Source organism: Gossypium hirsutum, chromosome A10 (genome assembly GCF_007990345.1).
Source record: "Gossypium hirsutum isolate 1008001.06 chromosome A10, Gossypium_hirsutum_v2.1, whole genome shotgun sequence".
Taxonomy (NCBI): Eukaryota; Viridiplantae; Streptophyta; class Magnoliopsida; order Malvales; family Malvaceae; genus Gossypium; species Gossypium hirsutum.
The window spans coordinates 91520901-91592989 of record NC_053433.1 but is presented as its reverse complement, the minus strand read 5'-3'; the positions used below and the strand labels follow the sequence as shown (position 1 = coordinate 91592989).

Here is a 72089-nt window from a genome sequence, read left to right as displayed (position 1 = left end):
ATGCTATAGGTAGTATATACTGAGACTACTATAGATGGACTGTACTGAAAACACTCAAGATAGTGTACACGGAGACTATAGTTAAACTGATACTATTCTGCATAAAACCTTTGTTAATAATTACTGAAATTGTAAATTAATGCATAAAACTATTAACACAGATAAACGCGACTAGATAATGAGCACACGAGGTACACGCGGAAGAGGTACAAGAGGCCGTGCTAGAGGCCGTAGAGGGGCTCGAGCTGAGTCCTCTTCACTAGGCGGTGCCAAATTTAAACACTAGCGAGACGCCGGTGTCGCCTATTATAGAGACTGGGTCTAGGGCTGGGCCCCATGATCGAGCGGCTGGGGACTACACTCTGTCCCAAGCCATGTTATGAATTCTGGAAAGGGTCGTTGGGCCCCATACTGGAGGTGGAGGCCGAGGGTCAGTTACAGAATGACTACGATCTAACGAAGCTAAGCTTTTCAGGGGTATTGCTGAAGTCACCCCTAATGTGGCTGAATAATGGATTGAGGCCACAGAGATGATTATGGACAATTTGGACTGCAACCCTGAGCAAAAATGAAAGGGTGTTGTACCGCTGCTACGTGATGAGGCATATCAGTGGTGTAATCACATAATAAAACCATTCGAACCAATTACATTAATTGGTATGTAATCACATATGCGACTTAAGTAATATTACAACATGACTGAACATACTATTGATACATATATATATATATAGTGTGCATTTTACCCTAAAAACAAAAGCCACATTTAATATTTTAACACAAATAACATTCCAATGTACACCTAATTCACATATATGTTAATATACCTAAACTTCATATTTCATTCTATTAACTAATCATCATTTCAAAATTCAAACACACTTAACAATTCAATTCCTTACTTATTCGGCTATCAAGGTTAACCATATATATAGTACAAATTATGCAATTCAACTACAAGCTTAAATGAACCATTTTCTAATCATAACAAAGTTGATCATTTCACAACCATTGATTTTATAGGCATAATTTATTAAGTAAACCTATTACTACCCGAATATAATCATACATTTAATTCACTTATTAACTAGTCATATAACCAATACAACATGTTTATAATATAATCATGAAATCAAACCAATTCATTCTAATTTATATTTACAAATGCCGAATCAAATCATGTTAATTACATATACTATGCGTTATACCAAAATATAACACAAGACCAACTTGCTTCTTATCAATTTGGGTAGTAAAATTAACCACAAGAATCATATATATTCTATATACTTTGTAATAAGCCAATACATCACTTATAAAGACAACGTATATAAACATCATATTGAACATTTCTCATTGCCGAAACATATGATCAAACACCACAACATATATGTCATATATTAAGTTTATCAACATGACTAATTTATAGGTCATTCAAATCAATACTCGACTAAAACATATAACCAAATCACCATTCAAACATGTCATGAAACATACTTACCAAAATATACTTATTCCATGTCAAATTACTAAATCATCAACTAACTTGGTATTCAAGCCAAACCATATAGCCAAATACTAGACCTATATACACCATGAAATATACTTTATTAACAAGTCTATGCCATAACCGAATGCATATAAGCATTAATATCAAGATTAAGCCATTTTCGCATGGCTAAATATATACACATTCAAAATAAACTAACACAAAGGCTAGCCTATACATGCTATAAGTTCATAGTTTTAAACTTTTGTAAAACTGAAATAACGATCGATAGTGTGATAGATTTCCTTGATGATCCCCTAGCTCGTAACCAACTTCCAAAATCTATAAAACAACGAACGAACACACACAATACGCTTAAATAACTTAGTAAGTCGTAATCAAATAAAACATTTCAATAATGTACATAATTCAAATAAACCAAACCGAACCCAAATAAAATTTAACCTTGTATACACAAATTATGCTCATCAACTCAATCATTAACTCATAAACATAAATCATATAATTTCAATGGCCAAATGTACATATGTTCATAATATAAATAGTTCTCACTTATATTGCATATTTCATATATAGATCATAGGTACACACTTACCTTAATTTTCAATCATTTTAACTTAGCACATACCTGACCCCTTTTAGCTCAATTTCTCATTCAATCTTTACTTAATATTGCCCATGAAACCATTCAGAATTAATAAGGATACTCGGATAGTCGAAAAGCTCGTACAATGCCAACATCCCAGATGTGGTCTTACATGTAATCACATATCAATGCCACTGTTCCAGACAGGGTCTTACACGTAAATCACAAACCGATGCCAACGTCCCAAACGTGGTCTTACACGAATCACATATCGGAATCCTATGTCATGACATATGTATCCTAACTATTCTTGAGGTTCGTATGGCACTTTTGGAGGTCGTAACTCGATCAATTCAGGCTTGTAAATACTTCTCCCATACTTATAAAAATTCAGCTTAAACATACATATACAAGTGATAGTTCAATTCGGCACAAATAAAATATATATACAATTGAATTTAACGACATTTATTTACTTATGTACTTACCTCGTACGAAGACGAACAGACCGGGTCGACTATTTAACAACTTTAGATTTCTCCCGATCTAAATCCAGTTTCTCTTTTCTTGATCTAAATTAATATAAATTAAACTTATTTAATCAAATATTCAATCAAATTTATCCAAAAACACATAAATGAGTAAATTACACTTTTACCCCTAACATTTCACATTTTTTACAATTTAGTCCCTATTTCACAAAACACAAAATATTCAAAATTTGACTACACTCATGTTAGGCCAAATTTACCCCTAGTCCATACAAGCCCATATGTTTCATTTATTTTACATTTTGATCCCTCAATTTTCAAAATTCACAATTTAGTCCTAAATAGACATTTTTATCAACAATCACTTAATTAAACTTATTAATCTAACAACATATATTTATTTTCCATCATCAAACAAAAAAACCCACAAGCATTCAACAATGTAAAAACATAAAATCATCATCAAATTCAAAAATTCAAGCATGGGCTAGCTAGTATTCAAAGCAACGATCTCAAAAATGTAAAAATCACCGAAAATCGAGCAAAACACATACCCGAATTATGCTTCAAGAGTGCCAAATATTCAAGGCTTAAGAACCCTATTCTCTTTTCTAATTTTCGGTGGGAAGATGATGAATAATGGCTTTCATTTGTTTTATTTTAATTTTGTTAACTTATATTTCTAATTTACAAAATTAACCTTAGTTAAAATATTATACAATCACATATATTAAGTCCATAACCGTCCAGTAAAATTAATAGTGGCCTAATTTCATTTTAAGGATTTTACAATTAATAAACCATAGCAAATAAGTACTTTAACAAATAGAAAGCCACTTTTACATTTTACGCGATTAGGTCCATTTTTTAAAATCGAGCACACAAATGATAAAATTTTCACACATATAATATATCATGCTGTAAACATAGGAAATAATATAAAATATTTTTCTAACTCATATTTGTGGTCCCAAAACTACTATTCCGGTTAGGGTCTAAACTGGGCTGTTACAGTCCCTGACTTATAAAAATGGAAATTTACACAATTTCACCATAACCCACTATGGCCGGATATCAAATAGGTCCTTAGCATGCACTATACTTCAATTATTTCACAATTTCACCATGTAATATTTCCTATTTTTAATTTAGTCCCTAATTGACAATTTCATAAAATATCTCTTTACAAAAGTTGTTTATCAAATAAAACCATTCATGTTCTAACGTCAAATTTCAAAAATCATATGCATGCATGGTTGGTAAAACCCTAATAGTTTAACATTTTCACAAATTAGTCCTTGGGCTAGCTAGATTAAGCTACAACGATCCCAAAAACATAAAAATCATGAAACAGAGGACAAATATACATACCTAGTTGAGCATACAAGCTTAGCTGAATTTTGAGCATCAAAATGGCTTCTTTCTCCTGTGAAAATCGATTAAAGATGATAATGGAAGATGATGATAAATTTTATTTTAATTAACTTATCATTTATTTACTTATTTACTTAATTAACCTTTAAAATTAATCAAAATTACACAAAATGCCCAGCCATCATATTCCACTAACACATTTATGGTTTAATTACCATATAAGGACTTCCATTTAAAAGTTCTATATCTATTTAATACCTTTAGCTACTAGAACTCAAGTTTTGCACTTTACGTGATTTAGTCATTTTTATCAAATTGAACATGTAAACGGTAAAATTTCTTAACAAAAAGTTTTATACGTTATTACTATCATGCTGTAGGTAATAAAATAATAATAAAATAAATTATTTGACTTCAAATTTGTGGTCTAAAAGCACTATTCTGATTTCTCTAAAAATGATCTGTTACAACTCTCTCCCTAAAGGTATTTTCGTCCCTAAAAATCTTACTAGAAAAATGGTTCTGATACTGCTTTCTCATAGCTTCCTCAGGTTCCCAAGTGGCATCCTCTATACCATGTCGTTGCCAGATAACTTTTACTAAAGCTATGTTCTTGTTTCTTAATTCTTTCACCTCTCGTGCTAGAATTCTAATCGGTTTCTCACTGTACGACATATCAGGTTGAATCTCAACATCCGTCGGGGAGATAACATGTGAAGGGTCAGACCGGTATCCTCGTAACATAGGCACATGAAAGACATTATGAATATTTTCTAGTTTTGATGGTAAAGCTAATCGGTATGCAATAGGTCTGATTCTTTTAATAATCTCATACGGCCTGATAAATCACGAACTTAGCTTTCCTTTGCGACCAGACCGAATAACTTTCTTCCAGGGTAAAACTTTCAAAAATACTCTATCCTCAACTTGAAATTCTATATCTTTACGTTTAAGATCTGCGTATGATTTTTGACGAACTGAAGCTGCTTTAAAACTATTTCGGATCACTTTCACTTTTTGTTCAGTCGCACGAATCAAATCAACCCCGTGTATCTTCTTCTCACTGAGCTCAGTCCAGTATAACAGAGTTTGGCATCTATGACCATATAGAGCCTTATATGGTGCCATCTTTATGCTCGATTGAAAACTGTTGTTATATGTGGATTCAACCATCGGTAAATATTTTTCCTAGTTGCTTTCAAACTCTAATACACTGCAACGAAACATGCCCTCAAGAATCTGAATCATATACTTGGATTGACCGTCGCTCTGAAGGTGAAATGTAGTGCTAAAATACAACCACGTACCAAGAGCTTCCTGTAACTTTCTTCAAAATCATGATGTAAATCACGTATCTCTATTCGAAATAATGGAGACTGGCATTTCATGTAATTTGACAATCTCAAAAACATAACTCAACAAATTTGCCAAGGAAGAAGTTTGTATGTACCAAATTAGAATGTGTAGACTTTTTCAAACGGTCAACGATAACCCAGATGGCATCTTTCTTTCTCGATGATAGGGGTAAACCCGATATGAAATCTATAGTAACTCTATCCTATTTCCACTCCGGTATCATCATTGGCTGTAACAATCCTAATGGTACCTGATGTTTAGCTTTAACTTACTGACAGATTACACATTTAGACACAAAATCATAAATCTCTTGTTTCATTCTTGGCCACCAGTACATCTGTCTCAAATCACTGTATATTTTATTACTTATCGGATGAACAAACAAGCTACCACTATCAGCTTCATGTAAGATTCTTTGAATGAGATATGGATTCTTCTATATAAAAACTCTACCTTTAAAAAAAATAATCATCAGGTCCTATCTAAAATTCTGAATCAGAAGTTAACTCACACTGTACCCATTTAGGTAACAAATCGTCATCACATTTCTGAGCTTCACAGATCTATTGTAAAAACATTGATTTAGCTTTTAACTCAGCTAAAATCAAGCCATCATTAGATAATGTCAGTCGTGTATTCATCGCTCGTAGAGCAAATAAATAGTTTCTACTAAGAACGTCAGCAACTACATTCACTTTTCCTAGATGATAATCAATGATCAATTCACAATATTTTAACAACTCTAGCCATCTACGTTGTCTCAGATTCAAATATTTCTATGAAATTAGATACTTCAAACTCTTGTTATTGGTAAATATATGAAAATTTTCACCGAACAAATGGTGTCACCAAATTTTCAATACAAACACAATAGCTGTCAACTCTAAGTCATGTGTCGAATAGTTCTTTTCATGTGGCTTTAACTATCTAGAAGCATAAGCTATTACTTTGCCTTCCTGCATCAAAACACAACCCAAACCATTTAAAGATGCATCGCTGAAAATTACAAGTTCTTTACCTGATTCAGGCTGAACCAGAACTGGTGCTTCAGTTAATAGTGCTTTCAACTGATTGAAACTTTGCTAACATTCCTCGGACCATTCAAATTTCACATCTTTCTGTAATAGTCGCATCATCGAGAACCCTTTAACAAACCTTCGGTAAAAACTAGCTAATCCAAGAAAACTTTTGACTTTGAATACATTTTTCGATGGTTTCCAGTTAACAACTGCTGAAATTTTATCGGATCAACTCTGATGCCTTCAGCCGATACTATATGTCCTAGAAAATCGACTTCTCAGAGCCAAAACTCACTTTTCTAAATTTAGCAAACAATTGTTTATCTCGTAGAGTTTGTAACACAATTCTAAAATGCTTGGCATGCTCAGACTTGTCTCAAGAATAGATTCAGATATCATCAATAAATACCACAACAAATCTGTCTAAATATAATCTGAAGATTCTGTTCATCAATTCCATAAATACTACAGGCCTATTAGTTAACCCAAAAGGCATCACCAGAAATTCATAGTGTCCGTACCTAGTTCTGAACGCAGTTTTTGGTACATGCGAATCTTTCACTCGTAGCTGACAAGATCAATCTTCGAGAATACCATGGCATTTTCAACTGATCGAACAGATAATCAATATGAGGCAGTAGATATTTGTTTTTTATTGTAATCTTGTTGAGCTGGTGGTAGTTTATATACAATCTCATCGGTTTGTCCTTTTTCTTAACAAACAGAACTAGGTCAAGCAAAACCCCTATCTGTCAATTCTTGTGGTTGTGCTTTCAACTCTTTCAACTAAGTAGGAGCCATTGTGTAAGGTGCTATTGATATCAGTGATGTCCCCAATACCAGATCAATAGCAAACTCAACCTTTTTGACCGGTGGTACTCTAGGTAACTTTTTTGGAAATACATCAGGATACTCGCAAACCACTGGTACTATTTCAAGCTTCGATTCAAACACTTTAGAATCTAAAACATAAGCGAGATATGTATTGTATCCTTTTCTTACATATTTCTTTGCTAACATAGCTGAAATAACCATAGGGAACCCACTTGGACTATCTAATTCAATATGAAATGTCCCACCGTTCTGACATTTCAATACAATAAGCTTTCATCTACAATTTTCAACAGTATCATGTAGAGTTAACCAATCCATGCCCAAAATCACATCAAATTCATTAAACGGTAATAGCATCAAACCAGTCAAAAAATTGAGACCTCAAGTCATCTAAGGATAATTCTTGTAGAATTTATTAACTAGCACATATAGACCTAGGGCTTCAATACTTTAACCATGAATTCAGTAGACTCAACATGTAAATTCTTACTAGACACTGAATTCATGCACTTATTTGAATGAGTGGATCCTGGATCAATCAAAGCAGTAATATCAGTATCAAAAATAGAGAAAGTATTGGTAATAACATATGGCTTAGAAGCATCTTCTCGTGTGCGAATAGCATAAGCCATAATTTGTGCTCCTGCCTTAGATCTCATAGCAGAATCTTCTGTTACACCATGGTTACCATTCACATTTTTAGGATTACGAGGTGGTCTACCTCTCGTAGTAGTATTACTCAGCCTCGTGATCTGAGTTTTCTCTTTCTCAGATTTCTTTAGACAATCTCTAAGATAGTGGTCTAAGGAACCACACCTGAAGCACACTCCATTCTTTAATCGATACTTGCCATAATGTGGTTTCTTACAGTACTTGCACTCGGGCCAAACATCTTTGACATTGGCCATGCTTGCTACAGATGTAGCCTGAGGTTTTCGACTAGAGCGTCTGGTACCTCTGTCTCTACTAGAATATCCTACAGAAGTTGTAGAATGGTTGTGATATTCTTTTGATTTCTTTGACTCTGATTGATAGGACTTCCGAGTCGATCTTTTTCTCGAGTCTCTAGCTTTAAAATCAACACGTCTTTTCTTTTTACACAGCTCTTCGGCTTTATGTGCTCAATCAACTAATACAACGAATTCTTTCAGCTCAAGAATTCTAGCTAGAAGCTTTATGTCTTCGTTCAGCCCTTCTTCAAACCTCTTACATATAGCACTCTCGGTCGAAGTATACTCTTGGGCATTTTTGCTCAATCTAACAAATTCCCACTCATACTCTGACATAGTCATACGACCCTATTTGAGCTCAAGAAATTATTTACATTTCTGATCCAAACACCTCTAATAATATATTTATTTTAGAACTCGGTTTGAAAGAATTCCCAGGTGATCCGCTCTCTCGGCACAACAGAAATCAACGTGTTCCACCACTGGTAAGTCGAATATTCTAATAACAATACCGTGCATTTAACGCACTCAGCCGGTGAGCAGGATAACTCATCAAAAACCTTGATTGTATTCTCTAGCCAGAATTCAGCTCTGCCCAGTTCATCTTCAGTTGTAGCTCGAAATTCTTTATCGCCGTACTTACATATCTTATCAACAGGCGGCTTACTAATTTGGATTGGTTCGAAACCTTGAGAAAAAATGAGAACCAGTTAGGGAGTAGGAGGGGGTGGAGGTTGTTGAGCAGCTGGGTTCGTCCGTTCAAAATCGGTAAACCATTCATTCATTATCTAGAAGAATGCTTCTTTAGCCTCACCTCTTCGACCCTTAGATACGGGCCTTGTACTGCTCAATGCAACTCCATGAATGGAGGCTTGAGCGTTGCTCTCTACTTCATCGAAGTCAGCTCGGTTGGATGTCATTGCTATATGAAAATAGGTTTCAAATAGTCAAGATATATCACACTATCACATGTTATATAATGACATGTATATCTGGACTTGTACACCTATGTTCAGTTCGAGAAATGACTAAACTAAAGCTCTGATACTAATAAATATAACACCCCTAACCTGTATCTGTCGCCGAAATAGAATTACGGAGTATTATCGGAGTTTATAATACAAACAAACAGAATTTCAAACATTTCATAACATATCAATAACCATATTAAAACCAAGTTAAAATATACATATTTTCCCTTATATGAGCCTTCGAGGCCCAAACATATGTGTTAAAAACAAGTCAGGTCTAAATCAGAAACTCAAATAATTTTTCAAAAATAGTAAAATTTTTCAACATTACAAGGGTCACATGGCAATGTGGCCAGGTCTTGTGACTCACACGATCAAGAGACACGCCTGTGTCTCAGGCCGTGTGGGCATTCGAAATAGGAATACATGGCCACATCCCAGCTTGTGTCTATGCCCTTGTAACTATCTGACTTGGTCACACGGCCAAGCCACACGCCCATGTGCTAGGCCGTGTACCCTTCAAAAATAGCCTCACACGCCCATGTGCCAGGCCGTGTGCTAGGCCATGTAACAGCCTGACTTTTAACCCTTTGAAAGCTACAGGGGACACGGCCGTGCCACTTGGCTGTGTGTCACACACGGTTAAGACACACGCCCGTGCCTCTGCCTATATGGATGAGAATAAGCCATTTTACAAGCCATTTGTCTCACCCAAATTATCATGTACCTATAACCGACTTTACATATATAACAAAGCCATAATAAGGCATCCAAAACAAGCATAAACAAGATATATACATAAGGTATAACTTCATACAACCAATATGCGCTTAGGCACCTCATTGAGAAAATCAAAACATATACAAATGTGAACATACATTGATCAATTATTAAACAAAGGCTTTGTAACACCCCTAACCCGTATCTGACATAGGAATAGGGTTACGAGGTATTACCGGACAATATATCACATTCACATACATTTATACATTTATAATCAAAATCCATTCACAATGTCCCTTATAAGGCTCTATGAGACCTTAAAACATGCTTAAAAGTGGTTCAGGACTAAACTGATAACATTTGCAAACTTAGAAAAACTTAGAAAATTTTTCAACAATAAAGGGTCACATGCCTGTGTGAATAGGCTGTGTGCTTCACACAGCCACCAAACATGCCCGTGATGTAGGCCGTGTGAAAATAGGGCATACATACTGACTTGTACGACCGAAGACATGCCCATGTGCCATGGCCGTGGGAAAATTAGGGAGGTTACTGACTTGAGTCACACGGCCGGCCACAGGCCTATGTGCTAGCCCGTTGTCTCACATGGCTAGTAGACACGCCTGTGTGTCTAGGCAGTGTCAAAATTGTAGGGTATACTGCCTTAATTCAAAAGAGTACCCCAGAGGACACATGACTGTGTAACATGATCGTGTGTCACACACGGTGAGACACACGCTCGTGTCTTTGCCCATGCGGACAAAAATAGGCCATTTGAAAAGCCAATTTTCCACCCTTTTCTCATGCACACCTAGCCATCAAAATGGTATCATTTCAACATTTATATAGGCAGCCAAAACATACCAATTCCCATATATTTCATGCCAATTCATAGTCAACCATTTCACTACTCAAATTCACAACAAAAAACATACCAAAATATACCATTCCTCAAGCATTAATACATCTATCAAAATAACTAACTCAAATATCAAAATAACACTAATTCAATACCTTAATCTCATACCATATTATGCCAAAATCACAAGGCATACCATTTACACCACATAGCACATTTATACACATTATAAAAGCAAAATTCACATTGCATAACTTTATCATAAACAAGCCAAATCACATGTCTATAATTCCATAACACTAAATATACCATAGTGATACCAGCCTGTACATGCCATATACCATATATACAAGGCTTCAAAAGTACCAACAAAATGATCGATAGTGTGATAATGGTTCCCGATGATCCTTGATGTCAGAGCTAGCTTCGATACTCTATAAAACAAAGATGAATAAAACACAATATGTTTCATAGCTTAGTAAGTTCGTACTAAATATTTACTCAACAGTTCATAATATACAAGTTAACAATTAATAAACAATTAGTAAGTCTTATATCATCATTCAATTCTAATCCATGACCATTTATCCTATTTATACAAATCCATCAAACCTCATACACATAGTATCAACTACCACTTAGGTATCATACGTACCTGTACATTCCCGTATTTATTTATTTCATTTTCACTTTATTGTTCAATACGTTAAACCATCTAGAAATCATTCCATACTCAAAGAACTCGTACACTTAGTGTATAAATGATTAGTCAAAACTATAATGATATCGCACACTTAGTGCCATCACATTAATCTGAGTCTATCGTCGTATCGCACACTTAGTGCGACAAATAGACGAAGCTATTCCTATTCACACACTAAGTGCCAAACATAGTTGATTTGTCTTCGTATGCAATCGTAGTCACATATATACAATTTATGCAATATTAAAGCATTAAATACATAATTGTAACAATGATTATCATGTACGAACTTACCTTGTTCTCGGAATTGACGAATCGAATCGATCACTCAATAACCTTCGATTTTCCCCGATCTATATCTGAGTTCTTTCTTTTTTGATCTATATGTATTAAAAATTAACCCATTTAATCACCAATTAATTCAATTTAATCCACAAACACATATTTGGGCATTTCTTCACTTTAGCCCCGAAAGTTTCATATTTATTCTATTTAGTCCTGATCGCGATTTTCGTGTGGCAGGTTTTAAATATTTATAAAGAATCGTTCTTGAAACTAACTATTATCATGATGTAGGCAAGTGTACCTATCGAACAGTAGCAGAGTTTTAGCAAGATCAGATTGTCGAACCCAAAGGAACTAACAGTACTAGTAATGACTGTCTTTTTATTATCTAGCCTAAGAATAAGGGGGTTTGTTTTAACTAACTAATTAACTAAACTAAGAATTCACAGAAGGTAGAATTGGGGGATTACTTTTGGAAAATGATTGAATTAAGACAATACCTAAGGAAAAATCCACCTAGACTTTACTTGTTATTTTGGCTCCGAATCAGACGATTTATTCATTTAACTTGTCCCATAGAGATCCCTAAGTTATGTTTTTATCCCTATTCAGGACTAATAATGTCTAATCCCTAGATTCAACAATTGAGACTTTTCTCTAATTAACACCCTAGGGTTGCATTAACTCGATCTATGGATCCCCTTATTAGGTTTCACCCTAATTCGGAAAAATCTTGTCATCCTAAGTCTAGGCGCGCAATCAACTCCGCTTAATTATGAAAAATGTACTCTTAGACAGGGTCTATTCCTCCTCTAAATAAGAGCTTATCTTGAATCAGTATCCTGGGATATCAAAATAAGAATTAAGAACACATAATTAAGAACAAGTTAAATATTTATCATACAATTCAGAAAATAATAACAAGATTCGTCTTAGGTTTCATTCCCCATAGGTATTTAGGGGATTTAGTTCATAACTAAAAAGAAAAACATCTAAGAAGAATAATGAATACAAAATATAAAGAAAACCAAAAAATCCTAAAGGGAAATTGAGGGGAGATCTTCAGTCTTGATGGTGAATCCGGCTTCTGAGATGGATCAATCGGCTTCCCTTGAGCAGTTCCCTACTTCCTTCTTTCTGTGTCTCCCTCTCCTCTTTTTTAGGGCGTATTTATAGGCTTTAGAATGCTTAAAAACCCTCAAAATTATCCTTTTTTAAATTAGACACAACTTGGGCTAAATAGAGTCATGCCCGTGTGAGTCGTGATTCTGCCAAATTGACACGACCGTGCGGTCTGCCCGTGTGAGAAAGTCCAGGTTGTGTTGATTTTGTACTTCGGCCCATTTTCTCTATTTTTGGCTCGTTTATTGTTCCTTTCGCTCTCCTATGCTCACCTAAGTATAAAACATGAAATTAAGGCATTAGGAGCATCAAATTCACCAATTCTAGGGAAAAATCATCCATAAAATGTATTAAGAATGGGGTAAAAATATGTATAAATTACGGTTTATCAAATACCCCTACACTTATGCATTTGCTTGTCCTCAAGCAAAATCCTTAATTCATAATCAAAATAAATTCTTCTCAACTTATAATTTCTATCGATAATATCTCAAAATAATTCACAAGTAATCATACATTGAGAATTCAACTAAAAGAACATTAGAGCTTCAAACATTCCAAGTTGAGCATTTTATCCTGAAAACATAGGTGTCTCCCCTTATCTAAGTGGTTACCTCGATTCGAAATCTCACGGAGTTTAACATCCTCACTAAGGATTCACTCAAATCACTTAAAGTGTTTAAGGACAATGAATGTAGCACTCATCAGTCAATATGAAAAGTTATTACCATAGGGTTGCTTGAAAATCACATCTCCACTACTATAAATTGAGATGATACATCAATCAAAAGTTCTTTAGAGGGTTGTAACGAGGCTTGGTTAGGGGGTGCTGTCAGAAGCTGAAAGAAAAAGTTAGAATTGAGATTGAATTGAAAAATCACTTAACTAGAAAAAGATTTAATTATCACTTGCATACAACAAAGCTTCTTCTTAGAATATGGGATTTAAATACTTAAGCTCAAAAACAAAAGATTACTACTAATGTGTATACACAGTTCTTTTTTTAAGAACAATTTAAATAACATAGACTAACAATTAAGAACAAGACATGGCTGAGTAACTATTTCAATTCAAATCTCAACAAAAATAGGGATCAAATTTAATTTAGGGGATTTCAACAATAATGGGTTAAGAGTTAATATTAAGGGTAATACAAGAAATGACTTGTTAGGCTCAAAGGGGTTCACTAGGGGTTATGAAGGAGGTAGGTTTTTCATGGCATGAGTGGGTTAATCCTAAGTACCTTAATCATTTTGACATATCAAATCAAATGGTGTGCTCTTGACACGCATAATCAAGCAAGTTCGAGAATAACAGTTTAATACTGACACACTCAAAGCAATAATAAAAGTGAGCATGAAAGAATTAATAGAAGCTCAAAAGGCTAAAAAATCTCACAATAAATATGGCTTTTTGATGTTTAAAACTTGTGAATTCCAACTCAAAGTAATACCTAAACTTTAGGGAAACAACCTAAAATTTTAAATTCTTAAAAATCAATTTATCATGCTTGATTCTCTAATGTCTTAAAGTTTAAACAATCATGCATAAATGCCTATGTTTTAATTCAAGATATATCAATCAAAATCATAAATCAATCAAAATTTATCCTAAATATGATATGAGAGCTTTTCAAGAAAATAAGGCAGTCATTCAGGGATTTTTCTAATAATGTAATGAATACCCCCCACACTTAAGATGTACATTGTCCTCAATTTACAAAGATAGATATTTTGACAAATGTAAGTGTAAGTTCATAAGATAGGGAGAAAAATGAAACTTCCTAACTTAAAAATAGATGAAATTCCTGGATTAGCGAGTGCGAGTTGTTGGAAATAAAGCTGGAGGACAAACATGATTCTGAAGGAAAAAAAAGAGAATTGAGGGAATAATTTGATAGTAATCATAAAGATAAGCTATGTTTAAAAAGAAAAGAATCTTTAAAAATTAATAAAAGAAAAATAAAATAAGATAGATAATCTAATTTTCAAGTGGCACGGCCGATTCACACGCCCGTGTGGATCGTTTCCAGCTCGTGTTTGTCGCGAAGTGAGATGTTGTCACATGGTCCTCGGGCACGCCTGTGTGACTACATGATCATGTTACATGACCGTGTGTGATGTGGTTCACTTCTCCCACGGTCGTGTAACACTACGCATGCCCGTGTTATTTTGACAGTGTTGTCCACGGGTGATAGACACGAGCGTGTCGCACACTTGTGTTCATTTGGAAGATTTGACAACGGCCAGGTCGTACGCCCGTGGCCACTTATTGCATCCCGTGTTAGGAAAGATAAATTTTATCCTATTTTCACACGACCGTGTTTCTGTCCGTGGTTGTCACACGGCCTTAAGCACGGCTGTGTGATAGGTCGTGTGGAGTTGGGAACCTGTGCTTCAAAGACTCTGTTAGTGACCTAGATGTTTAAAAATTGAAATTTAAATAATTTAAAACCGTTAGTACTCGGGTTGCCTCTCGAGAAGCGCTAATTTATAGTCTAAGCTTGACTGTTACCTTGTTGGTTTATTCAGGGTGGTTTGTGGAGTCGTGGCTCCTCTCCATTGTCTTTAAAATTCTCACCGTTATAAAGTTTGAGACGATGTCCATTTACTTTGAAAGTACCGTGTGATGGGTGACTTACCTCTATTATGCCATATGGAAGAACTGATTGAATTATGAAAGGTCATGACCATCATGATTTAAGTTTCCAGGAAACAATTTGAGTCTTGAGCTGTATAGGAGGACAAGATCTCTAACTTTAAATTGTTTTCGTTGCTTTAAACGAGTGTAATGGCCCCGCTTTGTTGCTTCCTTCTATAGGCGTGAGTTTTCGTATGCATTGGCTCGCCACTCATCAAGCTCGTTTAGCTGCATCAACCTATTTTTTCCTGCAAGTTTGGGATCAAGGTTTAGAAATTTAATAGCCAAAAAGCTTTATGCTCTAGTTCGAATGGTAGATGACAACTTTTTCCGTAAACAAGTGTATAAGGTGATATCCCTATGGGGGTCTTAAAAGTAGTTCTGTAAGCCCATAAGGCATCATCTACTTTAATTGCCCAATCTTTTCTGTTTGATTCTATTATTTTTTCAAGGGTCCGTTTGATTTTTCGGTTTGCCACTTCAACTTGTCCATTAGTTTGAGGATGGTATGGGGTGGCTGTTCTATGATGAACTCCGTATTTCTTAAGAGTTTTTTCAAATTGGGTATTACAAAAAAGAGTGCCCCTATCATTAATAATTGCTCTAGGTGTTTCAAATCTCGAGAAGAGTTTCTTAAAGAAACGTACTACCACTCTAGCATCATTAGTAGGTAGAGCTTGGGCTTCCACCCATTTGGAAATATAATCAACTACTACTAAGATGTATTTATTCCCAAATGAACTGGGGAATGGGCCCATGAAATTGATACCCCAAACGTCAAATATTTCACATGAAAGCATATATTTTTGAGGCATTTCATTACATTTAGATATGTTACCTGTCCGTTGGCATTTGTCACATGAAGTAATGTACCTGTTAGCGTCTTTGAATAACGAGGGCCAGTAAAAACCTGATTCAAGTATTTTATGTGCGGTCTTAGTTCCACTGTAGTATCCTCCAATTGGCCCTGAGTGGCAATGTTCCAGTATTTTTGATGTTTGTAATCTTGTAACGCACTTCTAATGACCTGATCTGCACATCTACGAAAAAGAAAGGGGTCGTCCCAAAAGTAGTTTTTTACATCATTAAAGAATCGCTTCTTTTGCCGGTGTGTTAACCCTTTTGGGATAATATTAGCGGCTAAAAAATTCGTGATGTCTACAAACCAAGGTACCTCGGAGTCAGGTACACTGAAAAATTATTCTTTAGGAAACAAATCATTTATTTCAACTTCATCTAGTTCTTTGGTATTGGAGTTCTCAAGCCTGGACAGATGATTAGCCACGAGATTTTTAGCTTCTTTCTTATCCTGAATTTCCAAGTCAAATTCCTGCAATAAAAGAATCCATCAAATGAGTCGAGGTTTTGCATCAGTTTTAGTTAAAAGGTAGCGAATGCCGGAATGGTCAGTGTAAACAACAACTTTAGACATTATGAGATATGATCAAAATTTATCAAATGCAAAAACCACAGCTTGCAATTCTTTTTTCTGCAGTAGTATAATTCTCTTGTGCAGCTGTCAAAGATTTGCTAGCATAATAGATAGGCTGAAAATACTTGTCTCTTTGCCGTCCCAATACTACACCTACTGCAAAATCACTCGCATCACACATTAATTCAAATGGTAAGTTCCAATCAGGTCAATTATGATTGGAGCATTAATTAATTTATCCTTTAAAGTATTAAATACTTCTAAACACTCCTGATTGAAATTAAAATGTATATCTTTTTCTAGCAATTTAGTCAAAGGCTTAGCTATTTTAGAAAAATACTTAATAAATCTTCTATAAAAACCATCATGTCCTAAAAAGCTTCTAATAGCCTTAACCGAACTAGGAGGGGATAATTTTTTGATTGTTTCTATTTTAGATTTGTCCACTTCAATCCCTTTACTAGAAATTTTATGCCCTAATACGATACCTTCTTAAACCATGAAGTGACATTTCTTCCAGCTAAGCACAAGGTTCGTTTCCTCACATCTTATTAAAAGTTATTTTAAATTTTTAAGGCAAAGATAGAAAGAGTTACTGAATACCGAGAAATCATCCATAAATACTTCCATGATATCTTCCACGAGTTTGTCAAAGATAGCCATCATACAGTACTGAAAAGTGGCGAGAGCATTAAATAATCCAAAAGGCATTCTACGATAAGAGAACGTACCATATGGGCATGTCAATGTCATCTTTTCTCGATCTTTAGGAGCTATTAGGATTTGGAAGTAGCCAGAGATTCCGTCTAAAAAGCAGTAGTACATGTGCCCGGATAATCTTTCCAACATTTGGTCAATGAATGGAAAAGGGAATTGATCTTTTCTTGTGGCATCATTCAGTTTCTTGTATTCAATGCAAACTCTCCATCCTGTGACTATCCTTGTTGGGATTAATTCATTCTTCTCATTGGTCACAACCGTCATGCCTCCTTTCTTAGGGACAACCTGCACTGGACTTACCCAAGAATTGTAAAAAATAGGATAAATAATTCCAACATCTAGAAGTTTAATTACCTCTACTATAACAACTTCCTTCATGTTGGGGTTCAGTCGTCTTTGAGCTTGCACACACGGTTTGTATTAATCTTCCATCAAAATTTTATGGGTGCAAAAAGAAGGGCTGATTCCTTTAATGTCAGAAATTTTGCAAGCTATGGCCTTTTTTTATGTTCTTTTAATACTTGAATTAATTCCTCTTTCTCCTTGGGTTGCAAGTTAGAAGCAATAATAACTGGTAATGTAGAATTATTTCTAAGGAATGCGTATTCCAAGTGGTTTGGTAATTGTTTAAGTTCCAGTTTGGGAGGCTCTTCAATAGAGGGTTTTTGTTTAAGTTCATCGTTTATCTTAATGCCCTCATATTCTACTTCTCTTGAAGAATGCTCATTAGGTTCATCATCTATCTCCTCTTCTTGAGCTAGATACAGTTCCGTCATGTCTTTCTGTATAATTTCCTAAAAAGTGTCTTCAGTAGTATGATCAATGGAGTCAATAAAATAACATGAATCATCTTGTTCCCTAGAAAACCTCATAGCATAATAAATTTTAAAGATAATCTCCTCGTCACCTACTCTAAGTACCAATTTACCGTCACCCACATCGATTACAGCCCTAGCAGTGGCTAAAAATGGGTGCCCTAAAATTAAGAGTACTTCCACATCTTCGTCCATGTCAAGCACAACAAAGTCAACAGTAAATATGAATTTTTCTATTTTCACAAGTACGTCTTCTATAATGCCCCTAGGATATTTAACAGATCTATCAGCTAATTGAATACTCATCCTAGTGGGTTTAGGTTTCCCAAGACCAAGTTGTTTGAACATTTTATATGGCATCAAATTAATGCTAGCGCCTAAATCAGGTAGTGCTTTCTCTACATTCAGACTACCAATTAAGCAAAGGATCATAAAACTTCCTGGATCTTTCAGTTTGGTTGGCAGTTTGTTTTAGAGTATGGTTAAGTACTCCTCATTGAGTTCTACTGTAGATAAGTTCTCGAACTTCCTTTTATTTGTTAGAAGCTCCTTTAAAAATTTTTCATATGTAGGCATCTGCGAGATGGCCTCAACAAAAGGGAAGTTGATATATAATTGCTTAAAAAGTTCATGAAACTTACCAAATTGTGCATCAATGCAGTCATTTTTCAATTTTGCTGGGTATGAAACTTGTGGTTTATATTCCTTCTTCACTGGTTTGTCACTATTTTTGGGTTCTTCTTCCTTCCTTTCGCTTATCACGGCTTCTTCTGTTAGCTTCTTTTCAGATTCCACTAACACTTTCCCACTCCTTAGTGTAACATCTTTTACATGATCTTTTGATTTGGTGTTACTAGGTAAACTTCCTAGTGGTCTTTCCGAAATTAGTTTGGACAGTTGACCTATCTGAGTTTCGAGCCCTTGGATCAACGCTTGTTGATTTTTAAGTGCTGTCTCGGTGTTCTAGAAATGGGCTTCTGACACCGAGATAAATTTAGACAGCATCTCTTCAAGGTTCAGTTTCTTTTCCTGTTGATAGGGTGGTTGTTGAAAACCCGGAGGATGATGTGGTCTTTGATTTCCTTGACCGCCCCACGAGAAATTGGGATGGTTCCTCCAACCTGCATTATAAGTGTTACTATATGGGTTATTTTGGAATCTAGAGTTATTGTTACCCATATATTTAACTTGTTCCTCCTCGATGCTAGGGTTGAAGGGTTGGTACTCTGTGCATGCTCCTCCTCTATTCGTCTCGCACCTCATTACTGGATGTACCTGAGTAGAACCAAGTAAACCAATAATCTTTTTATTTAGAAGTTCTACCTGGTTTGACAGCATAGTAACCGAATCGACGTTATAAACACCTACTGTTTTAGTTGGCTTAGTCCTCATGACTTGCCACTGATAGTTATTCAGTGACATCTTTCAACAAACTCATAAGCATTTTCAGGTGTTTTATTATTGATGGTTCCGCCAGTAGCTGCATCAACCATTTGTCGAGTCGAATGATTTAGGCCATTATGGAATGTTTGAACTTATAGCCAAAGCGGTAACCCATGGTGAGGGCACCTTCTCAATAAGTCCTTGTATCTCTCCCATCCATCGTAAAGAGTTTCTAAGTCCATCTGCACAAACGAAGAGATATGATTACGTAATTTGGCTGTTTTAGCCGGCGGAAAATATTTTAATAAAAATTTTTCGGTCATTTGTTCCCAAGTATTATTTGACCCTCGTGGTAATGAGTTTAACCACTATTTAGCTTTGTTCCTTAATGAAAAAGGGAATAACCGAAGATGAATGGCATCGTCAGAAAAACTATTAATTTTAAATGTATCACAAAATTCCAAGAAATTTGCCAAGTGAGTATTCGGATCCTCATCCTGCAAACCATCAAACTGAACAAATTGCTGTATCATTTGAATAATGTTAGGTTGTAGTTCAAAATTATTTGCAGCAATAGCAGGCCTAACTATACTTGACTCAGTTCCTGTTAAAGTAGGTTTAGCAAAATCATACATAGTACGAGGAGTAGGATTTTGATTTGCTAGTTCAACGTGTATCGCAGGAGGTAGCTGATTGTGTTGGTTTTCAGCCATCTCTTCGGTTGGGGTTTGAGTATCGTCTTATTGCTCATTATCTGTGCATCTTAAGCTTCACCTTATTTCTCTTTGGTTTCTAAGAACTGTGCGATCGATTTCTTCGTCAAAAAGTAGTGGTCCTGACGAGTTTCTTCTAGTCATAAACTTTAAAAACCTGCCAAGAGAAAGAAAAAGTAAATTAATAAATAATAATTAAAATTAAATTAAAATTAAATTGCAAGAAAAATAAATTGCTAAAGTAATAAAAATTGAGTGTTCCTAATATCTTAGTTCCCTGGCAAAGGCGCCAAAAACTTGATCGTGATTTTCGTGTGACAGGTTTTAAATATTTATAAAGAATCGTTCTTGAAACTAACTATTATCACGATGTAGGCAAGTGTACCTATCGAATAGTAGTATAGTTTTAGCAAGACTGGATTGTCGAACCCAAAGGAACTAAAAGTACTTGAAATGACTGTCTTTTTATTATCTAGCCTAAGAATAAGGGGATTTGTTTTAACTAACTAATTAACTAAACTAAGAATTCACAGAAAGTAGAATTGATGGATTACTTTTGGAAAACGATTGAATTAAGACAATAGCTAAGGAAAAATCCATCTAGACTTTACTTGTTATTCTGGCTCCGAATCGGACGATTTATTCATTTAACTTGTCCCGTAGAGATCCCTAAGTTATGTTATTATCCCTATTCAGGACTAATAACGTCTAATCCCTAGATTGAACAATTGAGACTTTTCTTTAATTAACACCCTAGGGTTGCATTAACTCGATTTATGGATCCTCTTATTAGGTTTCACCCTAATCTGGCAAAATCTTGTAACCCTATGTCTAGACGCGCTATTAACTCTGCTTAATTATGAAAATGTACTCTTAGACAGGGTCTATTCCTCCTCTAAATAAGAGCTTATCCTGAATCAGTATCCTGGGATCTCAAAACAAGAATTAAGAACACATAATTAAGAACAAGTTAAATATTTATCATATAGTTCAGAAAATAATAACAAGATTCGTCTTAGTTTTCATTCCCCTTAGGTATTTAAGGGATTTAAGAGATTTAGTTCATAACTAGAAAGGAAAACATCTCAGAAGAATAATGAATACAAAACATAAAGAAAACCCAAAACTCTTGAAGGGAAATTGAGGGGAGATCTTCAGTCTTGATAGTGAATCCGGCTTCTGAGATGGATCCATCGGCTTCCCTTGAGCAGTTCCCTGCTTCCTTCTCTCTGTGTCTCCCTCTCCTCTGTTTTTAGGGCGAATTTATAGGCTTTAGAATGCCTAAAACCCCTCAACATTAGCCTTTTCCAAATTTGACTCAACTTGGGCTCTGCAGGGACACACCCGTGTGAGTCGTAATTCTGCCAAATTGACACGGCCGTGTGGTCTGCCCGTGTGAGGAAGTCCAGGTTGTGTTGATTTTGTACTTTGGCCCATTTTCTCCATTTTTGGCTCATTTCTCGTTCCTTTCGCTCTCCTATGCTCACTTAAATATAAAAGATGAAATTACGGCATTAGGAGCATTGAGTTCACCAATTTCGGGGAAAAATCATCCATAAAATGTATTAAGCATGGATTAAAAATATGTATAAATTACAGTTTATCAAATACCCCCACACTTAAGCATTTGCTTGTCCTTGAGAAAAATCCTTAATTCATATTCAAAATAAATTCTTCTCAACTTATAATTTCTATCGATAATTGTAACACCCCGAACCCGAGACCGTCACCGGAGTCGAACAAGAGGTGTTAACAGACTTTTAAAAAAATTTCCAGACACTGCCAATCTGCCTAATAGTCGCTTTAAAAATCATATCTTGAGTTCAGAAACTCGGAATCCAGTTCCGTAAATTTTCCCTGAAACTAGACTCATATCTCCATCTACATATTTTTTTCTAGAATTTTTGGTCAGCCCAATTAGTACAGTTTATTAATCAAAGTTTCCCATGTTACAGGGATCGACTACCCTGACCTTTGCGCATTACGACTTGGATATCTCCCTGTACAGGGCTTCAATACTGATTCCGTTTGTTTCTATAGAAACTAGACTCAGAGAGGAATCTATAAATATATGGCATGACTTCTAATTATCTCTGGTTAATTTATAATGAATTTCCAAAGTCGGAACAGGGAATCCAGAAACCGTTCTGGCCCTGTATCACGAGAACCTGAATATCTCTTAACATACTGTCCGTATGATTGTTTCATTACCTTCCTATGAAAATAGATTCATCAAGGTTCGTTTACATAATTTATTCACTATTTATATCTATTCCTACTATTTTTAGTGATTTTCCAAATCTACATCACTGCTGCTGTCAGCATCTGCCTTTAAGGTAGACTTTACCTATTTCATGGTTTCCATGATTCAACTAGCCCTTTTTGCATAAATAGCACAATTTATGATAGTGATTAACCATTCCCATGGCCAATCCTTGTCAAGCATATCCACACCAAATGATTATAACATTATACTCAAACACATATAAGCCATTTTCGCATGGCTATCCAAAATTATACAAGTCCAAAGGGTCCATGACCCACAACAAACGGGTAGTCCTATACATGCCATTTCGAAGTTCAACCAAAATTGTACCAAAAGGGGGGCTTTGATAGTGTGGGCGACTTTGACTTCAAGATCCCGAGTCCGATAGCTGGAGAACCAAATCTATAAAACAGAGTAAGCAATTTATGCTTAGTAAGTTTTGAGCAAGAAATTCCAGCACAACAAAAGTATAGCATTCATATAGCTAAACGGATAATTTCATATGCACAAATTTTCGATATCATACTAGCTTCACATTACCAACCCTTATGTACATACACAAAAGATCAACTTAGCCAAAGGCCGGTAGCTCGTTTATCAACTGAGCGAATACTTATTTGTAAGGGCTCAACTAAATTCAAGCACATACGAAACATACCTCAATGTTGGGATGTTTCTAGAGTATTAACTGAAATTTTTACAGCAAGATCATTCATTCCCAAATCACGTACCTTCGGAATTTAACCGGATATAGCTCCTCGTTTAAATGCCTTCGGGACATAGCCCGGTTATAGTAACTCGCACAAATGCCTTCGGGACTTAACCCGGATTTAGTAACTCGCACAAATGCCTTCGGGCTTAGCCCGGAATTAGTATCTCGCACAAATGCCTTCGGGCTTAGCCCGGAATTAGTATCTCGCACAAATGCCTTCGGATCTTAGTCCGGATATGGTCACTTAGCACAAAGCCTTCGGGACTTAGCCCGGATATCATTCAAATAACCATGCACATTTAACAATAAATCATGGCACATTCGTATTTCATTTTCGTTAGCAAAACTCAAACACAAGACACTTATCATTCTTGTAATTTCGGCTCAATAGCCACACACAAAGAGCATGATTTTGATTTGCTTAAAACATGATCTAATCAAATCTTAATTTAAGCTCTCTTACTCAAGAACTTACCTCGGATGTTGTCGAACGATTCCGATGGCTATTCGACCACTTTTTCCTTCCCTTTATCGGATTTAGTTCCCCTTTGCTCTTGAGCTTAATTAAACAAATAAATTGATTTAATCATTTGAGCATCGAAAAGAGGAACACAAGGCACTTAGCCCATATTTATACATTATACATTAAAGTCACATATGTACGGAATCATGAATAAAACTCAACATTTTAGCTAATTTTCCCCCTTGGCCGAATTTCTAAGCCAAGACAAAAGCATCAATATGCTTGCCTCCAACCGAATACATGCAACACCAAATCTTCTTCCTATGGCCGAATATGCATGTCTATGTTGGGGCCGATTATATGCTTAATACTTCCTACAAGTATGGTTACTTGTATTGATTATAAATATCATCTTGTTTCAAGTTCAAAACTTGGCTAATACACACATATATACACTAGTAAAGCATCCTCTCCCTTTCCATCAATTTAACACATGCATTGCTCATTAACATACAAAAGTTATATTCGGCCTTAGCACACAACTTGCTAGCCGATTCTTCCCCATCTAGCAACCAATGCACATATGTGCTCACTCAAAAATGCTAAAAAGGAGATTCAAGAATCATCAATCCACCATCACATGCATCATTAACAAGCTTAATATTTAGCATGCAATGGCATTAACACAAAATCCACCTAGGCCGAATATCATCCCCATGACATAGCAAGGATTTGAACCATGGGCTAATTAGAACTCAAGCTAGCAACTAAAAACATGCATGAATCTCATGGCACAACCTCAAACATACCTTAATTTAGATATAAGTATGGCCAAACCTCCTCCTAATCCTCTTCCAAATCAAACATGAAGCACGAACTCCTTCCTCCTTCCTTAGAATTTTCGGCCAAATGAAGATGAAAAAGGATGAACAAAATTTTCTCCTTTCTTTTCTTTAACTCACGACAATGGGGGGGAAGACAACCACACACATTTTTTTTTGTTTCCATCATATTCCCTTTCATTATTTTATGCCCATGCTCCTTATTTTATTTTTCCTAACATACCTCACTAACATAACATGTTTGTGACATGTTTCCACTCATGATGCACTAACACAACATGTCTATGACATGTCTTGCCCATCACACTTGGTCTACCATGCTTGTCATGGCCGGCCACTACTCATTAGGGGGGGAATTTGACATGCAAGTCCCCCCTTTTTCCACATGCACTAATAGGTCCTTACGCATTGACCTATCACATTTTAAAATTTTCTCACATAAGTCCTATTTGATGAAATTCACTTACAATTAACAAAATTCAAACACGAAATTTTCACACATGCACATGTACATATAATAAGCATCAATTATGACGGTTAATTATTTTTACGACTCGGTTTAGCGGTCCCGAAACCACTTCCCGACTAGGGTCAATTTTGGGCTGTCACAACTCTCCCCCACTTAAGAAATTTTTGTCCCCGAAAAGCTTACCGGTAAATAGGTTTGGGTATCGTTCTTTCATCGAGCTCTCGGTTTCCCAAGTAGCTTCCTCGATCCCGTGTTTGAGCCATAACACCTTTACTAGCGGAACCCTTTTGTTTCGCAACTCCTTCACTTCACGAGCTAGGATACGCATCGGTTCTTCTTCATAACTCATATCGGCTTGAATTTCAACCTCTGATGGATTAATCACATGTGACGGATCAGATCTATAGCGTCGAAGCATCGAAACATGAAAGACATCGTGAATCTTTTCAAGTTCAGGGGCCAAAATCAATCTATACGCAAACGGACCAACTCGTTCAGAGATTTCGTACGGCCCAATGAATCTCGGGCTCAACTTGCCCTTACGGCCAAATCTGAGTACCTTTTTCCAAGGCGAAACTTTAAGAAACACTTTATCTCCCACCTGATATTCAATGTCTTTTCGTTTCAAATCCGCATACGATTTTTGACGATCTGTGGCTGCTTTCAGACTTTCACGGATTACCTTTACTTTCTGTTCGGCATCCTTAATCAAATCAACTCCGAAAATTTTACTTTCACTGAGCTCGGTCCAAAACAATGGTGTACGGCATTTACGACCGTACAAAGCCTCGTAAGGTGCCATCTTAATACTTTATTGAAAACTATTGTTGTAAGCGAATTCAATCAAAGGTAAATACCGTTCCCATGAACCACTGAACTTGAGGATGCAACATCTCAACATATCCTCAAGTATCTGAATTGTCCGCTCGGATTGACCATCGGTTTGGGGGTGAAAAGTAGTGCTAAAACGCAGCTTGGTACCCAAAGCTTCTTGCAATTTCTTCCAAAATCGTGAGGTGAATCTCGGATATCTATCCGACACGATAGAAATAGGTACCCTGTGTAATCTCACAATCTGAGAAACGTACAATTCAGCTAGTTTATCCAATGAAAAATCCGTACGCACGGGGATAAAGTGGGCCGACTTAGTCAGCCTATCGACAACAACCCAAATCGCATCTTTCTTACTTGCTGACAATGGCAGTCCGGACACAAAGTCCATTGTGACTCGATCCCATTTCCACTCAGGTATCATGATCGGCTGAAGTAATCCTGAAGGCACTTGATGTTCTGCTTTCACTTGTTGACATATTAAACATCTCGAAACAAAGTCGGAGATGTCTCGTTTCATACCATGCCACCAAAACCAACGTTTCAAATCGTTGTACATTTTCGTACTCCCCGGGTGAATTAACATTCGGCTACAATGGGCTTCGTTCAGAATCATCGAAATGAGTTCCGAATTCCTTGGAACACACAAACGACTTCTGAACCTCAAACAATCATCATCATCAATTTGAAACTCCGATTCCTTGTTCGGAGCACACTCAGCCCGTCTTGCAACCAATTCATCATCAACTTTCTGGGCTTCACGAATTTGATGAATCAATAATGGTTTGGCTTTTAATTCAGCTACTAACACATTGTCGGGTAGAACAGACAAGTGCACATTCATCGCTCGTAAAGCAAACAATGATTTCCGGCTTAAGGCGTCCGCAACCACATTAGCCTTTCCCGGGTGGTAATCAATGACAAGCTCGTAATCTTTCAACAACTCAAGCCAACGTCTTTGTCGCAGATTCAAGTCTCGCTGAGTCATCAAATATTTGAGACTTTTGTGATCCGAAAATACATGGCACTTCTCACCAAACAAATAATGTCGCCATATTTTCAAAGCAAATACGATGGCAACTAGTTCGAGATCATGGGTCGGATAATTTCTCTCGTGTGACTTCAATTGTCTCGACGCATAGGCCACAACTTGACCTTCTTGCATCAATACGCAACCCAACCCAAGTAGGGATGCGTCACTATAAATGACAAACTCTTTGCCTGATTCGGGTTGCACTAAAATTGGAGCTTCAGTCAAATAGGTTTTCAATTGATCGAAACTTTTCTGACATTTCTCCGTCCATTCGAACTTAACATCCTTTTGAAGTAGCTTTGTCATTGGTGTGGCTATCATCGAGAAACCTTTGACAAATCGTCGGTAATAACCGGCGAGCCCCAAAAAGCTCCGAACCTCAGTAATATTTCTCGGAGGTTTCCAGTTAAGTATGGCTGAAATTTTGTTCGGGTCAACTCGAATACCCGATGCGGATACTACATGACCCAAGAAGCTAACCTCTCTTAACCAGAACTTACACTTACTGAACTTAGCATATAACTGCTTATCCCGCAGAATTTGCAACACTAGCCTCAGATGCTCAGCATGTTCGGTCTCATCTCTTGAATAGACCAAGATGTCATCAATGAACACAACTACGAACCGATCCAAATATGGTTTGAAGATCCGATTCATCAAATCCATAAATACCGCAGGGGAATTAGTGAGCCCAAACGGCATCACTAAGAACTCGTAGTGACCATATCTCGTCCTGAAGGCAGTTTTGGGTATGTCCGATTCTCGAATTCGCAACTGATAATAGCCCGATCTCAGATCTATTTTTGAGAACATTGAGGCTCCCTTCAGTTGGTCGAACAAATCATCGATACGCGGTAACGGATATTTGTTCTTTATCGTCACTTTATTCAGTTGACGATAGTCAATGCATAACCTTATGGTTCCGTCCTTCTTTTTCACGAACAATACTGGTGCACCCCAAGGTGAGAAACTTGGTCGAGCAAAACCTCTATCCGTCAATTCTTGCAACTGAGCTTTCAACTCTTTTAACTCGGTTGGTGCCATACGATACGGAGCTATCGAAATCGGCGTAGTCCCAGGTACAAGCTCAATACCAAACTCTACCTCCCGAACAGGTGGTAAACCCAGTAATTCTTCAGGAAAAACATCCGGGTATTCACAAACCACCGGCACGGATTCGGGTTTCTTTTCTAATTCTTTGTCATCAAGTACATACGCAAGGTATGCTTCGCACCCTTTTCTTACATATTTCTGGGCCAACATTGCTTATATTACAGCTGGCATCCCCTCCAAGTCCGTAGACTCAACTCGGATTACTTCGTTTCTTGCGCACCTCAAATCAATAGTCTTGCTTTTGCAATTCACAACCGCATCATGCGCGGTCAACCAATCCAAACCAAGAATAACATCAAATTCATCAAACGGCAAAAGCATCGAGTCTGCCGGAAAACAGGAACCTCGAATTTCTAGGGGACATTTCTTACACACTTTGTCGACAAGCACGTAACGACCCAAGGGATTTGACACCCGAATTACGAACTCAGTAGACTCAATAGGTAAAGTCTTACTGGATGCTAAGGTTTCACATATGTAAGAATGGGTAGAACCGGGGTCAATCAAAGCAATTACATTAGTATCAAAGAGAGTAAAAGTACCGGTAATAACATCAGGCGAAGAGGCATCCTCGCGGGCACGTATAGCATAAGCTCTAGCAGGCGCACGAGCCTCGGATCTGGTCGTAGCATCTCTAGATCCTCTCTGGCCACCACTAGCATCGCCCGTATTTCCAGATGGTCTACCTCGAGCAGTGGTAGCACCCGGTTTCCCACTTTGATTTACATTCTGTTCAGACAACCTCGGGCAATCTTTAATGAAGTGGTCAACTGATCCGCACTTGTAACAGGAGCGGTCAGGGAATCTACAACTCCCCGAATGCCATTTACCGCAATATCGACATTTCGTTCTGTCTCGACGTTCATTCCCAACACTGGCGACCGAAGTGCCTCGTGTACCCACAGGGGGTCGATCACGATCTCGTCTAAAAAGGCCCGAAGTGCCTCTAGACCGGCCCACATCATCTCGAAATTTCTTCGATGCCTGTTGAAGAGACTTTCCCGAGGATCTTTTACGAAACTCTCCAGTTCCCACATCAACTTTTTGTTTTTCTTTTCTAAGCTCTTCGGCTTTACAAGCTCGCTCGACAAGTACTACGAACTCTCGTATTTCAAGAACGCCAACGAACATTTTTATATCTTCATTCAGCCCATCCTCGAAGCGTTTACACATGATAGCCTCGGACGAAACACATTCCCGAGCGTATTTGCTAAGTCTAACAAATTTTCGCTCGTAATCAGTAACCGACATGGAACCTTGCTTAAGCTCAAGAAATTCCTTCCGTTTTTGATCAACAAATCTCTGACTGATATACTTTTTCCGAAACTCAGTTTGGAAAAACTCCCAAGTTACTTGCTCTCGGGGCACAACAGAAGTCAGAGTACTCCACCAATAGTAGGCAGAATCATGTAGCAAGGAGATAGTACACTTTAGGCATTCATCGGGTGTACAAGATAGCTCATCGAGTACCCGGATAGTGTTGTCCAACCAAAATTCAGCTTGTTCGGCATCGTCGCTATCCGTAGCTTTAAATTCAGTAGCCCCATGTTTTCAGATTCTGTCAACTGGGGGCTTATTTGACCTTATTTGGTCAGTTACCGGAGGTATTGTAGGTGCGGGGGTTGTATTAGTCGGGAAGGGAGGTTGTGGAACAGCCGTATTAGTTCGAATGTATTGGTTGAACCAATCATTCATCACGCTATAGAAAGCTTGTCTAGCTTCCTCATTCGGGTTACTAGCATTAGGTTGAGAGTCCGCCGGCGCTGTCCCTTGTGCGGGAGCAGGCGCTACACTCTCAAGATCATCAGCTACCTCTCGGTTGGGATCGGGATCCATTACTATAAATAAACACATTTACAATTATCAGAAATCACCACACTATCAAGTAATCACATAAAATGGCATGTATAGCTAGACCCAACGCATTACGGTAGTCCTAGAATCGACTAAACCGTAGCTCTGATACCAATCAAATGTAACACCCCGAACCCGAGACCGTCACCGGAGTCGAACACGAGGTGTTAACAGACTTTTAAAAAAATTTCCAGACACTACCAATCTGCATAATAGTCGCTTTAAAAATCATATCTTGAGTTCAGAAACTCGGAATCCAGTTTCGTAAATTTTCCCTGAAACTAGACTCATATGCCCATCTACATATTTTTTCTAGAATTTTTGGTTGGGCCAATTAGTACATTTTATTAATCAAAGTCTCCCATGTTACAGGGATCGACTACCCTGACCTTTGCGCATTACGACTTGGATATCTCCCTGTACAGTGCTTCAATACTGATTCCGTTTGTTTCTATAGAAACTAGACTCAGAGAGGAATCTATAAATATATGGCATGACTTCTAATTATCTCTGGTTAATTTATAATGAATTTCCAAAGTCAGAACAGGGAATCCAGAAACCGTTCTGGCCCTGTATCACGAGAACCTGAATATCTCTTAACATACTGTCCGTATGATTGTTTCGTTACCTTCCTATGAAAATAGATTCATCAAGGTTCGTTTACATAATTTATTCACTATTTATATCTATTCCTACTATTTTTAGTGATTTTCCAAATCTACATCACTGCTGCTGTCAGCATCTGCCTTTAAGGTAGACTTTACCTATTTCATGGTTTCCATGATTCAACTAGCCCTTTTTGCATAAATAGCACAATTTATGATAGTGATTAACCATTCCCATGGCCAATCCTTGTCAAGCATATCCACACCAAATGATTATAACATTATACTCAAACACATATAAGCCATTTTCGCATGGCTATCCAAAATTATACAAGTCCAAAGGGTCCATGACCCACAACAAACGGGTAGTCCTATACATGCCATTTCGAAGTTCAACCAAAATTGTACCAAAAGGGGGGCTTTGATAGTGTGGGCGACTTTGACTTCAAGATCCCGAGTCCGATAGCTGGAGAACCAAATCTATAAAACAGAGGAGCAATGAAACGGAGTAAGCAATTTATGCTTAGTAAGTTTTGAGCAAGGAATTCCAGCACAACAAAAGTATAGCATTCATATAGCTAAACGGATAATTTCATATGCACAAATTTTCGATATCATACTTGCTTCACATTACCAACCCTTATGTACATACACAAAAGATCAACTTAGCCAAAGGCCGGTTGCTCGTTTATCAACTGAGCGAATACTTATTTGTAAGGGCTCAACTAAATTCAAGCACATACGAAACATACCTCAATATTGGGATGTTTCTAGAGTATTAACTGAAATTTTTACAGCAAGATCATTCATTCCCAAATCACGTACCTTCGGAATTTAACCGGATATAGCTCCTCGTTCAAATGCCTTCGGGACATAGCCCGGTTATAGTAATCGCACAAATGCCTTCGGGACTTAACCCGGATTTAGTAACTCGCACAAATGCCTTCGAGCTTAGCCCGGAATTAGTATCTCGCACAAATGCCTTCGGGCTTAGCCCGGAATTAGTATCTCGCACAAATGCCTTCGGATCTTAGTCCGGATATGGTCACTTAGCACAAAGCCTTCGGGACTTAGCCCGGACATCATTCAAATAACCATGCACATTTAACAATAAATCATGGCACATTCGTATTTCATTTTCGTTAGCAAAACTCAAACACAAGACACTTATCATTCTTGTAATTTCGGCTCAATAGCCACACACAAAGAGCATGATTTTGATTTGCTTAAAACATGATCTAATCAAATCTTAATTTAAGCTCTCTTACTCAAGAACTTACCTCGGATGTTGTCGAACGATTCCGATGGCTATTCGACCACTTTTTCCTTCCCTTTATCGGATTTAGTTCCCCTTTGCTCTTGAGCTTAATTAAACAAATAAATTGATTTAATCATTTGAGCATCGAAAAGAGGAACACAAGGCACTTAGCCCATATTTATACATTAGACATTAAAGTCACATATGTACGGAATCATGAATCAAACTCAACATTTTAGCTAATTTTCCCCTTTGGCCGAATTTCTAAGCCAAGACAAAAGCATCAATATGCTTGCCTCCAACCGAATACATGCAACACCAAATCTTCTTCCTATGGCCGAATATGCATGTCTATGTTGGGGCCGATTATATGCTTAATACTTCCTACAAGTATGGTTACTTGTATTGATTATAAATATCATCTTGTTTCAAGTTCAAAACTTGGCTAATACACACATATATACACTAGTAAAGCATCCTCTCCCTTTCCATCAATTTAACACATGCATTGCTCATTAACATACAAAAGTTATATTCGGCCTTAGCACACAACTTGCTAGCCGATTCTTCCCCATCTAGCAACCAATGCACATATATGCTCACTCAAAAATGCTAAAAAGGAGATTCAAGAATCATCAATCCACCATCACATGCATCATTAACAAGCTTCATATTTAGCATGCAATGGCATTAACACAAAATCCACCTAGGCCGAATATCATCCCCATGACATAGCAAGGATTTGAACCATGGGCTAATTAGAACTCAAGCTAGCAACTAAAAACATGCATGAATCTCATGGCACAACCTCAAACATACCTTAATTTAGATATAAGTATGGCCAAACCTCCTCCTAATCCTCTTCCAAATCAAACATGAAGCACGAACTCCTTCCTCCTTCCTTAGAATTTTCGGCCAAATGAAGATGAAAAAGGATGAACAAAATTTTCTCCTTTCTTTTCTTTAACTCACGGCAATGGGGGGGGGGAAAGACAACCACACACATTTTTTTTTTGTTTCCATCATATTCCCTTTCATTATTTTATGCCCATGCTCCTTATTTTATTTTTCCTAACATACCTAACTAACATAACATGTTTGTGACATGTTTCCACTCATGATGCACTAACACAACATGTCTATGACATGTCTTGCCCATCACACTTGGTTTACCATGCTTGTCATGGCCGGCCACTACTCATTAGGGGGGGAATTTGACATGCAAGTCCCCCCTTTTTCCACATGCACTAATAGGTCCTTACGCATTGACCTATCACATTTTAAAATTTTCTCACATAAGTCCTATTTGATGAAATTCACTTACAATTAACAAAATCAAACACGAAAATTTCACACATGCACATGTACATATAATGAGCATCAATTATGATGGTTAATTATTTTTACGACTCGGTTTAGCGGTCCCGAAACCACTTCCCGACTAGGGTCAATTTTGGGCTGTCACAATAATATCTCAAAATAATTCACAGGTAATCATACATTGAGAATTCAACTAAAAGAACATTAGAGCTTCAAACATTCCAATTTGAGCATTTTATCCTGAAAACATAGGTGTCTCCCCTTATCTAAGTGGTCACCTCAATTCCAAATCTTACGGAGTTTAACATCCTCACTAAGGATTCACTCAAATCATTCAAAGTGTTTAAAGACAATGAATGTAGCACTCATCAATCAATATGAAATGTTATTACCATAGGCTTGCATGAAAATCACATCTCCACCACTATAAATTGAGATGATACATCAATCAAAAGGTCTTTAAAGGGTTGTAACAAGGCTTGGTTAGGAGGTGTAGTTACAAGCTGAAAGAAAAAGTTAGAATCGAGATTGAATTGAAAAATCACTTAACTAGAAAAAGATTTAATCATCACTTGCGTACAACAGAGCTTCTTGTTAGAATATGGAATTTAAATACTTAAGCTCAAAAACAAAAGATTACTACTAATGTGTATACACAGTTTTTTTAAGAACAAGTTAAATAACATAGACTAACTATTAAGAACAAGACATAGCTGAGTAACTATTTCAATTCAAATCTCGACAAAAATAGGGATCAAATTTAATTTAGGGGATTTCAACAATAATGGGTTAAGGGTTAATATTAAGGGTAATACAAGAAATGGCTTGTTAGGCTTAAATGGGTTCACTAGGGGTTAAGAAGGAGGTAGGCTTTTCATGGCATGAGTGGGTTAATCCTAAGTGCCTTAATAATTTTCACATATCAAATCAAATGGTGTGGTTTTGACATGGATAATCAAGCAAGTTCTAGAATAACAGTTCAATACTAACTCACTCAAAGCAATAATAAAAGTGAGCATGAAAGAATTAATAGATGCTTAAAAGACTCAAAATCTCACAAAAATTATGGCTTTTTGATGTTTAAAACTTGTGAATTCCAACTCAAAGTAATACCTAAACTTTGGGGAAACAACCTAAAATTTTAAATTCTTAAAAATCAACTTATCATGCTTGATTCTCTAATGTTTTAAAGTTTAAACAATCAATGTATAAATGCCTATGTTTTAATTCAAGATATATCAACCAAAATCATAAATCAATAAAAATTTATCCTAAATATGATATGAGAGCTTTTCAAGAGAACAAGGCAGTCATTCAGGGATTTTTCTGATAATGAAATGAATACCCTCCACACTTAAGATTTACATTGTCCTCAATTTACAAAGATAGATATTTTGACAAATGTAAGTGTAAGTTCATAAGATAGGGAGAAAAGTGAAACTTCCTGAGTTAAAAATGAATGAATTCCTGGATTAGTGAGAGCGAGTTGTTAGAAATAAAGTTGGAGGACAAACATGATTTTGAAGGACAAAAGGAGAATTGGGGGAATAATTTGATAGTAATCATAAAGATAAGCCGTGTTTAAAAACAAAATAATTTTTAAAAATTAATAAAAGAAAAATAAAATAAGATAGATAATCTAATTTTTCAAGTGGCACGGTCGGTTTGCATGCCCGTGTGGATCGTGTCCTGTCCGTGTTTGTTTCGAAGTGAGATGTCATCACACGGCCTTCGGGCATGTCCGTATGGCTACATGATCATGTCACACGACCGTGTGTGATGTAGTTCGCTTCTCCCACGGTTGTGTAGTGCTGCGCATGCCCGTGTTTTTTTGATAATGTTGTCCACGGGTGATAGACACGAGCGTGTCGCACGCCCGTGTTCATTTGGCAGATTTGACCACGGCCGGGTCGCACGTCCGTGGCCACTTATTGCATCCCATGTTGGGAAAGATAACTTTTACCCTATTTTCGCATGGTCGTATCGCACGGCCGTGTTTCCGTCCGTGGTTGTCACACAGCCTTAAGCACCGCTGTGTAATAGGCCATGTGGAGTTGGGAACCTGTGCTTCAAAGACTCTGTTAGTGACCTAGATGTTTAAAAATTGAAATTTAAATAATTTAAAACCGTTAGTACTCAGGTTGCCTCCCAAGAAGCGCTTGTTTATAGTCCAAGCTCGACTGTTACCTTGTTGGTTTATTTAGGGCGGTTTGTGGAGTTGTAGCTCCTCTCCATCGTCTTTAAAATTCTCACCGTTATAAAGTTTGAGACGATGTCCATTTACTTTGAAAGTATCGTGTGATGGGTGACTTACCTCTATTGTGCCATATGGAAGAACAAATTGAATTATGAAAGGTCTTGACCATCGTGATTTAAGTTTCCCAGGAAACAATTTGAGTCTTGAGTTGTATAGGAGGACAAGATCTCCAACTTCAAATTGTTTTCGCTGCTTTTAACGAGTGTCATGGCGCTTCTTTGTTGCTTCCTTGTATAGGCATGAGTTTTTGTATGCATTGGCTCGCCACTCATCAAGCTCGTTCAGCTGCATCAACATGTTTTTTCCTGCAAGTTTGGGATCAAGGCTTAGAAATTTAATAGCCCAAAAAGCTTTATGCTCTAGTTCAAATGGTAGATGACAACTTTTTCCATAAACAAGTCTATAAGGTGATGTCCCTATGGGGGTCTTAAAAGCAGTTCTGTAAGCCCATAAGGCATCATCTACTTTAATTGCCCAATCTTTTCTGTTTGATTCTATTATTTTTTCAAGGATCCGTTTAATTTCTCGGTTTGCCACTTCAACTTGTCCATTAGTTTGAGGATGGTATGGGGTGGCTGTTCTATGATGAACTCCGTATTTCTTAAGAGTTTTTTCAAATTGGGTATTACAAAAAAGAGTGCCCCTGTCATTAATAATTGCTCTAGGTGTTTCAAATCTCGAGAAGAGTTTCTTAAGGAAACGTACTACCACTCTAGCATCATTAGTAGGTAGAGCTTGGGCTTCCACCCATTTGGACATATAATCAACTGCTACTAATATGTATTAATTCCCAAATAAACTGGGGAATGGGCCCATTAAATTGATACCCCAAATGTCAAATATTTTACATGAAAGTATATAGTTTTGAGGTATTTCATCACGTTTAGATATGTTACCTATCCGTTGGCATTTGTCACATGAAGTATCGTACCTATTAGCGTCTTTGAATAACGAGGGCCAGTAAAAACCTGATTCAAGTATTTTATGTGCGGCCTTAGTTCCACTATTGTATCCTCTAGTTGGCCCTGAGTTGCAATGTTCCAGTATTTTTGATGTTTCTAATCTTGTAACGCATCTTCTAATGACTTGATCTACACATCTGTGAAAAAGAAATGGGTCGTCCCAAAAGTAGTTTTTCACATCATTAAAGAATCGCTTCCTTTGCTGGTGTGTTAACCCTTTTGGGATAATGTTAGCGGCTAAAAAATTTGTGATGTCTGCAAACCAAGGTACCTCAGAGTCAGATATAGTGAAAAATTGTTCTTCAGGAAACAAATCATTTATTTCAACTTTATTTAGTTCTTTGGTATTGGAGTTCTCAAGCCTGGACAGATGATCAACCGCGAGATTTTTAGCTCCTTTCTTATCCTGAATTTCTATGTCAAATTCCTGCAATAGGAGAATCCATCGAATTTGTTGAGGTTTTGCATCAGTTTTGGTTAAAAGGTAGCGAAAGGCGGAATGGTCAGTGTAAACAACAACTTTAGACAATATGAGATATTATCAAAATTTATCAAATGCAAAAACCACAGCTAGCAATTCTTTTTCCCTAGTAGTATAACTCTCTTGTGTAGCTGTCAAAGTTTTGCTAGCATAATAGATAGGTTGAAAATGCTTGTCTCTTCACTGTGCCAATACTGCACCTACTGTAAAATCACTCGTATCACACATTAATTCAAATGGTAAGTTCCAATCAGGTGCAATTATGATTGAAGCATTAATTAATTTATCCTTTAATGTATTAAATGCTTCTAAACACTCCTGATTGAAATTGAAAGGTATATCTTTTGCTAGCAATTTAGTCAAAGGCTTAGCTATTTTAGAAAAATACTTAATAAATCTTCTATAAAAACCAGCATGTCCTAAAAAGCTTCTAATAGCCTTAACCAAACTAGAAGGGGGTAATTTTTTAATTGTTTCTATTTTAGATTTGTCCACTTCAATCCCTTTACTAGAAATTTTATGCCCTAATATAATACCTTCTTGAACCATGAAGTGACATTTCTCCCAGTTAAGCACAAGGTTCGTTTCCTCACATCTTATTAAAAGTTATTTTAAATTTTTAAGGAAGAGATGGAAAGAGTTATCGAATACCGAGAAATCATACATATATACTTCCATGATATCTTCCATGAGTTTGTCAAAGATGGCCATCATACAACGCTGAAACGTGGCGGGAGCATTACAAAATCCAAAAGGCATTCTACGATAAGCTAACGTACCATATGGGCATGTGAATGTTGTCTTTTATTGATCTTCAGGAGCTATTAGGATTTGGAAGTAGCCAGAGAGTCCGTCTAAAAAGCAGTAGTACATGTGCCCGGATAATCTTTCCAACATTTGGTCAATGAATGGAAAAGGGAATTGATCTTTTCTTGTGGCATCATTCAGTTTCCTGTATTCAATGCAAACTCTCCACTCTGTGACTATCCTTGTTGGAATTAATTATTTCTTCTCGTTGGTCACAACCGTCATGCCTCCTTTCTTAGGGACAACCTGCACTGGACTTACCCAAGAACTGTAAAAAATAGGATAAATAATTCCAACATCTAGAAGTTTAATTACCTCTGCTTTAACAACTTCCTTCATGTTGGGGTTCAGTCGTCTTTGAGCTTGCACACATGGTTTGTATTCATCTTCCATCAAAATTTTGTGGGTACAAAAAGAAGGGCTGATTCCTTTAATGTTAGAAATTTTGCAAGCTATGGCCTTTTTATGTTCTTTTAATACTTGAATTAATTCCTCTTTCTCCTTGGGTTGCAAGTTAGAAGCAATGATAACTGGTAATGTAGAATTATTTCCAAGGAATGCATATTCCAAGTGGTTTGGTAATTGTTTAAGTTCCAATTTGGGAGGCTCTTCAATAGAGGGTTTTTGTTTAATTTCATCCTTTATCTTAATGCCCTCATATTCTACTTGTCTTGAAGAATGCTCGTTAGGTTCATCATCTATCTCCTCTTCTTGAGCTAGATTCAGTTTCGTCGTGTCTTTCTGTATAATTTCCTGAAAAGTGTCTTGGGTAGTATGATCAATGGAGTCAATAAAATAACATGAATCATCCTGTTCCCTAGAAAACCTCATAGCATCATAAATTTTAAAGATAATCTCCTCGTTACCTACTCTAAGTACCAATTTACCGTTACCTACATCGATTATAGCCCTAACAGTGGCTAAAAATGGGCGCCCTAAAATTAAGGGCACTTCCACATATTCGTCCATATCAAGCACAACAAAGTCAACAGGAAATATGAATTTATCTATTTTCACAAGTATGTCTTCTATAATGCCCCTAAGATATTTAACAGATCTATCAGCTAATTGAATACTCATCCTAGTTGGTTTAGGTTCCCCAAGACCAAGTTGCTTGAATATTTTATCTGGCATCAAATTAATGATATGGCCTAAATCAGCTAGTGCTTTCTCTACATTCAGACTACCAATTAAGCACGGGATCGTAAAACATCCTGGATCTTTCAGCTTGGTTGGCAGTTTGTTTTGGAGTATGGTTAAGTACTCCTCATTGAGTTCTACTGTAGATAAGTCCTCGAACTTCCTCTTATTTGTTAGAAGCTCCTTCAAAAATTTTGCATATGTAGGCATCTGCGAGATGGCCTCAACAAAAGGTAAGTTGATATATAATTGCTGAAAAACTTCAAGAAACTTACCAAATTGTGCATCAATGCAGTCATTTTTCAATTTTGCTGGGTATGGAACTAGTGGTTTATATTCCTTCGACACTGGTTTGTCACTATTTTTGGGTTTTTCTTCCCCTCTTTCGCTTATCTCGGCTTCTTCTGTTAGCTTCTTTTCAGATTCCACTAACACTTTCCCACTCCTTAGTGTAACTACTTTTACATGCTCTTTTGATTTGGTGTTACAAGGTAAACTTCCAAGTGGTCTTTCCAAAATTAGTTTGGACAGTTGGCCTATCTGAGTTTCGAGCCCTTGGATCGATGCTTGTTGATTTTTAAGTGCTGTCTCGGTGTTCTGGAAACGGGCTTCTGACACCGAGATAAATTTAGACAGCATCTCTTCATGGTTCGGTTTCTTTTCCTGTTGATAGGGTGGTTGTTGAAAACCCGGAGGATGATGTGGTCTTTGATTTCCTTGACCGCCCCATGAGAAATTGGGATGGTTCCTCCAACCTGCATTATAAGTGTTACTATATGGATTATTTTGGAATCTAGAGTTATTGTTACCCATATATTTAACTTGTTCCTCCTCGATGCTAGGGTTGAAGGGTTGATACTCTGTGCATGCTCCTCCTCTATTTGTCTCGCACCTCGTTACTGGATGTACCATGTAGAACCAAGTAAACCATCAACGTTATAAACGCCTGCTGTTTTAGTTGGCTTAGTCCTCATGACTTGCCACTGATAGTTATTCAGTGACATCTCTTCAATAAACTCATAAGAATTTTCAGGTGTTTTATTATTGATGGTTCCGCCAGTAGCTGCGTCAACCATTTGTCGAGTCGAAGGATTTAGGCCATTATAGAATGTTTGAACTTGTAGCCAAAGCGGTAACCCATGGTGAGGGCACCTTCTCAATAAGTCCTTGTATCTCTCCCATGCATCGTAAAAAGTTTCTAAGTCCATCTGCACAAATGAAGAGATATCATTACGTAATTTGGCCGTTTTAGCCTGCGAAAAATATTTTAATAGAAATTTTTCGGTCATTTGTTCCCAAGTAGTAATTGAGCCTCGTGGTAATGAGTTTAACCACTGTTTAGCTTTGTTCCTTAATGAAAAAGGGAATAACTGAAGATGAATGGCATCGTTAGAAAAGCTATTAATTTTAAATGTATCGCAGAATTCCAGGAAATTTGCCAAGTGAGTGTTCGGATCCTCATCCTGCAAACCATCAAACTGAACAAATTGTTGTATCATTTGAATAATGTTAGGTTTTAGTTCAAAATTATTTGCAGCAATAGCAAGCCTAACTATACTTGACTCAATTCCTGTTAAAGTAGGTTTAGCAAAATCATACATAGTACGAGAAGCAGGATTTTCATTTGCTGGTTCAACGTGTATCATAGAAGGTAGCTGATTGTCTTGGACTTCAGCCATCTCTTCGGTTGGGGTTTGAGTATCGTCTTATTGCTCGTTATCTGTGTAAAGCTTCGCCTTATTTCTCTTTGGCTTCTGCGAACTGTGCGATCGATTTCTTCGTCAAAAAGTAGTGATCCTGACGGGTTTCTTCTAGTCATAAACTATAAAAACCTGCCAAGTAAATTAATAAATAATAATAATTTAAATTAAATTAAATTGTAAGTAAAATAAATGGCTAAAGTAATAAAAATTGAGCGTTCCTAATATCTTAGTTCCTTGGCAACAACGCCAAAAACTTGATCGCGATTTTCGTGTGACAGGTTTTAAATATTTATAAAGAATCGTTCTTGAAACTAACTATTATCACGATGTAGGCAAGTGTACCTATCGAGCAGTAGTATAGTTTTAGCAATATCGGATTGTCGAACCCAAAGGAACTAAAAGTACTAGTAATGACTGTCTTTTTTATTATCTAGTCTAAGAATAAGGGGGTTTGTTTTAACTAACTAATTAACTAAACTAAGAATTCACAGAAAGTAGAATTGGGGGATTACTTTTGGAAAATGATTGAATTAAGACAATACCTAAGGAAAAATCCACCTAGACTTTACTTGTTATTCTGGCTCCGAATCGGACAATTTATTCATTTAACTTGTCCCATAGAGATCCCTAACTTATGTTATTATCCCTATTCAAGACTAATAACGTCTAATCCCTAGATTGAACAATTGAGACTTTTCTCTAACTAACACCCTAAGGTTGCATTAACTCGATCTATGGATCCCCTTACTAGGTTTCACCCTAATCCGGCAAAATCTTGTCACCCTATATCTAGGCGCGCAATCAGCTCCACTTAATTATGACAAATGTACTCTTAGACAGGGTCTATTCCTCCTCTGAATAAGAGCTTATCTTGAATCAGTATCCTGGGATATCAAAACAAGAATTAAGAATACATAATTAAGAACAAGTTAAATATTTATCATACAATTCAGAAAATAATAACGAGATTCGTCTTAGGTTTCATCCCCCTTAGGTATTTAGGGGATTTAGTTCCTAACTAAAAAGGAAAACATCTCAGAAGAATAATGAATACAAAACATAAAGAAAACCCAAAACTCCTGAAGGGAAATTGAGGGGAGATCTTCAGTCTTGATGGTGAATCCGGCTTCTGAGATGGATCAATCGGCTTCCCTTGAACAGTTCCCTGCTTCCTTCTCTCTATGTCTCCCTCTTCTATTCTTTTAGGGCGTATTTATAGGCTTTAGAATGCCTAAAAACCCTCAAAATTAGCCTTTTTCGAATTGGACTCAACTTGGGCTCGGCAGGGACATGCCCGTGTGAGTCGTGATTCTGCCAAATAGATACGGCCTTGTGGTTTGCCCGTGTGAGGAAGTCCAGGCCGAGTTGATTTCGTACTTTGGCCCATTTTCTCCGTTTTGGCTCATTTCTCATTCCTTTCACTCTCCTATGCTCACCTAAGTATAAAACATGAAATTAAGGCATTAGGAGCGTCGAATTCACCAATTCTAAGGAAAAATCATCCATAAAATGTATTAAGCATGGGGTAAAAATATGTATAAATTACAGTTTATCAAGTCCCTATTTCAAAAAAACACAAATTACACAAAATTTAATTACACCCAAGCCTATCCAAAATTCCTAGGGACCCCTAGCAGCCCAAAACTTTCATTTATTTCACAATTTAACCCCTCAATTTACACCTTCCTCAATTTAATCCCTAATATGCATTTTTACTCAATATTACTTTACAAAACATGTATATCAAGCACCAAGATTTCATAATTCATCATCAAACATCATAAACCACATGAATTCATCAACAACAACTTTCAAAATCATCAACACTCAAAAATTGAGATACAGGCTAGCTAGAACATAAAGCAACGATCACAAAAACGTAAAAATCATCAAAAACCGAACAAATTTCATACCTCAATCAAAGTTTGTAATTTTTGAATATAACAAACCCTAAATGGTTTTCTTCTTCCTCTATTTTTGGTTCAAAGAAAGATGAATGCCAAAATTTTATGATTTGTTTTGTTATAAATTACCTTATTAATCAAATACCAAAAGTAACCTTAATGAAATCATTATAAATTTACCTAATACATGCCCATTTATGACCATTTCCACTATCAATGGTCTAATTTCAACATAAGGACTTCTCATATAATAAATCATAGCAATTACCACTTTTAACATATAGAATGCAACTATTGTATTTTATACGATTTAGCCTTTTTTCTCAAATTGAGCTATTAAACGATAAAATTAGCTCACGAAATTTTCACACATATATATTGACATGCTGTAAACACCAAAAATAATATAAAATAATTTTACAACCTCAGATTTGTGTTTTAAAACCACTATTCTGATTTAAGCTAAAATCGGGTTGTTACAGGCTTGACCAAGTCTATACCATATTATGTCACTTGTTTTACCTTTCAAAAACATACCAAAAAGATACCAAATATATCATACAAGAATTATCTCTGAATAATCACATAATTCATATATGTCTAATGCACCAAAACACTATATTCACCTACATCATATTGTCACTTATCATTTGCATATTTGAACTATAAAACCATTATTCATAATAAAGCTTTTCACATACATGTCAAACTAACCATTATCTTATCAAAATACCAAAAACTCAATCAAGTCAAATGGCCATGTTCACAAAAAAACAAATAGGCCAATATTAGCCAAAATACATATACATGCCATTACAACCAAAATTTAACAACCAAAAATACCAAAAGAGCCGATGGATAGTGTGATATAGCTCTGACCAGCTTATGACTTGAACGAGCTTTAGATATACTATAAAACATAAAAAATAACATAAAGTAAGCATTTAAGCTTAGTAAGTTCGTATAACTTAGAATTTAACTTACCATTTGATCAAGTAATAGGTAAGTAACAAAGCATAACACAACAAATTTTGGCCAAAGGCCTAAGCACATATACACCAACCATATTAGCCATCTAAATTCATATGAACCAATAAATATGGATGAGCTCAATAATTAATCACATCCCATATACATGTATCATCCATTTCATATATCTATATATCATGTAACATCTTTTCCATGTATTTCATGTCTATACCCGTAATAGTTCATATCGAACTCATACCATTTTGTATCAAAGCATTTCCTGTTAAACCATTTAGAATACCATTGGATACTAGAGATAGCTCACACATAATGTGCTTGCTCATATAACTGCAATTTGTCAATTCATGTACAAGTATGCTCATATGAGCTGTGAACCGGTATGTTTATTTTAGCTATAGACCGGTATGCTCTCATGAGCAGTGGAGTGTCTGCAACACATGCAGGACCTCAGCCAAATCAGTGACCCTAATGACATGTCATTTGTATCCTAGTGATTCCTATGGTTCAAACGGGGATCGATAATCATCGTACATCATTAGATATGCATTCGGTAATTATATATGATAAATCATAATATTTATATATTTCAATTAAAAACATATAAATATAATTTAATTACACGAACTTACCTCGACTAGTATACATAGATCTGGAGGCGATTAATCTGGGACTTTCTCTTTGCTCCGGCCTAACTCTGTACGAGGTCTAATTGGATCTATATGAATAAATTTAACTTAATTCCACATATAATTCATTTAATTTAATCCAAAACATATTTTGGAAAAAATACCATTTTGCCCCTATACTTTTAATTCTTTTCCATTTAGTCCCTAGCTAATAAAAATGAAAATTTACACAATTTCACCACAACCCACTATGGCTAAATATCAAATAGGTCCTTAGCATGCAGTTTACTTCAATTATTTTGCAATTTCACCATTTAATATTTCCTATTTTTCAATTTAGTCCCTAATTGACAATTTCATCAAAAATCTATTTATAAAAGTTGTTTATCAAACGAAACCATTCATTTTCTAACATCAAACTTCAAAACTCATATGCATGCATCAATGGTAAAACCCTAATAGTTTAACAGTTTCAAAAATTAGTCCCTGGGCTAGCTAGATTAAGTTATAACGATCCCGAAAATATAAAAATCATTAAAAATGGGACAAATATATATACCTAATTGATCATACAAGATTGGCCTAATTTGAGCACAAAAATGACTTCTTTCTCTAGTGAAAATTAGTTAAAGATGATAATGGAAGATGATGATAATTTTTATTTTAATTAACTTATCATTTATTTACTTATTTACTTAATTAACCTTTAAAATTAATCAAAATTACACAAAATGCCAAGCCTTAATATCCCAATAACATATTTATGTCTAATTACCATATAAGGACTTCCATTTAAGAGTTCTACAGCTATTTAATACCTTTAGCTTCTAGAACTCAACCTTTGCATTTTACGCGATTTAGTCCTTTTTATCAAATTGAACATGTAAACGGTAAAATTTCTTATTGACATTTTTATAAGGTATTACTATCATGCTATAGGCAATAAAATAATAAAAAAATAAATTATTTGACTTCAGATTTGTGGTACCAAAACCTCTATTTTGATTTCAATAAAAACGGGTTGTTACACTACTTAAGAACTCTAATAAGCTATGAAAGTGCAATACCCGAACCTATTTTCTGGTAAGATTTTTGGCGATGAAAATTCCATCAGGGGGGAGAGTTGTAATAGCCTATTTTCAATGATATCTAAATAGTAATTTTGGGACCACAATTCTGCTGAATAAGTCATTATTTTATTATTAATTTAACCTCTTTAGGACTATATTAAGGCCGTATTAGAGTTTCGTTAAGAAATTTTTATGTTTAATTGGTTAATTAAGTGAAAAGGATTAAATCGTAAAAGGTGAAAAGTTGAGTTCTATTATTTAAAAGGGTTAAATAGCTATGAAACCTTAAAATAAAGGAATAGAAGGGTAAATAAACCATTTACTGAATTAGTGGATGTGCATGGCATGGTTTTATTGAAAATTTGTTAGTTTTAGAAGGTTAAAATGGTAATTAAGTAATTAAAACTTAGAATACAAGAAAAGAAAAATATGTATCATCTTATTTCTTCTTCTTCAACCGATTTTAAAGAAGAGAGGACACCATTGATGAACACAAGTTTCGGCAAGCATATAGTCTAGTACATGGTATGATCTTGAACCTCATTTTTAATGATTTTTATGTTTTTGAGTTCGTTTTAGATTAATCTAGCTAGCCTGATGGTCAATTTGTAAAACTGTTAAAGGTTGAGGATTATACGGTGGATGTTTTTGAGTGATTTGTGGTGTTAGATGATAGATTATGAGTCCTTGTTGTAAAATAAACAAGTTTTGTTAAGTGAGTTTTTGATGAATTTTGGAATTAGGGACTAAATAGTTAAAGGTATAAATTTTAGGGTTTTATTATGAAATGTTTGTTTAAATGAGTTGGTATGGGTCCCTATGAAGTTCGGCTAGCTTGAGTGGAAGATTAAAATAGTTAGACTTAAAATTACGAGCTTAAGGACTAAATTGTGAAAAGTTAAAATGTTAGGACAAATTGGTAATTTTTCATAAATATGAGTTATGGATTGAATTGGATGTTTGAGGTTAATTGAAGAACTTAGTTGAATATAATTATCTATTTAGATCAAGATAAATCTCAATCGGACCTAAATTGAGGAAAGACGAAAGCTTCGTATTAGTTCGACCTAACTTCTACGCCCCTAGTGTAACACCCCAAACCTGGCCCAGACGTTATGGCCAGATCTGACGTGTCACATGGACTTACAACTTAGTATGCATTCGCTGGTTTAAGTGATTGGGGTGGTCTTTGTAAAAACAGCAGTTGATTGAAAAGTCGGTTTATCAATCTTTAGGCTATCCATTTGTTGTGCTTGTTGAGTCTTGAAAACGTTCATTAATTTTGAAAACCCGCGTAGCCTAACACTAGCAGTTTCATCATAGTATAAACATAATCAGAAAATAAAACCATAGCGGAAAAAAGAAATTTAAATAGCGGCCTTATTACAACTTAAAACCCAAAATTAAATCAGAATATAAAAATAATAAAAATAAACTAACTTAGAAAAACCAACTTTGCAGATGATGTGGCCACTCCGAATCCCTCACGGCTCCAAGCCCACTATGGTTGGGGATTTCCTGCAGAGATGAAAATAAAGGGTGAGTTCGGTAAACTCAGTGTGTAACATAACCCAACCATAGCGCAAAACAGATCAAACCTCAAAGTCAGACTTATCTGGGCCTTGGCCTAGTACAGAAATCAGAATGAAACCCATAGGTCCACAGTAGATACAAAACAAATATATCATGAATGCAGAAATCCCAACCCAGATCCATCCATAACACCCCCGTACCAGCCTTACACCATGTGGGGAGACTACTCGACCCATCCAACAGCTACACACCACAGAAATTGCAGCGAGACTACCAGATATTGTGACGAAGTCACCAGATACAGATATTGTGGCTAGGCCACCAGAACAGATATATATATATATGTGGCGAAGCCACCAGATTGCAGCAATGCTGCCAGATATTATGACGAAGTCACCAGAATAGATATGTGTGGTGAGGCCACCAGATTGCAGCGAGGCTGCTAGAACACGTCCTCCATCAATATAAACCCATGTCCCATGCAACAGAAATAATATGTCATGGCATACGCATACAGAAACAGAACATCATACTTTTCAGAAAAAAATAACCCTAGGGGTAAAATCGTAATTTTGCATGCATAAGGGTATTTCAGTAATTATTACCTATTGCTAAGGTTTCATGCTCATTCTAACGTTTACCAAGTAATCAGAAGTACTTACCTCGTCTTTTTACCAAAGTGGGCCCGTTGACCCATTAGCCCGTTTTCAGCCCATTAAGCCCAAAAATACCATTGTGCACGAAAATGCACACTCTGCACTCTAATCATCCAAATGCACCATATTCATTAACAACTGTCTCACGAGCGCTCGCACGCTCGCGAGTTCACAAAATACCAACGTTTCGGTATTTCAGCTTTTACCGATTCAGTCTAAGGGAGGGTGTAGTTTACATACCTGGTTGATGACGATTGATGACGTTATCTCCCACGCGATAATCCTACAATCGATCACTAACACATTAGACTTACGAATTAACGATAACTAACATAAATCCACGTCAACTAACCCAATCATCACACAAGTTAGTCATTTACGCACGAGGGGCAAAAGAGTCATTTAACACCCTAGGGGCAAAATGGTAATTTTACCCCACAAGGGTATCTCAATAATTCTACCCTATAGGGGTATTTCGGTATTTCTACCCTACAAGGGTATTTCGGTAATTCTATCCTACAGAGGTATTTCAGTAATTTTACCCTACAGGGGTATTTCAATAATTCTACCCTACAGGGGTATTTCGGTAATTCTACCTTAGAGGGGTATTTCAGTAATTCTACAACTTATCCACTTGGGCCTACGGACCCACTGGGACCACATGGCCCATTTCAGCATATCGCGGCTCAAAATAGCCATCCTACTGCTAGAGTAATGAGAAATACACACCTGTTAGGAGACTGCAGTTAATCCGCGCTCCAAACTCTCTTAGCTAACGCACAACCCAAACGAACACGTCACAAAGCGAAAGGGATCACCCAAGAAGGGTATGCCTACTCTCCTCATGGTTTGCTCTATTTAACGCAAGCTCTCCATCTACTCTTATGTTAGCTTCCCGATGTGGGATCCCTCCATCACTAGAGTTTAAAGCCAACACCAACTCTTGCCGTCCCAACATAGCAAAATAATCAACCTTTACGTGCCAAGGGATTCGAACCAAAGTCCTCTCACATGCCAACTCACGCCACTACCACTAGGCCATCAACTCATTTGTGTCATAAATCCAACACATTAAACTTTAAAGCGCACCTACTTGCTTCCAGATTTATTGAAAAGAATAACCAAAATATATTGCAAGAGCCAAGACTTGAACCTTGGACCACTTGCTTCCTCTATGGCGTCACTTCCTTATCCCCTAAGTGGCGCCATCTTGCCACTACACCACACTCCTTTTTGTGTCATCTTTTACCCCTTTACTCTTAAAAGCCCAAACGCCAATTGCATCACCTGTTCATAAAATTAAAATTCCGAAGACTACCACAGATTTAACTTAAGTTTGGGCCTTCCAAAGGCCCACTAACCTACTAAAATATATATATATTAACCAACCAGAACACACACAAATTTTAAAAATCAAAGAAACACAGAAAACCCGAAAATTGGGGCGTTACAACTCTACCCTCTTTAAAGAAATTTCGTCCTCAAAATTTTACCTGAATCAAATAGATGAGGATATTGTTGACGCATTGCCACTTCTAGCTCCCAAGTAGCTTCCTCTCTGTCATGATTATGCCACGACACCTTTACTAGCAGAACTGATTTACTCATCAAAATCTTAACATCTCGATTTAAAATCTGCACAGGCTCTTCCTCAAAAGTTAAGTCTGTTTGGACCTCGATCTCTGCAACTAGCACAACATGAGTAGGGTCAAAACGATACCGCCTTAACATAGAGACTTGAAAGACATCATGAATCCTATCCAATTCTGGAGGTAGCTCCAACTGATAAGCCACTGGACCCACTCGCTTAAGAATCTGATAAGGCCCAATGAACCGCAGTCTTAACTTGCCTTTCCTCCCAAACCTTAATATTTTCTTCCAAGGCGAAACCTTCATGAAGACCATATCACCCACAGAGTACTCAATTTCCTTGCGCTTCAAATCTGCATATGACTTCTGTCTATCAGATGCTTCCTTTAACCGGTCTCTAATCAACTTGACCTTATCCTCAGTATCTGCCACCAACTCAGGTCCAAGAACCAGTCGTTCATCCAACTCAGTCCAACAACTAGGTATATGACATCTTCGCCCATACAGTGCCTCATAAGGCGCTGTTCGAATACTTGCCTGATAACTGTTGTTGTATGCAAACTCTGCCAATGGTAAGTAATCCTCCCAACTGCCTCGAAAGTCGATAACGCATCCCCTTAACATGTCTTCCAGAATTTGAATAACCCTTTCCGATTGACCATCAGTCTCGACGATGAGTTGTATACACCAACACCGGATGACGAGCCTCAGCAAATCCAGCACCCCTGCCAGGCACTCTTCTTCCTCGACCATTTCTATTACCACCTCTGCCTTGCCCACATCCTCTCGAAAACTGTGGTCCACCCCTCACTGGTTGAGTGACCCTCTGCTCTAAAACTTGAACCTGATTTGGTTCCTAGAGACAATCCTTAACCCTATGCTCCATAGATTCGCATCGAAAACAAGCACCAGAACGTTTCCAACACTCGCCCAAATGCATCTTCCCACAATTCCCACAACCCTGCAGTCTAACAGTATTCATCGGTACTGCTCGAACTGGCTCCATTACCCTTGCTCTCTTAACATTCCTGTTCATACCACCTGAAAGTCCTAAATCTCTCCTAAAACGGTTCTGATCTTTCTCATGATTCTGTCTTTCTGTATGCTTCACTGTCTCAGCTATCTTAGCTTTCTCCACTAAAGCAGCGAAGTTACGCTCCCTTTGCGGAGCAATTAGTACCCTAAGTTCATCTCTCAGACCATCCTCGAAGCGTACGCTACACTCATACTCAGCCACTGACTTACTCCCTTGGACCAGGTTCAGAAATTCTTTCCAGCGAGTGTCCACGTAACTAGCCCCAACATACTTTCATTTGAAGGCTGTCTTAAACAGCTCCCAAGTCACACTGTCAGCAGGAGTTCCATCTCTCACTGTGAGCCACCACTGATAAGCCTCATCCCTGAGAAACGATATGGCTCCCTTCAGCTTCTGCTCCACAGAGTAGTCCAGATCATCCATAATCTGCTCTGTGGCTTCTAACCAATACTCAGCCACATTCGGAGCTACACCATATACGCCCCTAAATATCTCTGCTCCATTGGCCGGAGCCACTCAGAAATAGACCCCCGAATTCTATTTCCCGTACTTGCCCCAGCAACCTTTTCCAAAACTCAGAGCATTGCGTGGGACAGAGCATCATCCCTGGCACCTTGATCATGAGACTTTACCTCTGTTGCTGGTGGTACTGGTGCATTGCTGCTGGAACATGTCTTTAAGACGAAGATTCAACCTGAGCATTACCTCGGCCACGTCCACGGCCTCTTTCACGAGCTGCTCGTATACTCATTTCGTATTATCTGATTAAGAATTTTATGAATCAGTTTAATATTTCAGTGTTTATTATAGATGTCTTATGAATAACAGTAATTCAGAGTTTGAGTTTGTTTCCTTTTGCGGTAGCCTAGCTACAGTCTCAGTCTACTTATCAGAGTTTCTACAAGTCCAGTGTTACCCTAACTAAAGTACCATGATAAGGTTTTGTACAAGCATATAACAGATATTTCAGAAACAATCAGAAAGGCTCAAAAAACTTACAGACTTGGGCCAGAGATTCGGTGTGCCACCTTCTAAAAAAACCTAATTTTAGAAATTAAAATCATCTATTTGTAAAGAGAAAATATTTGAAACATTCTCGAAAACAATTTATAATCAAGTCTCAAAAAAATGATTTTTGAAAACCTTTATTCAGTGTTTCTTTACAAACTCTCGTTTTTAGACCCGTTCCACAGCTGAGTTGTTGCAACTTGGCTCTGATACCACTAAATGTAACACCCCAAACCTGGCCCAAACGCTATGGCCAGATCTGACGTGTCACATGGACTTACGACTTAGTATGCATTCGCTAGTTTAAGTGATTAGGGTGGTCTTTGTAAAAACAGTAGTTGAATGAAAAGTCGATTTATCAATCTTTAGGCTATCCATTTGTTGTGCTTGTTGAGTCTTGAAAACGTTCATTAATTTTGAAAACCCGCGCAGCCTAACACTAGTAGTTTCGTCATAATATAAATATAATAAGAAAATAAAACCATAGCGGAAAAAAGAAATTTAAATAGCGGCCTTATTACAAGTTAAAACCCAAAATTAAATCAGAATATAAAAATAATAAAAATAAACTAACTTAGAAAAACCAACTTTGCAGATGATGTGGCCACTCTGAATCCCTTACGGCTCCAAGCCCACTATGGTTGGGGATTTCCTGCAGAGATGAAAATAAAGGGTGAGTTTGGTAAAATCAGTGTGTAACATAACCTAACCATAGCCCAAAACAGATCAAACCTCAAAGTCAGACTTATCTGGGCCTTGGCCCAGTACAGAAATCAGAATGAAACCCATAGGCCCATAGCAGATACAGAACAAATATATCATGAATGGAGAAATCCCAACCCAGATCCATCCATAACACCCCCGTACCAGCCTTACACCATGTGGGGAGACTACTCGACCCACCCAACCGCTACACACTACAGAAATTACAGTGAGGCTACCAGATATTGTGACGAAGTCACCAGATATAGATATTGTGGCTAGGCCACCAGAACAAATATATATATGTGGCGAAGCCACCAGATTGCAGCGAGGCTACCAGATATTGTGACGAAGTCAACAGAACAGATATATGTGGCGAGGCCACCAGATTGTAGCGAGGCTACCAGATCGCTTCCTCCATCAATATAAACCCATGTCCCATGCAACAGAAATAATATGTCATGGCATACGCATACAGAAATAGAGCATCATGCTTTTCAGAAAAAATAACCCTAAAGGTAAAATCGTAATTTTGCATGTATAAGGGTATTTAAGTAATTATTACCTATTGCTAAGGTTTCATGTTCATTCTAACGTTTACCAAGTAATCAGAAGTACTTACCACGTCTTTTTACCAAAGTGGGCCCGTTGGCCCGTTGGCCCATTGGCCCGTTTTCTGCCCATTAAGCCCAAAAATACCGTTGTGCACGAAAATGCACACTCTGCACTCTAATCATCCAAATGTACCATAGTCATTAACAACTGTCTCACGAGCGCTCGCACGCTCGTGAGTTCACAAAATACCAACGTTTCGGTATTTCGACTTTTACCGATTCAGTCTAAGAGAGGGTGTCGTTTACACACCTGGTTAATGACGATTGATGACGATATCTCCCACGCGATAATCCTACAATCGATCACTAACACATTAGACTTACGAATTAACGATAACTAACATAAATCCATGTCAACTAACCCAATCATCACACAAGTTAGTCATTTACGCACGAGGGGCCAAATAGTCATTTAACACCCTAAGGGCAAAATGGTAATTTTACCCCACAAGGGTATCTCGATAATTCTACCCTACAGGGGTATTTTGGTATTTCTACCCTACAGGTTATTTTGGTAATTCTATCCTACAGGGGTATTTCGGTAATTCTACCCTATAGGGGTGTTTCAATAATTCTACCCTACAGGGGTATTTTGGTAATTCTACCTTACAGGGGTATTTCGGTAATTCTACAACTTATCCACGTGGGCCTACAGACCCACTGGGACCACATGGCCCATTTCAGCCTATCGCGGCCCGAAATAGGCGTCCTACTGCTAGAGTAACGAGAAATACACACTTGTTAGGAGACTGTAGTTAATCCGCGCTCCAAACACTCTTAGCTAACGCCCAACCCAAACGAACACGTCACAAAGTGAAAGGGATCACCCAAGAAGGGTATGCCTACTCTCCTCATGGTTTGCTCTATTTAAAGCCAGCTCTCCATCTACTCTTATGTTAGCTTCCTAATGTGGGATCCCTCTATCACCAGAGTTTAAAACCAACACCAACTCTTACCGTCCCAACATAGCAAAATAATCAACCTTTGCGTGCCAAGGGATTCGAACCAAAGTCCTCTCACATGCCAACTCACGCCACCAGCACTAGGCCATCAACTCATTTGTGTCATAAATCCAACACATTAAACTTTAAAGAGCACCTACTTGCTTCTAGATTTATTGAAAAGAATAACCAAAATATATTGCAAGAGCCAAAACTTGAACCTTGGACCCTTTGCTTCCTCTATGGTGTCACTTCCTTGTCCCCTAAGTGGCGCCATCTTGCCACTACACCACACTCCTTTTTGTGTCATCTTTTACCCCTTTACTCTTAAAAGCCCAAATGCCAATTACATCACCTGTTCATAAAATTAAAATTCTAAAGACTACCACGGATTTAACTTAAGTTTGGGCTTTCCAAAGGCCCACTAACCTACTAAAATATATATACTAACCAACCAGAACATACACAAATTTTAAAAATCACAGAAACACAGAAAACTCAAAAATTGGGGCGTTACACCTAGTCATCAAGGTAAGTTTGTATGAAAGGTTATCATGTTTAAGTTATTTAAATTGAATGTTATTATGTTGTTTTAAGTATAAATGGGTTGATATATATAAACATTTCAATATGATGATGAATTGGCGAATATTGAGTCCCGGTCGAACCTTTGGAATTCTTAGGATACAAATGACATTTATTAGGGATTTCATGTTTTGGGTGTTGGTCTTGAATGTCTTACCGATGGATGAGGTCTTGCATTTGCTGTAAGTTCTCCATAGCTTGTGTGAGCAGCATTGTGTAGCTTACATTTCGACCTACAGCTCGTGTGAGTAGGCCCATTGCACAGCTCGTGTGAGTAATAATGTAAAGAAAATGTTACAGTTAAATGTAAAGGCATACTTTGTGTAAGCTTTCCCGAGTATTCGATGTAATTTTAGATGGTTCAACGGACAATAAAAGGGAAAGGAAACGATAAGTATGTAAATGCAATGAATCATGACATTATGGAACATTGAAGTTGCAAAATGTGATATTTGTACATGATGAGTCACATGTCCTATGGATGATTTCATATATACATGAAGAAGTGTACTAACTTGTGAACTTGATGTTGTTGTTTAGGCTTATGTCAAGCTTATGGTTATGGTCGATTTTATTCTTATGCTTCATATTATGCAAATGATATGGTAAGTTAAGTTTGGTTTATACGAGCTTACTAAGCATTCATTGCTTACATAATTGTTTTTCCTTTGTTTTATAGATTATTGAAAGCTCAATCGGTTTTGAAGCTCATTGGAGATCTATCACACTATCTAGAAGTCTTTTCATTAGTTTTTGAGCATTTTAGCGATGGTTTATAATGGCATGTATAGGGTGGTATAGTGGTTTTTTTGATGAATATGTAAATAGTAGCTTGGTATGTTTATGCTTTGATATTTATGTATAGCTGATGAACTTATAATGTTTGTTTAGGTAAGTCCTTTTGGTCACCTTGTTATGCATGTTTATAAGGTCCTTTATGGTATGTTTTGAATGGATTGAGAATGGTCAATATGTGGTATGTTTTAGTAAGTGTTGAACTAGGATGTGATGCTTGAAATGTGGAAATTTTGACATGTTTAAGATGGTGTTGTTTGTATGCATTTGATGTGCCTTTAAATGACATATTGGTTAGTTTGTATTCATGTGATATTTAGAAGTGTGTTTTGATGATGTTTAGGTACTTTTAAAGTGTGTATAAATGTGTAACACCCTAAACCCGGCCTAGACGTTATGACCGGATCTGATGCGCCACATCGAAGCGTTCAAAACATTCCGTATTACTTAGTTTGGAAAACTTAGTTGGTGTTGTAAAAGACACTTTTAAAAGTAGGTTAAAGTGAATGGAAGCTGTGCACCAGGTAGGAAACCAGGAAGAAGAGGAGGTGAGTCCGTCGGACTGCTTAAGTACCAAGCTCCATTCGGATCCAATCCTAGACATGCACACCGCCATTGCCACACTCTAACATCTCGTATAATTTTGAGAAAACCGTTTGGTTATGTCCATCTTAAGAAAATGATTAAGGTTGAAAATGTTTGCTTCGCGGAAGTCTTACTTGTATTCGTGTTATTTTGAAATCACTTAATGTTTTTGAAAACGCGTCCTAGAGCTAATCCATCTCGTTAGTTATCATAGTTCAGTTTTATCATAATAGAATTAAATAATAAAGAAACAGCCCAAACCATAAAAATAATTAAGCGGCCTTATTACAAAAAAAACCCAAAACCATAAATGAAAATATGGAAAATCTAGTTCACCAGAAGAAAACGAATTTGTAGAAAACGTGTGGCCACTCCGAATCCCGCCCAGCTCCAAGTCCACCAACTAAGGCTCACCTGCAAGGATGGAAGAAAATGGGGTGAGTTTGGGAAAACTCAGTGTAACACCCCAATCTTGTATCCGTCGCCGGAATAGGTAAAGGGGCATTACCGGACTTGAAACTCATATCAGAACAGTAAATTTTTTTTCTTTTGAAATAAGGAGCATTCCTTTGGGTAAATACTAAAGACAGTCAGGGATACAATTTAAACTTCTATAAGTACACATTCAAAAGATGCCATTTTCGCATGGCTTATATACATTAACCAAAATATCCTCCCACTACTAGTCTATTCTATACATGCCATAAGATAATCCAAAACATAGCAGTACCAAAAAATGGATAGTGATAGTGTGACTAGTTGCTGACGATCCCCGAGCCTGTAGCTTCGAAATGAGATCTATAAAACAGAGGAAACAAAGTAAACGGAGTAAGCATTACAATGCTTAGTAAGTTTTAAGCAGTGTCAACAGATAACAATCCAATTATAACATAGTTGTTCGTATTTTTATTTCACTCTTCCTTCGGGCATACCGTCCCTTTTACCGAATATGCACATCTCATCATATACAATAGGCAGATAAACTTTCACATAAAAGTGAGCTCATGTGACATAGTTTTATTGTATAATTTCACATAACCTTTCACACTGATCCGATGTCACATAAACATAGGAATAGTCTCATAGATTGCTCACGTATGCGTTACATGACTACCTTATGATTTAGTTCAAATCAAGCTCACATATAAACTTGGAGTACATACCTGTTTAACCTTTCGCATTGAATATATTTATAAGCAATTCTTATTACGAAGTCTTATAGCTTTAACCTCTACTCGGATTATCGGCGAAACCTTTAGCTCAGATGAAATCTCCACACGAAGTTATCGGGTCTTACCCGGACAAAATCTCCACACGTAGTCATCGGGTTTTACCCGGACAAAATCTCCACACGTAGTCATCGGGTCTTACCCGGACATAGTCACCACATATGGTCATCTGGTCTTTAATCCCAGGTTTACATCATAGAGTTTCATGCATATTTATTCACATGTTACAACATTCACATCGACTATCATATTTTTAATTTATTTACCTTATCAAATATCTAATAAAACACACCCTCCACCGTTTTTCATTTGGCCACTATATATATATACACATCTCATACATATCTCACATTAGCCATTTGGCTTTACCACATATCCATCTCATACACGTTTCGCATTAGCCATTCGGCTTTACCTCATATCTATCTCATACACATTTCGCATTAGCCATTCGGCCTTACCACATATATACATGTTCACATTCATCACATTGGCCATTCGGCCTTATCTCATATATGCATGTTCACATTCATCACATTGGCCATTCGGCCTTATCACACATACGCATGTTCACATTCATCACATTGGCCATTCGGCCTTATCACACATACTCATCTTCACATTCATCACATTGGCCATTCGGCCTTATCACACATACGCATGTTCACATTCATCACATTGGCCATTCGGCCTTATCACACATACGCATGTTCACATTCATCACATTGGCCATTCGGCCTTATCACACATACGCATGTTCACATTCATCACATTGGCCATTCAGCCTTATCACACATACGCATGTTCACATTCATCACATTTGCCATTCGGCCTTATCTCATATATACACATTCACATTCATCACATAAAATCCTAAATCAAAATATAAATTTTCATGTATTCACATCACAATTATCCAAATATACTTCACATACCACATATACTTTCATGTATACACTTTGTCTTGGCTGAATCTACATCTATCATTTTCTGATGAGTAATTCAATTTCAAGCCATACTATCATTTCATATTCGAATACTTATAAACTTACAAATTTCACAAATTTTAATATCAAAGATCCATCTAACACTCATATATCATTTTATAACATCACAATTTAGAATTCACGTATGAGTTTAATCAATAGCTTATGAGCAACTAAAACAAGTTTTATCCATGTTTACAACATGACCACAATTTCTCTACAAGCTGTTTTCCTGAGCAACAGTCGTTAAATTATTTGTAACTAGGGCTACGAAATTCCAAATTATGTGCCGTTAATTTTCCATGAAAATAGACTTGTATATACTCTATCCAAAAATTTTTCAGAATTTTTGGTTTGGCCAATCAATACCAGATTTTTCTTAAAGTTTCCCCTATTTTACTGCTTGACTACTCTGACTACTCTTCACTAAGAATTTAATTTCTCATTGTACAGAATTCAAAATATGTTTTCATTTATTTCGTTTGAAACTAGACTCATTAAGGAGTCTAAGCATAAAATTTTATCTTATAATCATTTTTGTATGATTTATAATGATTTTCCAAATACTGAACAGAGGATTTCGGAGCCATTCTGACTCTGTCTCACTCAACTTTGAAAATCTCATTATCGGCAACCCCTTTACTTACACGATTTCTTTTATACGAAACTAGACGCGTCAAGATTTAATTACATAATTTATCCAGATTTTAACTCAACTCCCACAATTTATGGTAATTTTTCCAAAACACGCTACTGCTGCTATCCCTAGCAGATTTATACAATTTACTCCGTAAAGTTCTCATTCACATATTTAAAACATAATATCATATATGCCGTCATTTAGAAAGGTCATTGACCTTAACGTATATACATAATTCATATTCATCCCGTTTTAAAACTTAAACTTACAAAGGAATCAAACTCAATTACTTAAGAACTTACCTCGGAAGTTGTCGAACGATTACAGATCGACTATTCGGTTAGGTAGCTTTCTCTCTTATCCGAATTAGACTCCCTCAGCTCTTGAGCTTGAATAAACAAATTTAATCTATTACAAACCAATTATACAAACTCATGGCCGAATACAACAAGAGGACTAACTAGATTCTACTAGCCACTCATTGCTCTATTATTAACCTTACTTAATTATAAACACATTTGGCAACTACCTCAACCTCATTTAATACAATTAACACCGAATTTCTCATGTAAAAAGTACCATTGCCGAATATCATTTAGTTCACCTTAATCCATCTCATGATCGAATGCCTTTAAGCTTAATATCATGGTATCGTAACTCAACATTTATCAATATGTCATTAACAAAATATGCTCATATCGAATTTACTCCCAATTACATCTCAAAATTCAACAAGCTTATAACTCATTAATAATTAAATTCCATTTCAAAGTATCAAAACATTATCAAATGTATACTCATCCTAAATGACCGAATGCACATTAACTAAGCACTTAACAATTTTCTTTAGCCATTGAACTCATTCGGCAGTGATAAGGATAAATTTAACAAACCTTAAATTTAACTTATAATTGTACATATCTCATTCAAAACACCCACACCAATTTATTATCCAATCAACCATATCCGAAAACCTATCATACAATTAAAACCCTTGTTCAAATTTTTATTCACTATAATACCATGGCCGAATCCCTCAATTAGCTAGCATAGCCTATTGTTTTCAATCTAAACACGTATATACAACCTAAATCCCTCTTTTAACACACAATTCACTATCTTGGAACTCATTTCTTAACTAATTTAACTTAGTCCAAAGCCGGATGCTATTTGAGCATTAAGCTCATGTTCTTTTCATTATTAAGCAAGTATTATAACTCAACTAACTTCATTAGCCGACTACTCAAGCTCATTTGAGCCACATATAGTAATTTAGTTTGTTTATACTCAATTAGAAACATTTCTCCTCACAAATTATCAAAACATACACAATGTAACCCATTGAGCTCCTGATCGAATGCTTCATGCATCCCAAACACAAAATCACATACATGGGTCATTTTAGGAGCTTTAAAACCAATTTAAATTTCTCAAAATCCAAAGAAAAACATATGAAATCATACCTTAATTCCCAATACAAGATGGCCGAATGCCTTAGGTGTTCTTCCTTCCATTTTTCTTTTTCCTTTCCTTATGGTTTCGGCAAGATGGAAAAAAGATGATGGGACTTTGTTTTTATCACCACCACTACTATAAATTTATTATTATACATAATTCCCACCAATTAAAAATGGAGACAAGAGAACACATTGTTACATGCATGTGTTGGCCGGCCATTTACATTCAAAAATGGTCTAATTGACATGCAAAACCACTCTTTTCAATGCATGTACTATTAGACCATTGTAAGATTAACCTCTCACTTTCCAACAATGTTTCATATAAGTCCATTTTAATAAATTCACATAAAAATGATCAAATTAATGCATGAAACTTTCACATATGCATTTATTCACATCATAAACACAGAATATAACTTTTAATTATTTATAAAACTCGGTTTCGTGGTCCCGAAACCACTTTTCGACTAGGGTCAATTTAGGGCTGTCACACTCAGTGTATACAGAAACCTATCCAAAGCCCAAATCAGCTCGAGCCCATTGGGCCTAAGCCCCACTCAGATAATAGTACACAGTGGACCGAAGCCCTTTTCAGAATACAGTAGCAAGGCCTTAGCCCCTTTTTACATAACAGTGTGGCCCATAGGCCCAGTTCAGTAACATAGGTAACAATAGTAGTAATGCATACAAACCCATCTGGGGAGACTACTCAACCCACCAACCGCTACACTGCCCCGTACCAGCCCTACACTCCATGTGGGGAATATCTCAACCCACCCAGCCCTACACTCCACAGTTGCAGTAACGCTGCTCGAATATTAGTAAGTTGAGGCAAAGCCTCCAGTACGTGGATGAACCACTTTCAATACTTCCTCCATCAATACCCCAATCCCATGCAACAGATATTAATAAAGCATATCGTGTACAATACAGTATTAATCAATCATGCAGTTTAGCCAATTTAAACCCTAGGGGTATTTCGGTAATTATGCTCTTTAAGGGTAATTTCGTACTTACGCAACTACACAAGCTACTTCAGTAATTTTTAGCAGTTTTATGCAATTTGGTTCCACCATCTAACTAACAGGATAATTTGCCCATCTCTTACCCATATTGGTCCGTAAGCCCATTGGGCCCAGTTTTGGGCCATCGAGACCCTTTTTCTGAAGTACGTTAAAATGTCACACGAACTTACTTACCACCTTGCGGTGCTAGATCTAACAATTACTCTACGTCTTGAGAGCATTCGCATACTCACAAGCCCATGAAATGCCGAAATTTTGGCATTTCGGCTTTTGCCGAATTGAACTAAGAAAGGGTGTTCGGTACACACCTGATTCGCAACGACTGCTACCAAGATCCCTTTCGATGTCCTACAATTGATTAGCACAGTTCTTATTTACAAACCGTAATCACTAAACCCAAAACTTGCTCAACCAAAGTCGAACCATGTTCCTAAAAAGCCTTTGAACCCTTACCTTTTTGCCAAAATCGATAGCTAGTTCCGAATCTGATTGCTCCAATGATTCACGCTTTTGATCCAACACTTAAGAAGACTCTAATCACCGAAAGAAAACATCAGTTACAAACCCTTAAAGCCATATGCTCAAATCGACAGCCTCCCTAATTTTTTAGGGATTTCGGCTTTTCCTAAAATCGTAAAATAAGAACAGATCTGAGATGATAAGTACTTACCCCTTACTCCTACTTGATTTCCATGCAATCCGGTGTAGATTTATCCTTAGAATAATGGTAAAACCCGAATCCAAGGGTTGAAGAAGTTTCGACTATAAGCCCCTAAACCAATGGTACTTTCGTCTTTTGGGTGGTGAAGGAGATGACGATATGAGGCTATGACCTTGAAGTAGAATTGCCGTCAGGTATCTAGGATTAAGAAAAGATAATCATAGATTTAATAAAACAAAAGAACATAGAAGGACCTGGCTTTGAAGAAATCGGCACAAGCAGTGATCACAGGATTTCGGCTTTTGCGACTTCGGCAAAGGTGCTGATGAATAGCAGGTTTTATGAACGGTTTTGAAGAAGAAAAATAAAGAAAGAAGAATAGAGAGAATGGTGGTTTCAGCTAGAGAGGAAAAAGAGAGAAAAGAACAACCCTAAGGTGTCTAAGCAGAAGAAAACGGCACCACTCAATACCCTAAGTGCCGAAATACTAACCTAATACCCCTCTGCCGAAATCCCCTTTCTAATTCCCCTAATTCGGCCAACTCTTAGCCTCTCTCCAAATCCCTTAAATCCCTCCCCTTATCACTCCTTAATCCAAGCATTTGGACAGATTCAAACTCTCCTTTAGCAGAATCCACTTGGACTCCAACACTTACCCCTCCAGCACTTAAAAATAAATGCATCTATTTGTCAACACTGGGAATCGATCCCATGCCTTCCCCAATGCTCCACACGCCACCTTTTTAGGAGCCTAGTTGCGTCACCCTTGCCACTCTACTAAGGCTCTTTTTGTGATGCCATTTACCCATAACTCTATACAAGGGCCATCTAGCCAGAACCCCTAACTCTTAAGTCCAAAAATTCAAAAAATTCAACCGGGTTTTGGCCAACACATGGGCCTTCTATAAGCCTATTTACCTACTCAAAACATTCATTTCACATCCAAATACAAAATTTTAAAATCTTTACAAAATATTGAAAACCGCGAATAAATCCGAAAATCAGGACGTTACAAAATGGGTTGAAAGGCCATGCATGAAATGGTTTTGAAAATGGCTTGATTTTAAGTAAATTTACATTTACATGGCTTGAGACACGAGCATGTGACTCAGTTGTGTGAGGCACATGGCTTGGTGACATGGTCGTGTGTCATATGATGATTTCTTTAGGGTTCAAGTGAGTGAGTTACACGGCCAGGCACATTGCCGTGTGACCCTACTCAGTGAGTTATACGAGTTAGGGCACGGGTTGGGACATGGTTGTATGTCCCTAGTTCGAATGTTACACGGCAGTATGACCCCTGTTTTGCAAATTTTGTATCTTTTTCCTAAACTTTCTAATCTATTTTTGTAACAACCCTTTTTTAGTGAAATCAGAACAGAGCTTTTAGGACCACAACTTTGATGTCAAAAAATTTATTTTATTATTATTTTATTTCCTACAGCATGATAGTAGTACTGTATAAACATTTCGTTAAGAAATTTAACGTTTCCATGCTCAATTTGATAAAAAAGACTAAATCGCATAAATTGCAAAAGTTGAATTCTAATAGCTAAAGGTATTAAATAGCTATAGAAATTTTTAGTGGAAGTGCTTATTATATGATAATTATACCATTAGAGTTGATAGTGGATTTTAATGGTTTGGCATTATTGAAATTATGATTAATTTTAAAGGTTAATTATGTAATTTGGTAATTAATGGCAAAATAAAATAAAACAACAATTAGGTTATCATCTTTAACCTTTATTTCAACCAAAAATCAAAGAAAAAGAAATCTATGGAAGCTTAGCATTCGGCCATTCTTGTTTTCCTTGATTGGTAAGATATTTTTGTCCCATTTTTTATGATTTCTATGTTTTCAGGATTGTTGTAGCTTAATCTAGCTATCTGGGGGAAAATTTGTGAAACTGTTAAACTATTAGGGTTTTTCCATTGATGCATGTACATGAGTTTTGAAGTTTGATGATAGAAAACGGATGGTTGTTGTTAGATAAATAACTTTTGTAAAGGGATTTTTGGTGAATTTGTCAAATAGGGACTAAATTGAAAAATAAAAAATATTACATAGTGAAATTGTGAAATAAATGAAATATAGGGCATGCTAGGGACCTAATTGATATTTAGCCATAGTGGTTTGTGGCAGAATTTCATGAATTTCTAATTTTATGAGCTAGGGACTAGATTGCAAAGAAATTAAAATTATAAGGGTAAAATGGTAAATTTTCCAAAATATGATTTTAGGCTAAATTGAATGACTTATATATTAGATTGAGTTAAATTTATCTGTATAGATCAACTCAAACCTAGTACAAAGTTAGATCGGGGCAAAGATAAAGTCTCAAATTAATCACCTTAGTATCTACGTATATTCATCAAGGTTAGTTTGTGAGATTAATTGTGATTATATGTTTTATTCTAAAATATGCATGAATTGTAAATTTGCTACATGTATAAATGGTTGCATATCCAACTATGTATGACTACCGAGCCCCATTTGAACTTTAGAAATTCGTTGGATACAAATGACATGTCATTAGGGTTTACATGATTCAGGTACTGGTCCTGAACATCCTAACGATGGCTGAGGTCCTGCATGTGTTGCGGATACTCCACAGCTCGTATGAGAAGCATCGTGTAGCTACATTTTGACCCACAGCTCATGATAGCATACCAATCTACAACTTGTGCGAACATACCAATTTATAGGTCGTGAGAGCATACCGATCTACAGCTCGAGTGAGCATATCGATTCACAGCTCGTATGAGCATACATGCACAAAATTTAATGGATTACAATTATATGAGTAAGCATACTATGTGTGAGCTATCCCAAGTATCCAACGATATTCTAAATGGTTCAACGGGCAATATTCTGATACAAATTGGTAAGAGTTCGATACATACTATTACAGGCATACATATGAATTACATGGAAATGTTGTTACATGTTATATAGAAAATGGAATTGGATGATACATGTATATGAAATTAATCATTTGATGTGCCCATCCATGATTGTTGGTTTATATATGTATTTACATGGTTAACAAGGTTGATGTATATGTGCTTAAGCATTTGGCCAAATTATGTTGGGATATGATATGTTTACTTACCTATTATGTGACTAAATGGTAAGTTTTATTCTATATTATAGAAACTTAGTAAGCTTAAGTGCTTACTCTGTGTTATTTTTCGTGTTTTATAGTGAATCAGAAGCTCATTCGGGTTGGAAGCTTGTCGGGGCTATATCACACTTTCCATCATCCCTTTTTGGTACATTTAGATGTTTAATTTTGGTTATAATAGTTAATGTTGGCCATATATTTTGGTTGTTGTAATAGCCCAAAATTGGGTCTAGTTGGAACAGAGGTTTCGGGACCATAAAATTTGAGATAAAAATAATTATTTTATGATTATTTTGAGGTCTATGATATGATTGCATGATTCTGTGAAAATTTCGTGAAGAAATTCTATGCATAAAGTGCTCAATTTGAAGTTAGGGACTAAATTGAATAAGTTGCAAAACTTACATTCTAGAAGTTTCTAGTATGAAATTGCTTTGAAATATTAATTAGGAGGTCTTAAATAGCAATTTGACCAATTTTTAAGTGATGGACAAAAATTGGACATGGATGGAATTTTTGAAAGTTTAGTAAGGAAGGGCATTTTGGTCGTTTGGTAATTAAAAGAAATAAAAAGGGAAAATAAAGCCAAAAATTGACTCATCTTTCTCATGGAGGCCGAAATTAGCATGGGGGAAGCCATGTCTAGGGTTTTCAAGCTTTCCAATCTCAATAGTAAGTCCGTTCTAACCCCGTTTTTCAAGTTCTTTACGTTTTTGGAATCCCGGTAATTTGATTAAGCTTATTCTAGCAATAATTTAAGCTAGGGTTCATATTTGGAAAAGTACCCATAGGTGAAATGTGTTTATTTTTCTATTTTATGATAGGATATGAGGTTCTTCTTGGGGCCCTCAGGGGAACTGCAGGAGAGGGTGACGAATTTTCGTGGTTGAACTTGCGGAAGATGACACTCCCTTTCTCTTCTTCGAAACAGGTACGACAGTTTTCTTTCCTCGTGAAGACGACATGGTACCTACGATTAGAATCATCAAGTCATCTTAATGAGTGGTCAAAGTAAAATGAAGATAAATTTCAAATAAAAATTAGAATTTCAGCCACAACTACTAATATTAACCAAACATAACCAACATAATTATTTTGATAGCATAATTTCGTGACATTATCATTGTAATGGCATGAGAATGGGCATAGTAATGGCATGTGTATGACAAAAGAGTGAGGCTTTCCTAACAACTCGATTTAACATGAAATGTATGACAAATAATCTAATAATGCAGAAATAATGAACAAAATGGAAATAGTAAGAGAAAAATAAAGATTCTTTTAAAAATAAACATTAAAAGTAAGTAGAATAGAGGTGAAAAGAGTAAACAAACGCTAAGGGAAAGAGATTGGGCGTCGAGAATGAAGTTGGAGGCGGCGCATGGGCGTGGCAGAGAGGCCGTATGGACTTGAAGTGGCTAGGGTTAGGGTTTTTGAGTGGGAAAGACAATGAATAGTGCAGGGTATTTATAGATTTTGGGCCACACGGCTAGGGGACACGCCCGTGTGCCCCAATTTCAACCCGTGTGTTTCGCATTTTTCCTATTTGGGTGTATCTGAAGCTCGTCCCACGCCCATGTACCTCGGGCATGTGGGTGCATACAGACGTGTCGAACGACCGTGTCTAGCTTCGTTGCTTCTCCCATGCCCGTGTATGCAAGGTCTACGCCGTGTTAATTTAATAGGTTCGACCACGAGTACCAGACACGGGCGTGTCGCACGCCATACTGTTTTAACAGGTTCACCTACGGTTCTTCCACACGGGTGTGTCGTACGCCCATGTTGTTTTGGCAAGTTCGACCACGGCCATGTCACACGGCCGTGGCATTTTATCGTAGCCCGTGTTGGGGAAATCTTTTGCCCTGTTTTCACACGGCCCTAAGCACGCCTGTGTGCTTGGCCGTGTTTCTGTGGAAAAACTTGTATGCAAGATCTCTATTAGTAAGTTAGGTGTTAAATACTAAAATTTAAAGAAATTAATATTGTTAGTGCTCGGGTTGCCTCCCGAGAAGTGCTTATTTATAGTCTAAGCTCGACTTACCTCTCCATTGAATGGTCATGGTGGTTCGAGGAGTTTATATTCCTCATTCCTGCTATCATTCTCATCAAAATAAGGTTTTAGACGGGTGTTGTTTACATTAAAAGTGCCGAACTTGGGATGACTTACCTCAATTGTACCGAATGGGAAAATGCTAAGTACCATAAGAGGGATTGATTCATTCGGTGTGGTAGTGACAATGTGAGGATCTGTGCCATCTAATACAACTTTATCTCCAACCTTAAGTTGATGTGGGAAGGTGTTGAGCTCGTTCTGGCATAGTTTTGGTTTATCATGTGTTCTCGATTTATGCGTCTGACATTCATCTAGTTTCTCGATTTGTAGCCTTCAATATTCATGAATAGGTCCTCTTCTATTGCTTGAGAATGACTCATGTGCTTCCTTCAGACTCATTTCCTGCAAAGTAGGTTGTACCATATTTTCAGTGTTAGTAGAATGGGTTAAACGATCACCTTCAATTTCCGATGTGTTGCCAGAGCTGCGAGCTTAAAGGCTGATTGTTTCGTCTCCCACACGGAGTGTGAGTTCACCTATGCCAACATCAATAATTGTTTTAGCAGTTGCTAAAAAGGGCCTTCCTAGAATTAAAGGAGTGTTGCTATCCTCCTCTATATCTAGAACAATAAAGTCAACGGGAAATATGAATTTATCAATTTTAACTAGCACATCTTCAATAATACCCCTAGGAAATCTTATAGTTTTATCCACTAATTGAATGCTCATCCTAGTTTATTTAGGTTTCCCAAGACCTAATTGGTTGAACATTTTGTAGGGCATGACGTTAATACTAGCCCCTAAATCAGCTAATGCATTATTAACATCTAAATTACCAATTATGTAAGGAATTTTGAAACTCCCTGGATCTTTTAGTTTGTTGGGTAGTTTATTTTGGAGAACAGCTGAGCAAACTACGTTCAGCTCCACATGTGACGCCTCGTCCATCTTTCGCTTATTTGCTAAAAGCTCCTTTAAAAATCTCATTGGGTTTGGCATCTGCGATAGAGCTTCAATAAACGGTAAGTTAATATGTAATTTTTTAAGGGTTTAAGGAATTTACCAAATTGTTCATCTGAGCGGTCTTTCCTTGTCGTATTGAGGTATGGTACACAAGGTTTATATTCGACAGTCACTGGTTTGTTTTTATTATAATCTACCTCATATTTACCTTTGCTTACCACCGTTTCTTGCCTCGGTTCTGGCTTAGGCTCAACAAATCCTTCTTCATTTTGAACATTATTCGCGTTGAGCTATTCTCTTGGGTTAGGTTCAGTATTACTTGACAAGCTACCTTGTGGTCGTTCGGAGATTAGTTTAGAAAGCTAGCCTATTTGAGTTTTGAGCCCTTGGATTGACCCTTGTTGATTTTTAAGTACCGTTTCGGTGTTCTGAAAATGAGTTTCTGATACCGAGATAAACTTTGTGAGCATCTCTTGAAGGTTCGATTTCTTTTCCTATTGATAGGGTGGTTGTTGGTAGCCCGGAGGTGGTCGCTAATTTCCTTGGCCTCCCCATGAGAAATTTGGGTGGTTCCTCCAACCTGCATTATAAGTGTTACTATATGGATTTTTTTGAGGTCGAGGATTATTGCCCATATAATTTAATTGCTCGTTATCCATGTTGTGGCCATAAGGTTGGTATTCCGAATGGCTTGTTCCAACTCCACTTGCTTCGCACTGCATTACTGGGTGAACTTGTGAAGAACTAAGAAAACCATCAATTTTCTTATTCAATAGTTCTACTTGATTAGAGAGCATGGTGACCGAATCGATGTTATAAACATCGGCTATTTTCGTTGGCTTTTTCCTCATAACTTGCCACTGATAGTTATTCAATGACATCTCCTCTATGAACTCATAAGCATCTTTAGGTGTTTTATTATTGATGGTTCCGCCAGCAGCTGTGTCAACCATTTGCCGAGTTGAAGGATTCAGGCCATTATGGAATGTTTGAACCTGAAGCCAAAGCGGTAACCCATGGTGAGGCCACCTTCTCAAAAGGTCATTGTATCTCTCCCATGCATCGTAGAGTGTTTCTAAATCCATCTGCACAAAAGAAGAGATATCATTATGTAATTTAGCTGTTTTAGCCGGCGGAAAATATTGTAGTAAAAATTTTTTGATCATTTGTTCCCAAGTAGTAATTGACCCTCGTAGTAACGAGTTCAACCACTGTTTAGCTTTGTTCCTCAATGAGAAAGGGAATAACCGAAGATGAATGGAATCGTCAGAAACACTATTAATTTTAAATGTATCCCGTAGTTTCAAAAAGTTTGCTAAGTGAGCGTTGGGATCTTCATCCTGCAAACCATCAAACTGAACAAACTGTTGTATCATTTGAATTATGTTAGGTTTCAGTTCAAAAGTATTTGCAGCTATAGCAGGCCTAACTATGCTTCATTCAGTTCCTGTTAAAGAAGGTTTAGCATAATCATACATAGTGCGTGGAGCAAAATTTTGATTAGCTGCAATTGCAGGAGGTCGTTGATTGTCTTGGTTTTTAGCCATCTCTTCGGTTGGGGGTTGAGTATCGTCTTCTTGCTCGTTCGCTGTGTATCTTAGGCTTCACCTTATTTCTCTTTGGTTTTTACGAACTGTGCGATCGATTTCTTCGTCAAAAAGTAGTGGTCCTGACGGGTTTCTTCTAGTCATAAACTAAAAAAAAACTGCCAGAAGAAAGACAAAGAAAATCAGTAAATTAGAATAAAATTAAAAATAAAATTAGATTGCAAGAAAAATAAATGGCTAAAGTAATAAAAATTGAGTGTTCCTAATATTTTAGTTCCCCGGCAACGGTGCCAAAAACTTGATCGCGTGATTTCGTGATAGGTTTTAAATATTTATAATTAATCGTTCTTAAAACTAACTATTATCGCTATGTAGGAAAGTGTACCTATGGAACAGTAGTAAAGTTTTAGTAAGACCGGATTGTCGAACCCAAAGGAACTAAAAGTACTAGTAATGACTGTCTTTTTATTATCTAGCCTAGGAATAAAGAGGTTTTGTTTTTAACTAACTAATTATCTAAACTAAGAACTCACAGAGAATAGAATTGGGGAATTGCTTTTGGGAAAATCGATTGAATTAAGACAATACCTAAGGAAAAATCCACCTAGACTACACTTGTTATTCTGGCTCCGAATCAGACGATTTATTCATTTAACTTGTTCCATAGAGATCCCTAAGTTATATTATTATCTCTTTTCAAGACTAATAACATCTAATCCCTAGATTGAATAATTGAGACCTTTCTCTAAGTAACACCCTATGGTTGCATTAACTCGATCTATGGATCCCCTTATTAGGTTTCACCCTAATACGGAAAACATCTTGTCACCCTATGTCTAGGCACGCAAACAACTCCACTTAATTATGACAAATTTACTCTTAGACAGGGTCTATTCCTCCTCTAAATAAGAGCTTATCTTGAATCAGTATCCTGGGATATCAAAACAAGAATTAAGAACACATAATTAAGAACAAGTTAAATATTTATCATACAATTCAGAAAATAATAACAAGATTCGTCTTAGGTTTCATTCCCCTTAGGTATTTAAGGGTTTTAGTTCATAACTAGATAAGAAAACATCTCAGACTAATAAAGAATACAAAACATAAAGAAAACCCAGAACTCCTGAAGGGGAAATTGAGGAGAGATCTTCAGTCTTGATGATGAATCCGGATTCTGAGATGAATCAATCGGCTTTCTTGGAGTAATTTCTTACTCCCTATTCTGTATGTCCTCTTTCTTCCTCCTCTAGGTGTATTTATTGGCTTTAGAATGCCTAAGAGCCTTCAAAATTAGCCTTTTCTAAATTGGACTCAACTTGGGCTCGGTAGGGACACACCCGTGTGTGATTATTTCAGGCCATGTTCGAGCCTGTAAGAATGGCACGGGCGTGTGTTCTACCCGTGTGGGCTGCCCGTGTGAGGAAGTCCAGGCCATATTAATTTCGTACTTTGGCCCATTTTCTCTGTTTTTGGCCAGTTTCTCGTTCCTTTCACTCTCCTATGCTCTCCTAAGTATAAAACATGAAATTAAAGCATTAGGAGCATTGAATTCACCAATTCTAATGGGAAATCATCCATAAAATGAATTTAACATGGGGTAAAAATATGTATAAATTATAGTTTATAATGTCGTTCTAGGGACCAACTCAATTCCAAACTTGACTTCCCTCACTGGAGGTAATCCAAGTAATTCCTCTGGAAATACTTCTATAAACTCACAAACCACTGGTACCTATTCAATATTTAACTCAGACACTTGAGTATTTAGCACGAAAGCTAAGTAGGACTCATGTCCTTTTCTCAAATACTTCTCAGCAGTCAACGATGATACTATTACAGGCTGATTACCAAACTCACTTGGTCCAATTCGAAGAGCATTACCGTCTTCACATTTCAGCTCAATAAATTTTCTCCCACAATCCACTACAACACTATGAGAAGTCAACCAGTCCATCCCAAGGATTACATCAAACTCATTAAACAACAATAACATCAAGTTAGCCGGAAAACAATGACTTCTAATTGCCAAAGGGTAATTCCTACATACTTGGTCCAGTAGTACATGTGTGCCTAATGGATTGGACACTTTTATTACAAACTCAGTGGACTCCACTAGCATACTCATACGAGGTATCAATTCCATACAAATATAAGAGTGGATAGATCTTGGGTCAATTAAAGCAACAACAGATATTTCACTGATAGAAAAGGTACCTGTGATCACGTCGAGAGACTCTGCCTCTTCCTGAGCTCGTATAGCATAAGTCCTTGCAGGCGCTCTCCCTTCAGACCTCACCACAGCATATCTTGACATGCTTCTACTGCTAGCCCCACTTCTAGGGTTCTTCTGTAGCCTACCCCACAAAGGGGCACTACTCACTTTCACATCTTATTTTCTCTCTCTCTCATAAAATTCAGGATAATCACGGATGAAGTGTTCCAGTGATCCGCACTTCAAACAGCCCCTTTCATTCCTTCGGCACTTGCTAAAATGACGCCTACCATATTACAAGCATTCCGGCTTATTTGGCCAAGTACTACCAACACTTACGACCGAAGTGGTTTGGGCTTTAGGAGTTGTGTTCTGCTGGTTCTTGTTCCTATTCGAATACCCCACTGAAGCATTTGATTGGGTAATGAATTCCTTCGATCTCTTTTCCCCATCTGTCTCTTCTTTGAGTCTCGCAACTCAAAAGCCGCCTTTCGTCTTTCCTTAATTAACTCTTCCACTTTATAGGCTCTTTCAACAAGTGCTACAAATTCTCATAGCTCTAAGATACCAACAAACACTCAGATGTCTTCATTAAGTCTATCCTCAAATATCTTACACATAGTGGCCTTTGTCGACACGCACTCCCACGCGTATTTGCTGAGCTTCATAAACTCTCTTTCATACTTTGTCACCAACCTACTACCTTGCTTTAACTCTAGGAATTACTTCTTTTTAAAATCTTCCTGGAAGAATTCCCAAGTGACCCTCTCTCTCGGTACAAAAAACACGAGAGTATTCCACCACTGATAAGCTGAATCCCATAGGAGTGACACTGTACACTTTACACACTCTTCAGGTGTGCACGATAGTTCATCAAATACCCTAATGGTATTCTCCAACCAAAACTCTACTTTTTCTAGGACGTCATCTATGTTAGCCTGGAAT

General features: G+C 36.9%; 3 non-coding genes across 3 annotated transcripts; all 3 read left to right on the top strand.

The window, feature by feature from the left end:
- The first annotated feature begins 19941 nt into the window (after positions 1–19941).
- Positions 19942–20048, top strand: LOC121208675 (small nucleolar RNA R71). The gene has a single exon (XR_005903806.1). It is a non-coding gene; the product is annotated as a small nucleolar RNA R71 (small nucleolar RNA).
- A 19985-nt stretch (positions 20049–40033) lies between these two features.
- LOC121209029 (small nucleolar RNA R71) lies at positions 40034–40140 on the top strand. The gene has a single exon (XR_005904147.1). It is a non-coding gene; the product is annotated as a small nucleolar RNA R71 (small nucleolar RNA).
- Positions 40141–68393: 28253 nt separating this feature from the next.
- On the top strand, positions 68394–68499 carry LOC121209265 (small nucleolar RNA R71). Its single transcript, XR_005904381.1, has one exon. It is a non-coding gene; the product is annotated as a small nucleolar RNA R71 (small nucleolar RNA).
- Positions 68500–72089: the final 3590 nt, after the last annotated feature.